Here is a 67032-nt window from a genome sequence, read left to right on the forward strand (position 1 = left end):
ATTTAAGGAGACAGTGTTTGTGACAGCTCTTTAAATATTATAAAGATATGAGAATTATTCTTATTAATGTAGATATTTTCTAGGCTGTAAAGAACTCTTCAAAACATGCAGTATCTTTTATAACATTGTGGAGCCCAGCATGTCACTGGAATGTGCTGACAGATCTTCAGATTAGCACACTGATGAATCTTAGGGCTATTTTATTGAGCACTTTCTATATGCCAAACACCTTTCCCATTTAATTCAGTCTTTATAATAATCCTATAAGCTAGGTATGAGTTTTTCCCTTTTACAAATGAATCTGAAGCTTAAAAAGAAAAGAAAAAATGATAAATGGCTGGTAAATGGTAAAGACAAGACTCCAATTCAATCTGACTTGTCTCTCCAGCCTGAATTCTTAACCCCTTTTTAAACTGCTTGGTGACATTTCAACAAGTGGCTTATTGAGCAGGCAAGTGTTCTACACAGTGATCTTAACCAAATCCTCATATTCAAACTTACTTTGCGGGCTTCCCTGATGGCTCAGTGGTTAAGAATCTACCTGCCAATGCAGGGGACACAGGTTCCAGCCCTGGTCCAGGAAGATCCCACATGCCACAGAGCAACAAAGCCCATGTGCCACAACTACTGAGCCTGCGCTCTAGAGCCCGCGAGCCACAACTACTGAGCCCATGTGCCACAATTACTAAAGTCCGTGCGTCTAGAGCCCATGCTCCGCAACGAGAAGCCACTGCAATGAGAAGCCCGCGCACCGAAGCGAAGAGTAGTCCGCGCTTGCTGCAACCAGAGAAAGCCCGCACACAGCAACGAAGACCCAACACAGCCAAAAATAAATAAATATAAATAAATAAATAAAAACTTACTTTGCAAAGCATTGCTGAAGAAAGACACTGCTGATATAGCTTTTGAGAGCAGCTGCCTCTGTTGTTGCTCAAGGAAGACTTTAAAAATTTGAACCTAGCATCATAGAGTGATAAACTATGCAGCTGCAAATATGTGCTGCTCTTCAAGAAAAAGAAAATTTACCCTAGAGGCTGGAACCTCAAACACAGAGGCTGGAGCCTTGAGACACAAAGGCTTATTACCAGGTCTTGAAATCTAATGAAACTTGCCCTGCTGGATTCCAAAATTGCTTGGGACTGGTGACTCCTTTTTTCCTTCCATTTTCTTCCTTTTGGAATGGGAACATTTGTAACTGGTACCCTATGCCTGTCCCATCACTGTATTTTAGAGGAAGACAACATGTTTCCTTGTTTGGCAGGTCCAGAAATGGAGAATTTTATCCCAGGGTGAATCATACCCAGTCTCATTCATACCTGATTTAGATGATGAGATGTAGGACTTTTAAGCTGATGATATATAAGTGAGATTTGGGACTTGATTTGATGCTGCAGTGGATTGAGACTGTGGGGATGTTGGGCTGAAGGGAATGTATTTGGCATGTGGGATAAATGTGAATCCTTAGGAACCTGACAGTGGACTGGGGTAGGCTTTTCAAACAATGGCACCCTCAAAGATATCAGGTCCTAATTCTAGCACCTGTAAATGTTCCTAATAAAGACAAAGGATATTTACAGGCATGACTAAATTAAGAATTTTGAGATGATGAGATTATCCTGGATCATCTGGGTGGGCCCAAGATGCCATAACATAAACCCCTAAAATAGAGAGGCAGAGAGAGATTTGACACACAAAGATAGAAAAGAAAATGCAACCTCATCAGAAAGAGAGATTTGAAGATGCTATGCTGTGACCTTGAAGATGGAGAAAGGGGACATTAGCCAAGGAATACAGGTGGCCTCAAGATGCTAAAAGAGCCGAGGAACGCTGGCATGCACCAGAAGCTGGAAGAGACAATGATTCTCCCTTAGAGCCTCTGGAATGAACGTGGTCCTGCCAGCACTTTGATTTAGGCCCAGTGATACTGGTTTCCAACTCCTGGTCTCTGGAATCATGAGGGAATAAATTCCTGTTTTTTCAAGCTGTCAAGTTTGTGGTAATTTATTATAATAGCCTCACGAAGCTAATAGAAACTAATATACTTGGTTATTCGGAGTTTCCAAACTATTTCACCTCTGTGAGAGGACTTAAAGATTGCAGATGATGTTGTGACTTGCAGTGTTTCTCCAATACCTCTAGGAGTCTGTAGCAGTATACCTAGAATTCACATCATGGGATTATATTATAAAATCAGGTTAAATTTTGTGTTTTCATTATCTTTAGCTTCTAAAGACAGCACTTTACATTCTCTCAACTTTTTTTTCTTTCAGAGAGATCCAAATATTAGCTATGTGTAAAAAGGGTGAAGTGCAGATAATTCAAACTTTTGTAGCTGTTTCCTATAGCACTTTCCCATAGCTCTTCTAGTTCTTTCTTCTAACTCTGATCTAAAGGCAAGATGATATATTTCCCTCACCTGCTCTGACCGCTGAGAAAATAAAGTACGTTGTGACTAGGATGCAGGTCTAGGGGAAAGGTTTTTCTTTCTCAGGAGTCCCCCAAACAATATGTGAGTAAACTGTATTTTGGCCTGAAGTGTCATGAATAAAGTCTCCTTTTTTCTGGGCATACAACCCATTGTTGACTTCCCCTGATTTTTTTCTAGCCTATGTATCTATTTGATCTTTAATATTTAGTCTCTCCTTGTGTTAATTATAATCACTATCAAGCTTCCTAAACTCACCCAAAGCTATGAATTCCTCCACCTCTGCATCCCAAATGCACACTAGCAGAGTCAACAACCCAAGGGAGCAGCAGAAAACTCATGCCATATTTCAAGATCACATTGCTTTCTGATGCAAACTTGGCAACTAATCTACCACTGAATTACTTGTCAAGAATAAGGCCACAGCCACATTGGCTTTTGATGTGATTGGAATATTCTAGTATTAAACTAAAAATTTATATTCTATGGGCCTGAAATTTTGAGTTATATGAGCCCTAATTCTAAATTTCTAGTGCTCATTGCTTTTCATTATGAACTGGCAACTCTACATAGAGATCTACAGTTTGATCTTTCATCAGAGGTAAAATCATTTCAGATAGAAAACAATGTTAATTTTTTTAAGGAAAGAAATGTTTTTCTTTGGAGCCCCTTTTAGGTATTTTTTTTTTAATTTTTAACTTTATTTATTTATTATTTTTGGCAGTGTTGGGTCTTCGTTGCTGTGCGTGGGCTTTCTCTAGTTGTGGCGAGCGGGGCTACTCTTCAATGCGGTGCGCGGGCTTCTCATTGCCGTGGCTTCTCTTGTTGTGGAGCACGGGCTTTAGGCGCACGGGTTTCAATAGTTGTGGCATGCGGGCTCAGTAGTTGTGGCTCACAGGCTCTAGAGCGCAGGCTCAGTAGTTGTGGCACACTGGCTTATTTGCTTCACAGCACGTGGGATCTTCCCAGACCAGGGCTCGAACCCGTGTCCCCTGCATTGGCAGGCAGATTCTTAACCACTGCGCCACCAGGGAAGCCCCTCTTTGGGGTTTTATTGGCTCTTTAAATTTGAAAGTGCAATCTTAGGAATTAGACTAATGTTTAGTTTGTTATTTTATTTTTTAAGGATCATAGTTTTGGTCAAATAGTAGCTTAACAACTATTACATCTTGCACTTTGGTCTGTGACTAGTTGATATACAACGAACACTATAAAAAGATGAAATATGCCTTATTTTCAAGTGCCCATGGAACATTTCTAAAACTGACTCAACCAAAAAGCCTCAAAATTTTTGAAAAAATATATAAATAAAATGAAATTCTCTGTTGCCAATACAATAAAATAGAAATTTATAACAAAATGATGGAAAATACTGCCTCCAGGAAATTTTTAAGCTCTCTCTTAAAGATCTATTGATTAATGTTCTTTTAGAAGTTTGAGCCAATTCAATAAGACAAGCGATTGATAATAAAAAAGAGAAACTGGAAAGGAGGAAAAATTATCAGTTACTGTCTATCTGATTTTATACCATGAAGGACATCGTTTGGAAAATGGTTGCAAAAAATAATACAATGAGGTTGGAATTACCACACAAAAATCAATAGTTTATGCATGTTTTAGAGTTAGCAAACTGACTGTTTTTATACTAAAGCTGTTCTGTTTTATTTGATCTATACATTTTTAAAATTTTTCGATCCATTATTTTAAAATCATGATATTTCACATAAAAATCTAGGGATATATCTTCTTTTGAAAAATTAGAAAGTCAGGCAACACTGTTATCTCCTCTTACTCTAATACCTGGCCTCTTTTAGGCTAAATTTGAATTCTCTGTTTCACCATATTCATTTTTGACCCATTTCTTGTAACTTCCTCTGTATTTATAGAATTTTTTTTTGATTGGTGCTATGTACAAACAACAATCCCTTAGAATATTTCAAACAAAAGACACACCCATTTACAAGATTTTCCATCGTCTCTTGTTCATATAGTTATACCATTCTTTTTGTTTAAGTAAACCTTCATGTTTATATTATTATAACCATGTAAATACTGTTCATTGCTATATTTTCTTTCTTAAATAAATTTTTGTTTTCACTGGAGCTAATAACTGCCTTATGTCCTTTGTTGGTTTAATTTTATAAATGCTATCTCTAATTCAAACCCCAGGCCGTACCACAGAATTCTGATTCTCCTCTCAACATGTTTAAACACACAAGGTGTTTCACCAGCTTAATTCTTCTCTCAACTATCTCTTAAAGATACTTTCAGATTGTCTTCCTTCTTTTCCCTAGGCTAGTTACACTGCTTTACCCTGGGTAACCCTATTTTCTGGAAACCTTATCTTTCTACTATTTTGTTTATTCTCTCATTTTAGTAGACTATATGAGAGTACATCCTCAGTAGTTTTCTGAGAAATTATATATGTGAAGTAAAAGATTGTAGACCTTGAATGTCTTAGAGTATCATTATTTGATACAGATTCCCAGTTGATTAGATCTAGTCTTAGCTTTCACCTTTCTTTGGTCTGTTAAGTCAGTTATCACTCATGCATCTATGTTCTACTTTCAAAATATTGTTGCTATTTCTTGTTTGCTTTTATTTCTTTTTCTTTTTCTTTTCTTGTGGGTTCATACCTCTGATACCTTTACAGTAATTTTACTGGAAAAAAAGTTTAATGCATCTATATAATCTTTCATGTTTAATCAGAAGTCTGGATTACTTTAGTAATCAAAAATAAATAAATAAAGCTACTTCCATAAATAACCAAGGTTTGGTTCTTTGTTGAACACTTGCCCCACAAAAAATTTGTATTTGAAAATGCAATTTATGACTCTACAGTCATTCTCTTATGAACTTCTTATATGATCAACTTAAAAGAATCAGTCTATAAACATGGGCTCTGAGATACACTATAATACCAAATAGGAATAGTAAGATGTCCATGACATATTTTTGTGCTTTTTTTTTTTTTTTTTTTAAGCAAGTCACAAATGATGCGGTTAGTTGATGCTGCAACTCCTCTCTCATTAATCATGGCCTTTTCGGAACCCAAGAAAAACTGAAGACCAATCAGCTCAGCATTGCTAGGGGGATTTACTGAATATTACCCTGAAGCAAACAAAGTTGCAAAAGTACCTCAAACCTGTCTCAAAGGTTTGCATCATTTTTATTATATGAAACTCCTCCCTTGTTGTTACATTACATAATTTTCCCCAACTTTGGCTTGCTCCAAAACCTTACCTTTGGCCTTGTATTAGTTTTCTATTTCTGCATAGCAAATTACCACAAACTTTAGCAGCTCAGAACAACACTTATTTATTACTCTCAGGTGTACAGATCAGAAGTACAGCATAGTTCAGCTAGGTTCTTTGCTTAGGGTTTCATGAGGTCAAAAATAAGCTGCTAGCTGGGCAGGGCCCTTATCTGGAGGCACAAGGGAAGAATCTGCACCCAAGTTCATACAGGGTGGTGACTGAATTCAGTTCCTTGCTGTGGTAAGATTAAGGTCTTTGTTTCCTTGCTGGCTGTAAGTTGGGATTCCTCTCAGCTCCTAAAGGCTGCTAGTATTCCTTGGCATATGGCACCCTCCATCTTCAACGCCAAGAACAACAAGCTGAATCCTCCTCATACTTTGAGTGATATGATATTTACAGGTTTCACCCATACTCAGAGGGCAAATGACTGTACAAGGATGAAGAGCACTAAGGGTCACTCTTAAAATTCTGTCTACCAAATGCCTCATGTTATAAGTTGAGGGAAAGTCATGAAGCGTGTCAGCGAACCCTAAAACTCTCACTCTGTCCTGGGAGATCCTCTCCCATTTTCTCCTATGAGTTCTTGATATTTTGCAATGTTTCGTCAGTAAGTAATACTAGACTACTAAGTGTTCAGGTCACTCGTTTATCTCTAGCATAAATAGGACAACAGACAAATATCCAGAATTACATAGAGAGAAGCATAAAAGCATTCTAAGACACAAGGAGTACCCCCAGTTGGCACAGCTTAATCTCTAGGTCTCTTTTGGATCAATACTCAGTCTTTCAGGTCCCCTCCTTGCCCCTCAGCTGTTTCCAAAATTGTATCTGGGCTTATGGAGAAGGAGAACTTAAATGACCTTGTGGTAAAGGAAAGCCAAAGTTTCCCAGATTCAAACACAGGTCTTGGGACTGTCCTCTGGCCCCTCTGGTCTCCTGATGTTTCTATTCTATTTGGTTACCATTCACACTCATCCTTCAAGAGGGTAAGACAGCAGTTGATGAACCTGGAGACTGTCCTCTCTTAGCTTAATCAGGAGCCACTGAATCTCCTTGCTGAATAGACCTCACTTGTCAGGTCCAGTTTTCTCACTGAGTCCCTGACCCAAGTGGTCCACTCTGCATCTCTCCTAAAATGTCGCTTAGCTTCTTCCATGGCAACTCTCTGGTAAACTACCTACTAAGATTCTCAGATAATTTCTGCATCCCTGTTGGGAGCAAGCAGGAACTCCTATGTTTTGTTCAAACTGAATGGGTTCAAGAGAGCTAAACTAATGTCCTACCTCTTCCTAATCATTGCTACTTGACTTTCCTGTGTCAACATCCCTCTACCCAGGTTGGTTCAGGGGGAGCCTTTGATATCTATTCTGATATCTTACCAGAATTTCAAATGTGAAAACAAAAGCCCCTCTTCCCTCAGTGTTACCCTCAATCTATCTAACAGGAGGTTATGTTAATTTCAGAATTCCAGAATAAAGCTTAGGACTTAGGTAATCCACCATTACCCCTTTTTCTGCCTCTATTCCCCTTTCTCCTTACCCAGCTCGCTTAAACCAATGTTTTTCAAACTGGAGATTATGACTCATTAGTGTGCTATGATATAAATTAATGAATCAATCTGCATGTTTAAATGGAATGTATAGAAAGTATGTGTGCAACTCAACTTGTTGAAAATGATTTATTTCATAAAACTTTTGTCCCCACTGTGTGTGTGTTTGTGTGTGTGCATGCACTGGGTTGCAATATAAAATATATTACTAACTATAGGGTATGGTCAAAAACTTTTGAAAAACACTGTTCTAAACATAACCAAACTTCTCTCTGCCCTAGGTACATAAGAAAATATCATGATCTAATCCACCAGAACTACCTCATGACATGCTAAAGGAAATTTTTTTCATTGTGGTAAATAAACCACAATAAAGATTTACTGTTTAACCATTTTAAAGTGCATAGTTCTGTGGCATTAAGTTAAATCACATTACTGTGCAATCATACCACCATCCCTCTCCAGAACATTTTTAATCTTCCCAAAGTAAAATAATACAGAAATTAAACAATAACTCTCGATTCCTTCCTCTCCCTGGTCCCAGGCAACCACCGCTCTTTCAGTCTCTATAAATGTGATCACTCAGGTTACCTCAGCTAAGTGGAATTATACAGTATTTATCTTTTTGTGACTGGCTTATTTCATTTAGCATATGTCCTCAAAGTTAATGCCTATCACAGCATATATCAGAATTTCCTTTCTTTTTAAGGCTGAATAATACTCCATCGTATGTATATATCACATTTTGTTTGCCCATGCTTATGTGTTGACACATTGAAATCATGCATGGGTGAATTTTGGAAAATATCTACCACTGTATTTAATGGCTAAAAGGAATAAAATTATTCCAGTTACATGTTCTTTAAAGGACATGTTGAAATTCAGAATTTGTTTCCCTTAGAAAAGCAAAGATGTTAAGAAAGATATATTTTTCCACATTCTAAGTTCCTTTGATTATCATCAAATTGTTTAAGTGAAGTTAATTTATGCCTCATCTTATTTCACTTACTTGTGGGTAAAGGCCAACTGAAAATGAGTGGTAATTATTTGGAACTGGCCCTGACCGTGATAAGTATACTCATTTACAAACTCTCTTCCATTTAAAACCATACTTTCACAGGACCATGCCGAGGAAGGCAGGGCCAGCATTTATCGGTCAGTCTTTACCAACTCTTCCAAAGAGATGACATGTTTTCCAGACTTCCCTTTTCCTGATGACTTTCCCAACTTTATGCATAACAGTAAGCTCCAGGAATACATCACTGCGTTTGCCAAAGAAAAGAACCTCCTGAGATACATTCAACTTAAGGTAAGATATTATCAAGAAATTAATTCAGGGCATTACTGTGAGGAATTTTCTTTTTATTAGTAGATTCCCATTAGTTCCTTTCAGTGTCTCTTTCTTACTTGTCAACGTTTTTAATGATGTGGCTTCTCTGACCCTAGATTTAGAGAATACACATTCTTCTCAAGAATAAGTAGGAAATTTACAAAACTTGACCACATTCCATGAATTTAAGAGCTCTTTTTTCCTAAACAATGTATGGGTCAAAAAAGAAATTGCAATGGAAATTTTAAAATATTTAGAGCTGAATGATAATTTAAATTCTACATATCAGTATTTGTGGGAAGCAGAGAGAGCAAAACTTTCATGAAAATTATAAGCTTAAATGCTTATATTAGAAAATAAGCTGGGGCTGGGGCTGCTTTCCCCTTTTAGGCTCTGAAACTCCCCCCTCCATCCACTCTAATTTCTCCACTGGTGAGGAGCCTTCCCAAGGTGTAGGAACCTTTCCTCCTTCACAGCTCCCTCCCCGGGCTGCAGGCCCGATCCTGATTCCTAAGGTTTTTCAGGTAATCCTTACGCACACTAAAATTTGAGAAGAACTTATGCTCTGAATATAGACAACATCTTTCATTTTAAGAAAATAATGTTAAAAATAAAATGACTAATGAAATACATTAGGAAATAGTTGTCACTACAAAAATTATTGGCCACCAGATTATTTACTACATGTGCTACATGCCTCTTGTAAACTATGATTCAATTCACTGTCATAGCTCCAAAAGGAATCACTCTTCTACTGCAGAAAATACTGGTCATACACAAGGAACCATGTGGGGATAAAAAACATATAGACCATTTAATGTTTTGAATTATTCTGAAGGAATTTTGAATTTGTAATATGTACCTTCATAATGAATTAAGTATTTTTCCTAAGCCCCTATTAAAGATTTTTTTTCATCCTATTTGATCAAGTTGGTTCCAAACCTACCTGTTAGCATAGAAAAAAAGAAGGCTATCTTTCTATGTTTCTCTTAGACACTTGTATCCAGTGTAAGTAAACGTCCTGATTTCTCAGTCACTGGCCAATGGGACGTTACCACTGAAAAGGATGGTAAAAAAGAATCAGCTGTCTTTGATGCTGTAATGATTTGTTCTGGACATCATGTGTACCCCAACCTACCAAAAGAGTCCTTTCCAGGTAAGGCCAAAATTTAGGGTGCCATCTACAAATCTGACATGAATGAATAACCTTGATAATGCCTTTCTTACATATATAAAAGTACAATTTATAAAAGTACACATTAAATTAAAATATGCTTCTATTGTATCTAACATACCTGGTGTGCTAAAATTCCAGATTACTGAAACTATATTCACCCACAAGATCTGTTACAGCAGTTTTTTAAATGAAAATCAAATGATTCATATGTTTCCCACTTTTCACTCAGGTTTACAACTTTTTAAAGGCAAATGCTTGCACAGCTGGGACTATAAAGAACCAGGAATATTCAAGGGGAAGCGAGTCCTGGTGATTGGCCTGGGAAATTCAGGCTGTGATATTGCCTCAGAACTCAGCCACACAGCTGAACAGGTACGCCTCCCAGATACTAAGGGAACTATCTTTAAAGGGACAGACACACCATTTGAAAGGTGTGATAATGAAACGGGAGAAGAGCAAGGTGCTTGATAGGAAGACTAAGTAGTGTTTCATATAGCTCAACTTCCCTGGTAACTTGTGAGATTTTAAATAGCTTGATATGGCAAAGGCAGAACTTCAGCAAGGAGTGATGTTGTCATTCAACAATCTTCTTCTTTGGGACATTTAGTGTCTAACATGTGTCCAGTAAATTCCTCCGAAACTAATGGGATCATTTTGGGATCGTCAGATAAGCACTAGAAGAAATATGACTAGAATTCAGTTATTGGTCATCAACACCAGAGAAGATTTGATTAAAATATGAAAATTTGCCTGGAGGAGTACGACAGAATGTTGATCCTAAGATGTAGATTATAGTGCAGGAAGTTTATTTGGGAGAGATCTCTGGATGAATACCTCTGAGGGAAGGGAAAGAAGTTTTCCTTTATTTACTCTGAAGCTAGGAGAGTCCTTTAGAATTGTCTCTAGTTGAAGTGAGAGGCTGGGCCTTTATATCCTTCCATTAACCAGTCACTGAATGCAGGGAATCCAAAAAGCATATAAGTTACAAAAGTAACTGCCAAAGAGGGCTGACAGCTGAGGGTTGCCTTCTGGCAACACTCCCAGAAGCTGTTTTAATATCTCCATTCCTAAAGGCAGATCTGGGGGATATATCACAATATCCAATACAAATGGTCACCACTTTAATGGTTGAAATGGTGTTTTTTAAGGTCATCGTCAGCTCCAGAAGTGGCTCCTGGGTGATGAGCCGGGTCTGGCATGGTGGCTATCCATGGGACATGATGTTTATCACTCGATTTGAAACCTTCCTCAAGAACAACTTACCAACAGTCATCTCTGACTGGTGGTACGTGAAGCAAATGAATGCAAGATTCAAGCATGAGAACTATGGCTTGATGCCTTTAAATGGGTAAAGCAGAGTTAAACATGTTATGCCTGCTAATTTTTATTTCAGTGTCAACAACCCTTATGTGTGTTGTAACCCCTAAACAAATCAAAGTGAAGTAATCACCTCTCACATTTCAGAGGATAAAGAATTGCAAAAGTTCGGGGTATTTTCCTATTCACAATCTTCCTTACCAGATTTGCACAGCTGGAAAGTTATATAATATCAATACCTCAGGAATTAGTCCCTAGAGTTATGATAATAATAGTCAACATGTTTTAAGCCCTTAATACATGTCAGAGTCTCTGACACTCATTATCTCCCTTTATTTTCACAACAACTGTGAGGATGGCTCTGTTATAATCTTCATTTCAGAGATGAGAAAACTGTGGTTCAATGTAGTTAACTTTACCAAAGCCGCACAGCCAGGAAGTTAAAGGCATGTCCAGATCTGCTGACTCCAGAGTCACTCACTCTTAGCCACCTTGCTCTACTGCCTCTTTCTTAATGACAAAGTTAAGTTAAGCAAAGCAGAACTTTCCCTGTGCTTCGCTCTCCTCACCTGCCCCTTAATGGAGCCCTCGCACTGAACTATGGCCACAATGTTTACATCTTCAGTCTCCTCACTCTCTCCTATAACATCCCGCAAGCCAGTCACATGATAAGAAATTACTTTGATGTGGGTGAAAAACCCAAGTTATAAGCTGTTTACATCAAAGTTAATTCACTAATTCAACAAATATTTATTAAGCATTTATTATGTGCCAGGACCTGTGTTAAATCCTGTGGATACAGCAGTGAACAAACACATAAAATCCCTGTCCCACATTCTAGTAGTGGGAAACAGACAATAAACAAATAGCAGAAAATCATATGGTGACATGTATCAGGGAGAAAAAACAAAGCAAGCAAGGGTAACAGGGAGTGCCATCAGGACAATTTTAAACACTCCGCAGGGGAGGTCTCACTGAGAAAACTTTTAAGCATATTCCTGAAGGAGATGAGAAAATGAGCCATGAGGATATCTGGAGAAGAGTATTCTGGACAATGGGAACAGCTAGGACATCACCTCTTCAGGGGTATGACTGGTATGTTCAACAAACTACAATGAGCTTCTCTTCCTGGAAAAGATGGCTGGGGAGAGTAGCAGGAAATGAAACCAGAGACATCAATATAGCCAGTTGACGTTGGGTCTTGTAGGCCACTGTAAGGAGTCTGGCCTTTACTCTGAATGCAGTGGGAAGCCATTGCAGGCATCTGAGTAAATTGAAGACAAGATCTAAGTTAATTTGAAGAGATCACTTTGGCTGTTATGGTCATCACTCATTATAGGTGGGTAGGTCAAGGAAGGAAGTGGAAACACTGAGTAAGAGGTTATCATCAAAGAGCATTATTCCTATGTTTTCCTCTAAAAGTTTACATTCTCTGATATAAATCACAGCAAGATCTTTTTTGACCCACCTCCTAGAGAAATGGAAATAAAAACAAAAATAAACAAATGGGACCTAATGAAACTTAAAACCTTTTGCACAGCAAAGGAAACTATAAACAAGATGAAAAGACAACCTCCAGAATGGGAGAAAATATTTGCAAATGAATCAATGGACAAAGGATTAATCTCCAAAATATATAAACAGTTCATGCAGCTCAGTATTAAAAAAACAAACAACCCAATCAAAAAATAGGCAGAAGACCTAAATAGACGTTTCTCCAAAGAAGATATAGAGATGTGCAAGAGACACATGAAAAGCTGATCAACATCACTAATTATTAGACAAATGCAAACCAAAACTGCAATGAGGTATCACCTCGCACCAGTTAGAATGGGCATCATCAGAAAATCTACAAACAACAAATGCTGGAGAGGGTGTGGAGAAAAGGGAACCCTTTTGCACTGTTGGTGGGAATGTAAATTGATACAGCCACTATGGAGAACAGTATGGAGGTTCCTTAAAAAACTAAAAATAGAATTACCATATGACCCAGCAATCCCACTACCTGGGCATATACCCAGAGAAAACCATAATTCAGAAAGACACATGCACCCGAATGTTCATTGCAGCACTACTTACAATAGCCAGGTCATGGAAGCAACCTAAATGCCCATCAACAGACGAATGGATAAAGAAGTTGTGGTACATATATACAATGGAATATTACTCAGCCATAAAAAGCAATGAAACTGGGTCATTTGTAGAGACGTGGATGGACCTAGAGACTGTCATACAGAGTGAAAGTCAGGAAAGAGAAAAACAAATATCGTATATGAACGCATATATGTGGAATCTAGAAAAATGGTACAGATGAACCAGTTTGCAAGGCAGAAATAGAGACACAAATGTAGAGAACAAATGTATGGAAGCAGGGGTGGTGGTGGTGGTGGTGGAATGAATTGGGAGATTGAGATTGACATGTATACACTAATATGTATAAAACAGATAACTAATAAGAACCTGCTATAAAAAAAATAAATAAATAAAAAGAGGCTATTGTCAAAAATCCAGATGAGAGGGGTAGGTGGCTTGAAGTAGGATCGTCAGTGCTCAGAAGTGGTCAGATTTTGGATACAGTTTGAAGGTAAACCCAAACAGGATTTTCTCTTAGATTGAATAACAGATGTGAAAGCAAAAAACGGGTCAAGGATGTCTTCCAGACTTTTGATCTGAGCAAGAGGGCAAGGATGGAGGTGACATCTATTGAGATGTGGAAAACCATGGGAGGAGCGGAAATTTAGTTTTAAACGTATCAAAGTTGGAATGCCTATTCGACATTCACACAGAAGAATGTGGAAAAGCAGTGGGATACACAAGACAGAAGAGACATTCAAACCATAAGTTTAAAATGTGAACTGAAACAACAACAACAACAACAAAAATGTGGACTGATCGGAATATAGATAGTATTTAAAGAAATGAAAACTAGATGACGTCTCTTGAAGAATGAATGGAGATGGAGAAAACAAAAGGTATGAGGGCTGAGTCCTGGGGCACATCATCGTTTAGAGGTCAGGAAGAGGAGAAGAATTCAGCAGGAGACACTGAGAAAGAATAGCGAGGTAGATAGAAAGGAATCAAGAGTGAGTGATGACCTGAAAGCAAAATGAAGACAGTGTTTCATGGAGGAGGACACCATGAAGTGTGTCAAATGCTGCTAATAAGTTGAGTAAAATGAGAAGTAAGAGTAGACCATGGGATCTGGCAGCTTGAAGATCCTGGTGGCCTTGACAAAAGAAGTTTCAACATGGCAGTGGGTTTAAGATAAATGGCAGGTAATTCGAGCAGTTGAATCCAGCCTTTTTCCAATCAGCATTCCAACCAATCTCATTGTCTGGCTCAGTTTCCTCCCCAGTGGAGTCTACCTATGGCTCTCTCACAGCTCTAACCTCCTATAAGAACAAAGTCTTTTCCTTCAACATTATTCAGTTCACCCCTAAGTTCAGATTTATGTGCACTCGCTAGAGATATTACTGAATAAAAAGTAATCAGAAGCTCTCTCTCCAGATTTCCAGTGGCCTCTTCCTTCTCCTGGCCTTATTTAAATTCCTAGATGCTCCCTCCCTCACCTGACTTGTGCCTTTGTCTGCACGGGGCTCACACTTCACATTTCATGATAGAACCTGACTGCAGTCTTCCCACCTTTGGCTTCCTTCCACCTATTTGATCTTCTTTACATCACAATGACCACTTTGGAGTATGCTATGTTAAGAATAATGGCTAACATTTCGAGCACTATGTATGTGCTACAAACTACGCCAAATTCTTTATATTACTTAGGTCTCCCAATGACCTGTGGTAGGTATAACTTTATTGCCACTCCAGATGAGAAAGATGAGGCAAGAGAAATTAAGAAAACTTAATTTGATCAAGGTTCACAGTTGATAAGTAGCAAAGAAAAAAATTTAAAGACCCGGGTACTCTGACTTTAAGAGTTTTCCCTGATATAGGTTTTAACAGGGGAAAGGGCCTGGGTGCTTATTCTGGGATTTAGAGAGAGCTCTGTAGAAGAGAAGAGAAATATCACAGGAAATAGAGAAGGGATCAGCAAAAAAACAACTTCTCTTACTCCACAATGTTGCCTTACATCAGTTTTGTCCTTCAGCCATATTGGTGACACTCCATGGCACATTAAAAAATCTTGAGTCGTTTTCTCCTTCCTTACTAATTAACTATTAACAATCATTAATTAATTATTATGGACCAATAAAAGAAACAGGAAATGTTACTGTTCTAATGGTCATCTCTGTTTTCCATACAGCACCCTGAGGAAAGAGCCCGTGTTCAATGATGAGCTCCCGGCTCGCATTCTATGTGGCACTGTGACCGTTAAGCCAAATGTGAAGGAGTTTACAGAGACTTCGGCCATTTTTGAGGATGGGACAGTGTTTGAGGCCATTGACTGTGTCATCTTTGCAACAGGCTATAGTTATGCCTACCCCTTCCTTGATGACTCCATCATTAAGAGCAGAGACAACGAGGTCACCTTATTTAAAGGCATCTTCCCGCCTCCACTGGAGAAGCCAACCATGGCAGTGATCGGCCTTGTCCAGTCCCTTGGAGCTGTCATCCCCACAACTGACTTGCAGTCTCGCTGGGCAGTGCAAGTAATAAAGGGTAAGTAGACAAAGAAGTTCATTGATGGGAAAGATGGAAGCCAATGAGAATGGCTTTGAGTCTTTGTGAAAACAATAATCCTAATAACAAGGGACAAATCCTAGGTCCCATCCAGTTTCCAGAATCTACAATTCTACATTTTTGGTACTATATTTTATAAGCAATTAAAAATATATTACATTGGGTTGTCATAAACAATAGTACAAGATATTATTCAAGGAGTAGTTTGTGATTTATAACTCCTTAGAACTGTTAATTACCCAAGACCTTTCATTAAACTTGAGAACACCAGAGCTTCTCATCTTAAACGCATGACTTTATAAAATTAAGATTTCAAAACTCAATAGAATGACATTTCTTGAAAGGTTAATAAAAGATGTTTCAAAGCCAATATCTAGCCAACTTTAAACATCCACAGTCATGAAAAAAAATTATCATTGCTAGAGAGGAAGTGGATTTCCTGCTCTATTTTCTTCCCTGCCATGGATCATTAGAAGCAGAAAGCACTTGGTGTGGTAGACAGTCAGTCTTTAAGGAATACTAAATCCCTGTATTTTAAAAAGAAAAAGGAAACAACAAACTTGATTGGGGCCAAGCAAAGAAGGCAGGCAGCATCATCCAGCCCTAGGCACTGGGATCAGATTCACACTAACCTTTAAATGCAGTCGTGGGCCAATTCAGATAATAAGACCAAACAGGGCCATGGTTAAAGAACAGATAGAGATGTCAAAGTTTAGTGTGCAAAGTTTAGTTCGTCTTAAAGGTATGAAACTTATGGATAAGGAATCTTAGCTGGTCTGCTTCCTTTGAAGCCACATCGAAGGCTTCCAGTCCTACCTGACTTGCTGGGGTTTAAATGTTCTTTTATACTGGTGGTTGGAACCTGCAACTACATAGCCTGCATCATCTCCCACCACCAGGCTACTATCCACATCATTACAGTCCTTCATATCAGTGATCTCTCTGAATCTCCTTCACTCCCCGGTCCCCAAGCAGAGATGTGTTGCAGGATGATGTTACACCAGTGAGGCAGCAGCCAGGAAGGTGAAGGCATGAAATTCTACTTAGAAAGAGCTAAGCTCAGGGTTCAAGTTCAAAAAGACTGGCATTAAAATGTGGGACACTTACTCTCTGTGTGGACAGGAGTTGTAACCTGGGCTCTGAAGAAAGGAGACAAGGCAGATTACCCAATCAACAGAGAACTGATGCACAAGGCAAAGACTCAGTCTTAGGGGAAATGGAAGATAAGGCAAACAATCCAATTTGGGGGAACCAGGGTACCAGGATAGAGGGGTCAGCTACAAGCAGCCCAATGGCAATAGCTGGTGGGCTATAGAATATAGCCTCTTCTCCATCTTTCCTCCTGCCCAAGAACAGAATGAGTTCCAAGGTTTGAAACAAGGCCATGTCTACAGACTGTTCACGTGATCCTGCCTATAAGGATTTCAGGAATAGGGAGTCAGGCAAGTCATTGTAGGTCTTGAGCAATCAGAGCTAGGCTGGGAGTTCTAGTCTTGTTCCAGGTGATCCCAGAATTGCCAAAGAAACCACACTAATTTGAAGCATCTCTGGGTACAAAAGTTTGGGTCTAGATTTCAGAGAATTCTGTAAATTGATGCCAGAAAGAGCCTGAAATCTTGGGGCAGTCCCAACTCAGATTTAGTCTCCTGGGACTTCCCTATATCCTTGGTGATTTGTGGACAGTACATATCCTCAGTCTCATTCAGGAGTTATTGGCTTTTCAGAGAGAAACTTGCGGCTTCACTAAATTCTCTATCTTATCTGCTGTAAATTCCCTTTCCTGGCAAAGCAAGATAACTTCCTATGAAGATTTTTTTTCTTAAATCTTAAAAAAGAGATGCCTATTTACCTTTGGCTATAATTTATTAGATAACATACTTAAAAATAAAGCTGAGAGTTTAGAATATATAATCTAATATTTTGAAACTGATTTTTTAAATCCGATAACTGGTTTAAGTGCAAAGATACAAAGATAAAAGACTATTTGGGTAATGGCTTTTAATTATTGTGACAAGTATCACCACTGAGAAGATTGGGAATGACCTGTATGTTTGTCTCAAAATTTTATTTTGCTAGACAGTGACAAAAAATTTGGAAATACTAATGTGATTCATAACTCACTATTAAAAAGGAAACATTGCAGGCTGGTCCTGTGACAGACTTATTTAACTACTATCATGTCTTTCCCTTTTTATAGGAACTTGCACTTTGCCTTCTGTCAAGGACATGATGAATGATATTGATGAAAAAATGGGGAAAAAGCTCAAATGGTAAGAGCAGCTATTGTAAAGGGGATCTAGAATTTTCATAGAAAAAGCAGAATTTGTGAATACTTGGAACTATTTTAGTTTTAAATGGCCATGAGTGAGGTCATTACGGTGACAGCTATGAGCTAAATTCAGCCATTCAACAAATATTTATATCCAGGATCTATTTTGCACCTGATACCTCACTAAATCCTGTTTTAACCCTCCATAGCTCCTGCAATATGTCATAGAAAGGAAACCCAGAAAGATTAGAAGTCAGAGGAGTTTGGGAACATGTGGATGTGGACTTCAATTTTCTAGCCCATAAATCCTCTAAGATGTAAAGGATGCTTTCCAACAGATGGCTCTAATAAAATGAGAACTTGTCAGAAGAACTGGGCTCCAGCCCTACCTCTGTCACTAATTAGCTCAGTGGCCATGAAGTAGTAACCTCACTTGAGCAAGAGACAATTTACCTATTTGTAAATGTGAATAAAATTGCCTTTCTCAGCTACCTTGCAGTGTTGTGGAATGTCCAAATGAGATCAGTATGAAAGTCCTTTAGTAACAACTACAAAGTAAAGGATAATGGGCAATAGTCCCCTTACCAACACAAAGGATAGATGTTGATTCCCATGGATAAAAAGGTGTGAGGCATTTTCCCTGTTCTTTTTCCTGCACAAAGCGTGGATGACCACAGTCTCGTTTCCTCTCCCACCCCTAGGTTTGGCAAAAGCGATACCATACAGACGGATTATATCGTTTATATGGATGAACTTGCCTCCTTCATTGGGGCAAAGCCCAACATCCCATGGCTGTTTCTCACAGATCCAAAGTTGGCCTTGGAGGTTTACTTTGGCCCTTGCAGCTCATATCAGTTTAGGCTGGTGGGGCCGGGGAAGTGGCCAGGAGCCAGAAATGCCATCCTGACCCAGTGGGACCGGATATTGAAACCCACGACGACAAGAATTGTTGGGAGTCCTCTGAAGCCTTGCTTATTTTGCAGTTGGTTCAGGCCCGTTCTTATTTCGGTTCTGTCAATTGCTGCTTTCCTTGTGTTGTTCTAATCATCATTCCATCTAGGGTTCTGAAAGTAACTAACACTACCTGGGAAGAAACTTTGCTATTTAAAAATTAGGAATTTCACACCTCCTACTTTCCTATTTAGCAGGCATTAGTCAGTAAGACAGTACTATTTCTAGGCTTTTAAATAAGCTCCTGTAAGGATCATGTCATGATCTGAAGAGCATTAATCAATTCTCTTCAGGTTCCACTAACATTTCATAATTCCATAACATTTCCATAACATTTCATAATTAGATATATGCTCTTTATCTCTAACCTAAATCATCTCCTGAAACATTTGACATGATTCCTTTTCTCCTTAAACAATGTTTGAAATATGTATTTCAAATCTAAACAAAGAGCAGATTAAGCAGAGTAGTTGCAATATGATAGTCCCAGCCTACTTCTACAAACTATTTGCAGGATCAAGGGGAGAATTTGGCTATTTTATTCTATTTCTGTCCTCCAGGCGATTCCTCCTGTCCCCTGGCCAAGAAACATAGCATGGAGACCCCATTTATAATGAAAGTTAGCAAGAAGTAACTCATTTTATTTAGATTCTCAATAAGGAACCAACTTTCCAACATGTAGCAGCAAAATAATGACAACAATAACAATAATAATGAGTAGAGCACCAAATATACCTTTTAACTGAATGGACAGTCTTTTAAAAAATTAAATATTTAGCCAAAGCTATGACCCAAGCCTAATAAAACCTGATATAAATCATATAGAATTATATACCCTTATAGAATGGGGTGCCAGAATAAATCTAAAATTTTATTTTTTAAAGTATTATTACATGTTACAATTAAATTTTGATAGTTACAGATTTTCACGTTTGACATTATGGAGCAGATAAAATAATCTGTCAGCATCACCAGCCACCAGAGGGCTCTGCATGTTGTGAAACTCCATATTTCTCACTACACCTTCATTTCTTTTTTTTTTTTTCCCAAACAAACTTTATTAAAATAAAAATCTTGTGCTATACTTGGTTATAAAGGGACAGTCACAAATTTGGGGGGAAATACCATTTTATCTTTCTTATTCATTATTCCTTTCTCTATTATGCTTCTTTAGATGAAATACTCCTTACAAAACCCTGGAATCCATACTCCTTATGAAATACTCCTTACAAAATTTCTAACTGAAGCCATTAGAGCAACAAGAGGAGGAGGAGATCACATTTTTCTCTAACACTTTCTTCTTTTCTTTTTTTTTTTAAATTCTCTTGATATTTTAATCTTTGGAGCTAAGATTTATTATGGATGTTGTACACAACTTTAAATCGTTCCCTTTTCCTAATTGTTTAAGGTAGCAAAATAACATTCTGCTTTTAAGGTCTTCTCACAAGATGTGAAGTATTCCCAAATATTCCCAAGTGAAACAGAACTTTTCTTGAAACTCTGTGGCCTAAATGGAATCAAGTAAACAAATTAAATACAGCACATAAACTTTATTTTGTTTCATGTTATAAATGCTAGTATGCAAAATAAATTGAAGATTAAAATTGATATGATACAGTTTCTTTTATTCTTCCTCATATGATTCTTTAAGTTTTTGTAAACATTAATTGGCTCATGAAGGATATAATATTCTTCCTAAACTATTGTAGCCTCATACTCTTAATAGTCCTATTAACATCTATCTATTCCCATACTAAACTGAACTATTATCAATGTCTTAATTACTTCGGTACATAACAGTAATTCTCAATCATTCAATTCCACATATGTTACTCTAAGACTAAATATGTGTGTGTGTGTGTATTTCAACTGACACACAATTTGAACATATGAAGCACAAAAGATTTTTTTCACTCCCAGTTTCATCTAGAAATTCTTACCAGTTCTTAAAAGTGCATAGTCAGATATTAAAAATAAAAGCAAATAAAATTTTTTCTGTACAGCTGTCATAGCTATGCTGATTAGATATGAAGCTGACCTGCAGGATCACGGGATTAATGGCCACACCCACTTTCCACAATGGGAGGAAGGACGTTGAAATGAATTTCGGCAATTCAGCCATTCAGAGGTTTCCAGCTTCTGAAGCCAAGTAGCAGTTTTTAGCCAAATACTGAGACCAAAGTCAATCTTCAGTGTATTTACCTACCAATCTTCTTCACTTCCTCTTTTCCTTCCTGTCTTCTTCCTCTTTATTTTCCTCTTCTTTCTTCTCTGTTACTATTCTTACTTCTTTTTTTCTTTCTCTAACTTCTTCATCTTCCCTCTTCCCCTTCCTTCTTCCTTTGTGCTTTTCCTTCAGCAGAAATGATTGGAGGCAAGAGTATTCACTTTGAAGGACTCTTGGATCTTCTGGGATGGTGTCCTACATGCTAACCTCAAACTGTCTTCCAAGAAGTGAGCATGCTCCCCTAGACACAACCATGCTACACGCTGTGATGAAGATGCTGAGTTAGATATGGTCCCTGTCTTCAGTCAGGTACAGTCTGGTATGTAACAGAGAACTGAAAAAAAAAAAAATCTAACTTTGCCTTGAGCAAGCAAAAACTTCTAATTTTTTGTAGAAATCCAGCCTCTGTGTTCTCAGTTGCCCAAGATTTTCAGAAATTGCTAGCATCTGCTATAATGTTAGAGTTTAATTAAAGTATTGAAGCTTAATTAATATTCAGAATAACCCTTTAACACAGGTCTTATCACCAGGGCTTCTCAGAAGTCAAGAGAAGCCTGAGACTTTTTTCTATCAGAACAATTTTTTAAATGAAGAAATGTCAAAAATATTATAAAAACTGTAATTTATTTTAAAAGTTTATATAGGACAAACTAAAACTTTAAAGCAAAAGATATGATGCAATATTACATATATATTCACAAGATAATTACAGGTTTTATTAAAAAAATAGGAATTCATAATACCCTAGCTGTACCCTAAGACACAGCTGCAAATTCAATGTTTTAAGATAGAAAACATCTTTCAGTTCTATCATTGTGAATCTCATTTGGAGACAACATCAAAAGAATAAATGTGAGGTCCTTTATGAATATGAGTCTTGGGCCAAGTGGTCTCTCTGATGGCCCTTCTGATCAAGATCTTAGAAATCAATAGTCCTCAACACAATCCAATGCAATGTCCCCCTTTTAATAATAAGTATTTTGCAATGCTCTATTTACAGTCCTGAAGTGAAATTTATAGACAATATAACCTACATACACATATAAAAAATATATCTTAACCACTGTAGCCCCATTGTAATGTTTAGGACTTCTTTGGGTTTTTTACCTACAAATACACATCCACTGGGTTTCAAAAGTTGCATGAAATATTGGACAAATCATTGTATAGGACTTTACAGGGTATCTAATATCTAGTACTCCCCAATCATGCAACAACAAAAACTGCCCCTGCAAATTTAAAAAATGTCCTAAATGGAGTGAAATCACCCCTAATAAGAATCATTATAAAATGGTTGAAAAATCTGAGTCTTAGAGATTATAATCCAGGATTACACACTCATCCAGAAAGGGCACAGTTCAAATCCAAAGACATAGCTCATGACATCTAATCCAGTACATTTTTTTCAGAATGTCACAACTGCTCCTAATTTGGAATGGATTTCAAGGTAACATCTGACCTTATTGTGTCTGTCCAAGATCTGTTGATCTTTGAGACCCAGAAATCATGCAGCACATAGTTCCCTTCAGTATAAATAATATACAAATCATAGTCCAACTTACCAACATTGTTAAATGATATTAGTTAGTTCTGTATAACCAGCTTTTTGTGTTGACATCCAGAAGTGATGAGGAATGGTTCTAAATTCCTTTATTTGAATCATTTGTATAACCACTTCTAAATTTTCTAGGTTTATATATACCACTGCCTACTTGATATATTTTCTTGCATGTGGATAGGCATCTCAAACATGTAGTTTTAACTACTAAATTTCACTCTTCATTTTCCCCACCACCAACACACACATGTATACCCCAAATTGTTTCTTCCTCAGCCTTACTCATCCTGGTAATAAGATGTCTAAATATTCAGTTTTCAAGCCAAAAACCCAGGCATGATCCTTGATTCCTTTCTTTGTCTCAGGTATTAGTTTGCTAGGGCTGCCTAACATTTCAATTTCTATGCAGCAGCAAAGGTGATCTTTCTCAAACACAAATAGAATCTTGTCACCCCCAAGATTAAATCCCTACAATGGTGAGCCATTACAATTAGAATAAAATTAAAGTCCCATCATGACCTACAAGATCCTGCTCTACCTTCAACCCCATTTGATACATTTCTCCGCCCTTCTGTATTCCCACCAGACTGGCTTTCTTTCAGACTAAATTCATTTCCAACTGAGAACAGTTACATTTGCTGTTGCTCTGCTTGAAATGCTTTATCTCAAGATCTCTGCATACTGGCATTTTCTTATAGTATTCAGATCTCAATTGACATAGGACAATCTCAGGAAAAAAAAAAAAAAAAAGCCTTTCCTGGCCACCCAATTTACATCAGCATAACCCTTTTTCAAACCATCCTGTTTTATTTCCTTCTGGGCACTTCTTTTTTCTGAAATCATCTTATTCATTTTTTTTACTTGTTTCTTATCTATCCTCCTCTTTCTCACTCCCAGCTACAATATGAACATAAATCCCTCCTGTTTTATGCTCCACTGTATCCTCAGTGCCTTCAATGTGTCTGGTACTAGTGAATACTCAATAAATATTTATTAAATTAGTAAATAAATTTGCATGTATATTCACTATACTTCATAAAAACATGCATTTTAATACATTCTTAATATATATTTATTCAGTAAAATTCTTTAACATGTTCCTTTTAAAGTCATTTTTATTCTGTAAAATAAATAGCATTGTTCATTACTCTCAAATTGTGATATATTCATTATATAAAATGATACATCCATTGGCATTTGGGTAGTGCAATAAAAATTTACTTTTATAGGTCCTAAATAAGTATTATAGTTACCTTTTATCAAGATGACTAGTATCAAAATTAACCTATCATAACAAATCATATCAATATTAAATGTTAAACCAATTAATATTAAATCAAGAAATATTATGTTTTTTAAGCAATTCTTTCTAATATCTAATCTATTGTTCTTGAAAAGAAGTTTAAAATAAGCCAGGTGATAGATCAGGTTAAGTCAAATTTGTACTCTGTATTTGATACAGTCACATTTATAGAAGCAAATGGGAATACTTGAAGGACAAAGGAATCAGATTCTTAAAAACAAACCAGGATATTATTTATTTTCAAGCTGACTATTTGGGGGTTAATAGTCAACTAATGGAAAGAAACCCATGTTACTAATCCATAAGGCTAATCGACTTGCTGCATAAACTCCAGAGGTACATGGTTGCCCTTGTGCATTATTATTACCATTCCTATCCAGATAGCATTACCTTGTATTTTTAGGACATCACACTGTTCTACAAGTGCATTCAGATTTACTTTTATCATCCTCTTTTCATGAACAGCATGTAAGCTTACCAGGACATTCTCCATGCCTATATTGCAGATGGGGAAATAAACATGCAAAGAGGTAGTGGTAGAGCCAGGGGTCTTCCAATCCCCTGGCAGGGTGCAGGTTAATTCTCTGACAAAGCACAAGAGGAAAGCAACTATAATCTAGAAACCCAGTTCTCAGTTGACTGTTTTCTTGGGTTAAGAGAACACCATTTAACAAAGGAAGTTCTGAGTACCCTTTCTAATCTTGAGATGGTACCTACATTGCTCAAACCTTTACTTATAGACTTCTGTACCTACTATATTCACAACTGCTTTTCACAAGACTCAGTTACCAGGCTTAGCTATGGAGGAAGCCCTGAAAATAAACAGCTTACAAACTTAGAAACACAAGTTGGTCAGAATAATTGTCCATTTCTTCTTGTCAAAAGGATTAGTTGTAATACTATACCCCACATGGAAATGTATAGCCTCCTGCTTGTGGTGTAACCGTGTGGATATCTGGCAAATAGAGATTTCAACTCAAGAGAGAAAGTCCAAGGCACTCCCTGACATTGGGGAAAACTATGGAGGCAATGAGGTTTACTTTGAAGTACCAGGTTTTCCTTTCTGCTTTTGTGCTCCTTGGAATATTTGCCATGTTATTCAAATACCCACAAATACCCATTCATATTTCTCCTGCTTTCACATTAATCTCAATAAAGAATCTGTAATTCACTCTCATTAAGGATTACTGGAAACAGCTGAAAATATCACCTCTACTGGGGTGTATATTTCAACGTCTCATTTAGATGATTGGTACTTTAATTCTTGATGTGTGGGACGCTAGGACCTCAACTGCAGGCTGGTGTGGAAGGGAACAAAGCCCAAAATGATGTAGGCTACAGGCTTGTGCAATTTACCTGCTCATCCTAGGGCTAGCACCACAGATATGTGGCCAGAGGTCAAAATTCCAGAGTCCAACTTGCCTTAACTAGCTGTTGATATCCAAGAGGAAGACAAGTTGGTGATTTCTTGGTCATACCAATAATGAAGACAAGGCAGTGAATTTCTAGGTGGTAGCAATAGTCAAAGTCTTACAGATGGTTCCAAAGGACACTGTGATTCTATAGTGTCCACCTATTCAAGTAAGACTCCAGCCAGAAGCAGATGACATGAAAAGATCCAGCTCCTAAATGGAAAGGAGGGAATATTGCTAAGAACCAGACAGGCTATCAGAGTCCCAATAAAGTGGCCTGGAGATCAGATTAGGGCTTCACTTCTGATTTTAAAAACAAAGAGAAAAAGTCCAGTCATAGAGAAAGGGTATGTTATTCCAGGGTTCTCAAGAAGCATATGCCAAGACAGGACTAAATGAACAAGGATTTTATCAAGAGAAAACTGTGAAAGATAACAGGGAAGAAACTGGAAGACAGGGAGAGCTGTCACACAGGGAAGCAAGTCTGGGCCAAGCAAAGGAAAGAGGGGAAGAAGGTTGGGTGAAGCATCCTAGGACGTAGATTAGCCTAAGAAAAGTTTGGCAAGGCCAGGCCATAGGAGAATTACAGATTCAAAGTTGGGTATCAGAGGAGCCCTGTGTCTACAAGGAATAGACTTGCTGAGTATCCCTGCCACACTCAGTCATTGGCTGGGAGCAGACCAATAAATATGGCCTCAGTTCCAAGGCAGCGAGCAGTGATCAGCTTGAGTCCTTGATCAGCTATGCTTCCTATAGTTGGAGATCTGTTCATTCTTGTGTCTGCCAGAAGGTGCCAGCCCTGTAGGATTTACAGAAGGTCTTGGCGAGGGACCAGGTAAAGACTTTACCAATATTAGTAAACCAAGGCTCATTCTAGACCCTGCAGGTGGCCGCTGTGCACCTTCCACCTTGGTGTGAGTTGGCCCAGGGATTGGGGGCAGCAAAACCAACAGATTGAAAATTCTCTGTGTAGGTAAACAGGTGCCTCTGTGTAAAGGTGCAACTGGCAATTATTAATCCTCCTTTCCCAAGCTTATGTAAATTGAGGAAAGGTTGACCCAGACCCAGGGACTTCAAATAAGAAAATTATAACTTGAAATTTTTCCAGCAAGATAATGGTAAACTCTTATCTAAATTTCACTGTGTCACTTACATCCTTCCAACACTAATCCTGTCCAGTGTTTTATGTGGTTCCCCCAACCTCTCCTTTTTTTTAAAATTTGTTTGTTTTATTTATTTATTTTTGGCTGCATTGGGTCTTCGTTGCTGCGTGTGGGCTTTCTCTTGTTGTGGCGAGTGGGGTCTACTCTTCGTTGCGGTGCGCGGGCTTCTCATTGTGGTGGCTTCTCTTGTTGAGGAATACAAGCTCTAGGCGCACGGGCTTCAGTGCTTGTGGCTTGCGGGCTTTAGAGCACAGGCTTAGTAGTTGTGGCACATGGGCTTAGTTGCTCCGCAGCACATGGGATCTTCCCGGACCAGGGCTCAAATCCGTGTCCACTGCAATGGCAGGCAGATTCTTAACCACTGCACCACCAGGGAAGCCCATCCCCAACCTCTTCTTAATCAGTAGTCTTCTGGCAGAACACTAAATACTATTAGTTGCAACACTATTAGTTGCCCCAGCTAATAGTGGAAGCAACATAATCTGCTTATTTCTCATACTGTTACTCTACTGTAAATAGTATTCCAATGCCAGTGTTTTCAACTCCAAAATAATTATCATATTTTCTAGTCCAAAGGTTTTAATAAAAATGATAATAGTAAGGAACAAATAGAATTTATGCTTTCCACCAATAATTATTGAGTACTTATAATGTGCAAGGGCTATTCTAAGCCCTGGGGACTCAACAGTAAATTAGATAGAAAGTATCTCTACTCTTAAGAAGATTACATTCTATTGGAGAAAAACAGTCAATAAACAAATATACAAATTAATAAAAATAAAATATCTTGTATCTATATGAGATGATGGATGTTAACTAAACTTATTGTGATAATCATTTCACAATATTTGTAAGTCAAATCATTATGCTGTACATCTTGAACTTATATAGTACTGTATGTCAATTATATCCCAATAAGACCAGGAAGAAATCCAAAAAAAAATTCACGTCATAGAATAATAGAAAATAGAGAATAAAGCCCTAAAAAGTCATCTAGTCCAGTCCTCTAGCTTCAGACCAAAGTGACCCCCAAATTATGGAAGGTTGGTGGTTACCAACCCCAACCCCATTTGAATCCCAGGTGTGTCTTTTTTTAAGCTACTGCAACTATATTCTTAAAGCATATCCACCCAAGACCTGATGGATTTCTAGTTAATTTTTTGGTACTCTGAAGTCCCAGTTTCCCCAGTAATATCTCTGTAGAGATTCATTCCAGTGTGGAAACTCAGCTGCAAATACATCTATTTTCTCCCAGTAGAATCACAGTCTGACTCAACAGAATGCACCTTTTTGGGCATCTTCACTGCTTATTCCCACCCCACGTTTGCCTTTACCTACTCATTTTCTCATTTACTCCCTCTCTTATATTCGCCCCTCCCCTCCACCTTGCGCGCGGACTCACGCTCACGCCACCAGTTACACAGACTCAAAATTTCACCTCATTTTCCTCTTCTTCCTAGAATCCCCATCTGCAATGTAAGAACAGATCTTATAAAGTCCACCTTCTATGTGTCTTTTACCTGTCCCCACCTTCTTAATTGTATTTTTATTGTGGAGCACTTGTAGGCTCACAGCAAAATGGAGAAAAATGCACAGAAATTTCCGATATATTCCCTATCCCCACACATACATAACCTTCCCATTATCAACATCCCTGACCAGAGTGGTACATTTATTACAATCGATGGACCTACACTGACATATCATCACCCAAGATCCATAATTTACATTATGGTTAATTCTTGGTATTGTACATTCTGTGGGTTTGGGCAAATGTATAATGACATGTATCCACCATTATAGTATCATACAGAATAGTTTCACTGCCCTAAAATTCCTCTGTGTTCTGCCTATTCCTCCCACTCTCCCTATAACCCTTAGCAACCACTGATCTTTTTACTGTCTACATAGTTTTGCCTTTTCCAGAGTGTCATATATAGTTGGAATCTTATAGTATGTAACCTTTTCAGACTGGCTTCTTTCCTTTAAGATTCCTCCATGTCTTTTCATAGCTTGACTGCTCATTTCTTTTTAGCACTGAATAATATTCCATTATCTGGATGTACCATTGTTTATTTATACATTCATCTACTGAAGAACATCTTGGTTGCCTCCAAATTTGGGCAATTATGAATAAAGCTGCTATAAACATCCATTTGCATGTTTATGTGTGGGCGTAAGTTTTCAATTCCTTTGGGTAAATGCCAAGAAGCACCATTGCTGGATCGTATGATAAGTATGTTTAGCTTTGGAAGAAACTGCCAAATTGTCTTCCAAAGTAGGTACACCATTTTGCATTCCTCTCCTTACCTTTTAACTCCTACTGCCAACAAGCTATATCCAACTACTGTTATTTCCTAAACTATTGAAATGGACCTCTAACTGGCCAGCTAGACTAGTTTCCCTGTCACAGTATATACCCTGTACACCACTGCCAGGTTACCTTCCTGGGATGAGCCCATAAACACATTACTCCTACTCAAAATCCTTCACCACTTCTTCCTTCCTCCATTTTAATCACATGCAGGGTGCCTCCCAATATAGCTCAACCTGTTTTTCTAGTCTTACTTGCAACCATGTTCCAAATTAACTAGATTATTTACAGTTTGATCTCCGAATAGACCCATCTTCATGCCTATAGCTATAGTTATTTTCCTGCTTGCAGTCTAAGCATCTTTCAAACCCATCTTAAATCTAAACTCTTTCCTCCTGGGTCAGACTTTGTACCTGCTGAGGTTAACTCTGATTATGAGTCTAACGACAACAAAGAAAGGGTAGATTGGGGTAGATCTTGAAGAGAATAGTCATCCCGTTGCAAAGTTATTACAGCATCTTTAAGCATCCTCAGATATGGGAGGTAGGCTGCTTCCACCATAAGAGAGGCTTAGAGTGACTCAAAAGTTCAAGATTCTCAGGTTTATTGAAAGACTTGATGAGGCTGGGGATTCCACTTATGTTATAATTCTGAAACCCGCAAAAGTTAAATTTGTTCTGAGTTTCAACAAGGTTAGCCCCGAAGAATAAGAGATTCTTTTAGGGTCACCACAGAAGCTCTGCCTCTCTAACCATGCATTGAGTTGAGAGTCTAAAGACCGGAGCCTGTCATTTTCTTTCTTAAGTACTTCAGTGTGCTCAGAATAGCCATCCCTCCCCTTGACCTTTCGGTCATCTTTGTTACCACACAGGTAAGTGCAACAGCCACTTGTTCCTCCAAGGCACTTGCTTTAGTACGTACTTCCCCACAATCAAACATAGAAGATAATATGGTTAGTTGTGATACCACCATTTTCCATGGATCACTGCATCCCAATTCACAATTGTCAAGGGGTTCAGCACTGCATTCAAGTTCAGGGACATGACCAAACCAACTCCCAAATCTCATTTTTGAGTGTCCATTTCCTTGGACCATTCCTGGCACCAACTTTTGTATCAGTCAGTATCCAGTCAGGAAATAGAAACCTCACCACTTATTTTAACATAAAGAATATAATATTAAAAATTGTTGGTGAGATATCAGAAACCCTAAAGGACAAAAAGAGAACACAGAATATCATAGAGGTAGCAATTGCTGAAGGAGCTACCACCTCCAGGCCTGAAGAGACAAAGGGGAGAGACTGGGATTATTGGAATTGAGAAGCTTAGAGGGAACTTGCAGAGCTGAGATGGTACCTCTGAGGAGGCTGCCAGCTGGCTGCTGTTGGTCTCTTTAAAGCAGCATAAATAAATTGGTTCTAGGAGTGTTGGAACAACTGTAACCCGGAACTAGCTACGGCACCAGCATTGCTGCCAGGGGGAAGACATAATGCTGCAGCAGTGCTGACAGGAACAGGAAGCAAACAGAAAGGAGCAAGTCCCTTCTTTTCCAGGTTCTAGACCCACCCCCCCAAACAAGGAGCCAGCTGGCAAAGAAGAATGATGTTTGCAGAGTCCCAGGCCCAGCTTCATAAAGCAGAGCACGAAAGAACAGGTTTGATGAAAAGACAACCTACTGAATGGGAAAAAATGTTTGCAAATGATATGACTAGTAAGGGATTAATATCCAATATATATAAACAGTTCATACAACTCAACATCAAAAAAACAAACAACCTGATTAAAAAATGGGCAGAAGAACTGAATAGACATTTTTCCAAAGGGGAAATGCAGATGGCCAACAGACACATGAAAAGATTCTCAACATTGCTAATCATCAGGGAAATGCAAATCAAAACTACAATGAGATATCACCTCACATCTGTCAGAATGGCTATCATCAAAAAGAACACAAATAGCAAATGTTAACAGGGATACAGAGAAAAGGGAACCCTCATACACTGTTGGTGGGAATGTACATTGTTGCAACCACTGTGAAAAACAGTATGGAGGCTTCTCAAAAAACTAAAAATAGAACTACCATATGACCAAGCAATTCCACTCCTGGATATATACCCCAAAAAAACAAAAACACTAATTCAAAAAGATACATGCACCCCAATATTCATAGCCAAATTATTTATAATTGCCAAGACATGGAAGCAACCTAAATGTCCATCAACAGATGAATGGATAAAGAAGCTGTGATAAATATATAATGGAATACTACTCAGTCATAAAAAAGGACAAAATTTTACCATTTGCAACAACATGGACAGAGGACATTATGCTAAGTGAAACAAGTCATACAGAGAAAGATAAGTACTGTATGATATCGCGTATATGTGGAATCTAAAAAATACAACTACTAGTGAATATAACATAAAAGAAGCAGACTCACAGATATAGGGAACATACTAGTGGTTACCAGTGAGGGGGAGGGGCAATATAGTGGTGGGGGAGTGAGAGGTACAGACTATTGCGTGTAAGATAGGCTCAAGGATGTATTGTACAACATGGAGAATATAGCCAATATTTTTTAATAACTGTAAATGGAAAGTAAGATTTAAAAATTGTACAAAAATTTAAAATAATAAAATTTTTTTAAAAGAACCTGTTTGAGGTCAAGAGAAAGTAATAATCAATCAGCCAGCATTCTTTAAACACATCTCAAATACCACTTCCTCCATAAAGGCTCTCTTAATTTACCCCTATATAAATGTGTGTTCTCTCTCATTTGAATCCATATAGTAACTTGGTTTCCTTTTGGTGTCACTTATATTTTTCCCTGCACTAGAGTTATGCCTGCACTTGTCTTCATCTCTCCCCTCTCCACCGTCCTTCTCCTCCATACACAAACACACACATGTTAGAAGATCAGTGAATGCCGGAACAGTAACCATTTCTCTCCACATCCCCTGTGACTTCTCAATAACTAGTTGTGTTTATTCACTGCTGAATCCCCAGTGCCTACAACTGGACCTGGCACGTAGTAGGTATACATATTTTAATGAAAGACTAAGTAAGTTAGTAAATGAATTTAACTGAATTGAATATCAGTCTAGGGAAATCAGGCTTGGATAACACTAGGGGGTTTTGAATATAGGAACGCCTTGGTTAAACAGTATGTCACTTGAGGAAATAAAAGAAAATGTCTTCTTTGTGGAGTGATTGGCCTAATTTCAAACTTAGGAAACTTCTCAGCATCTAATTCATTGCATTCCCCCACTTCTCCCCCTGACCATGTCAGAAGGGAGATGTACGCCAAAATCTCATGGACTTAAGTGGATCCAAATCCTGAAGCCAATTTCATATAACAAAATAAATAGAGAGAATGTATTTTGCAACCAGTACAAAAACAAACAAACAAATGCATCTGGCATAGACTTGTCTGAAAAGTTAAGCATAGAATATTACATTCAAAACCAAAGAAGAATGGCTCCAAGCATTCCTATGGAAAGAGATGAAGTCTGTTCCAAATCCCATGATACCAAAGAGTACTTCTGGCAGATGAATTTAATCACTGTTCTGTGTTACTAATAAGAAAACGCTTAGAAAGGGGTCATCGAGTTAAATCAACATTTACTTATAGATCTCCTACTGAATACCCAACCCTCTACTGGGTGTTGAGGAAAATAAAATTTTAAGTACACGTGATGGTCCACGATAGGAAATATGAAATCTGTCTAACAGAGATAAGAATTAACACTCATGAGACAATGAGCACACAACCCCAGAAGTCTACAACATTACGTAGTGTGGGATGTCGTATTTGATTTATGGGAACTCAGCAGCAAAGTGTTCAGGTGCTAGGAAGCCTTCTTGAGGAGAGTGAAGTTTGTTCATGGTTTCGAGATGCATAGGACTTGTACAGACCAAATGGAAGTGGAAGAGTTCCCCCACTCCTGATTTCAGAAGCCTGTGCCAGGAAGGAGCATGATCACAGGCAAAGAGATGAGAAGGAGCGGGGTGTGTGTGATGGACATTAAGGGTGCCAGACATCCTAGCAGACAGGGCATGTGCAGGGAAATGGTGGGATGAGTAAAGCAAGGCAGAGCATGTGTGCCAGCAGGAAGTAACCGTCAACTCCTAAGGAGGAACACGACATAATGGGTGGTTTAGGAAGATTAATTTCCTGAAGTCATTTGAGGTCCCAACTTCAGAAGAATGGCCCCTGAGAAAGAGCAAAAGAAATCACTTTGCTGTAAAGATTGGCACAACATTGTATATCAACTATACTTCAATTAAAAAAATAAATTAAAAGAAAGAAAGGAAGGAAGGAAGGGAGGGAGGGAGGGAGCGAGGGAGGGAGAGAGAGAGAGAGAGAGAGAGAAAGGAAAGAAAGAAAGAAGAAAGAAAGAAAGAAAGAAAGAAAGAAAGAAAGAAAGAAAGAAAGAAAGAAAGAAAGAAAGAAAGAAAGAAAGAAAGAAAGAAAGAAAGAAAGAAAAGAAAGAAAGAAGAGAGGGAGGGAGGGAGGGAGGGAGGAAGGAAGGGAGGAAAGAAAGACTGCTAACAGCAGAAAAGCTCCACAAAAAGAATGGAGTGGAGCCTAAGTTCATTCAACAGGGCAGGATGGTGCCAAGATGAGGTCGTCACTGAAGAAAGGAATGGGAATCCTGCCATTCTGACCCTTCAGCCTTCCTGACTGAACACCTTTCCTCCAAGTGACCCAGGGCCTCCTCTTGGCTAACCTGAGGGGTCAACTTCAAGATGATGCACCATAATATCCTGTTATTGAAGAAAACTTCCAGGAAAGAGAAGCTTAAACTTTTTCCCTGTCTTCCTCTTCTATCCCTGGGGTAAGCCAAGCAGAGCTAGGCATCGGCCCAGGCAAGGGAGTAAGGGAATATCTCTGTGATCAGAGCGGACCCGGAGATGCGATGGAATGAATCCCAGGGATCTAGAATCACAGTAAAGCAAGGCCTCTGGCTACAGTTATGGGTCCCTCAAGACTCCCTTAGGTTCAGCAAAATACAATAATGAGAATTTCAAGATGTAAAGTAAGCTGGACAATCTCCCCAAACCCTCACATGTTCTGCAATAATCGGCTTGTCTGTCAAGCATCAGCACTTCTCACATCTTATACAAGATCGACAGTAAATTTTCTCATTCCCCCCACCCTCCAAAAGTTCTAGTCTCCTGCCCAGAGAAGCCAGATAACAGGCAACCTGTTCAAAACACTTCTGCTCTGTTTGGTATTCAAACTACGAACCACGTATGGAATTTGAAAAGTGGAGTACTGAAGTCTATAAAGGTTTAAAACTAATTCTTACTTATACAGATGTTTCAGCTTATGCTTCAGAGGCCCCAAAACAATAGAGGTCTCTCCCCAGTAGTTCCCTTGACCCAGAAGAGTGGATCCTATTCTGGAAGACACTTCCTCAGCAGCCACTCCTCACACTGGGGTCCCATCGTGCCTCTAGGCAGCCCTATTGGACAGGATCTAATATGACCCCATGTTAGCTCATCTTGGGTGGCTCACATCTGGCCCTCAGGAAACCCTTACACATGCTTTGTCTCAACAGCTCTGGGAGTGCAGGCCAAACCCAGCACAGCAGCAACTGTCCTTCATAGCTAGCCAGTCAGAATCTCATCCTCTAGATTTCCCAGGTAGGAAGAAGGTAGACAAAGTCCCCTCAAGCCTCCAATGTCTCTCCAAGTGGTCGGATGGAGCCCCTCCTATGCTTGTGGCAAGAAGCAAGTCTTCTGATCCAGTCTCTTTATGGGATGGAAAGGAACACACAGCACGCCAACAGCTCTTTCCAAAGAGATTCATTTCAAGATTCTACCTCAAGCTTCACTTTCTTTGTTTGTTTGTTTTGTTTTTATTTTTATTAAAGTATACTTAATTTACAATGCTGTGCCAGTTGCAAGTGTACAGCAAAGTGACCCAGCCATGTACACACATATGTATATTCCCTTTCAGGCTCCCCCTTGCTGCATAGGAGGTGCCTGCTTTCTGCCTATTTTGTATATAGCAGTGTGTATATGTTAACCCCAAACTCCTAATTTATCTCTCCCCCCACCCCGTTATCCCCTTTGGTAACTATAAGTTTGTTTTTGTATGTCTGTAAGTCTATTTCTGTTTTGTAAATAAGTTCATTTGTATCATTTTTTTAGATTCCACATATAAGCGATACCATATGATATTTGTCTTTTTCTGTTTGACTTCCTTCATTTAGTATGATAATCTCTAGGTCCATCCATGTGACTGCAAGTGGCATTATTTCATTCTTATTTAAGGCTCAGTAGTATCCCATTGTATATACATATACCACATCTTCTTTATCCATTCATGTGTTGATGGACATTTAGGCTGCTTCCATGTCCTGGTTATTGTAAATAGTGCTGCTATGAACACTGGGGTGCATGTATCTTTTCAAATTAGAGTTTTTCTCCAGATATATGCCCAGGAGTGGGACTGCAGGATCATATATTAACTCTATTTTTACTTTTCTAAAGAAATCTCCATACTGTTCTCCATAGAGCCTGCACCAATTTACATCCCCACCAACAGTGTAGGAGGGTTCCCTTTTCTCCACACCCTCTCCATCAAGCTCTGCTTTCTTGACGCTCTTATACTTTCAGTTGCATCAGCTGAAACTTCCAATTTAACTTGGCTCTCAGCAGCCAAATTAAATCAACTTTTGGACATCAGGGTCACATAGGTTAAGGAAGATCCTCTTAAGCAGTTTAAATATATTTGTGTTGTCTTTAGCTTATATTTTCTATCTCTGAAAAGGTTTAGTAGGATTTATTCACAGATAAATTAAGAGATTCACAGAATGTCAGAAGGACTTTAGTAATAGTTCAATTTGCTCATTTTACAGAGGGGAGATCTGAAGTCTTGCAAGAATTATCACAAAATATACAACCAAAGGGGTTAATCACTGAGTATTTACTATATTGATATTAGAGAAGAATATGAATATGTTTAGGTGTTCTAGGAACGCAGGACTGGCTTCCATTTCATACCACATAACCCACTGTGCTAGACACTGCTTAGTGACGCTTGGCATATTGACCCTCCCCCAGTGGGCTCCCTCCTGCATCCCAAAGACTGGAAGGCTCAAAACTACATTTCTAAGACTTCCCTGCAGTTAGAGCTTGGATACAACTTAGGTTTTTCCATCAAGATAGACATCTGTGCTTGGAAGGCGAAGGGAAGCAGAGGCTAAATTTACGTGATGTGTTTATGGGCAAACATGTTCCAACAGATGTGTTTATATCAGCCAAACTCCATACCTCACCCTGTGGAGGCATCTGTGGTGGCAGCAGGAGTTTCCTGCCCTTTGGGTGGATGCTCTAGTGGTCTGACCTTATAAGGCTCATGGCAGCCTCCTGGTTTCTGTTCCTCCAGCCCTTCCATCTATTGCAAGCACCTAATTCCCTGTGCTATATCCCTTTCATTGTGAAATAGAATGTTTTCTGCTTCCTGTACTAAATCATGAGTGATATGCATATAAGCCATAAACATAAAATCTTAAAGACGGAAGGACCTTCTTTGAGGCATCAACTCTATAATCAGTCAGCAAATCCCCAAATATCTACTTCCTAAATATCTCTTATGTCCAGTCTCTATGCTCCTTTCCCCTGACATTGCTCTAATTTAGGTCCTCCACATCTCTGCCTAGACTATTGAAATAACCTCCTGACTACTTGATTGTAGTCACTGCCCATTCTAGTTTCCATGTGAATCGGATCTTTTCTGATCTTATCACTTCCTTGTTCAAAATTCTTGAATGGATCACCATAACCTAGAGGATGGTATCCAAACGCTTGAGTGTGGCACTTCAATACCCTTCATAATCTGGGCCCTGCCTGTTTAATTCATCTGCTATTCCCGACACCCTATGGTTCTGCAACACTGAACTAATTGCAGCTCACTCTATCATGTTCTCTTACTTTTTTGTGTATTTGCACATATTTTTCTCTGTGGCTGTTGTATGTTCCTTGCCCATCATCTACCCAGCAAGCATCTATTCTTCCTTCAAGACTCAGCTCTCTTCTTACTTCCTCTTGAAGTCTCTCTCATTCTTCTCCCAGGTGGACCTAGATGTTCTGGCCTGAGTGCCAGCACTCCAGTGAATTACACTTCCATTGTGATTTTGATCATCTCTCTCCATTAGACTGCATGTTTCTAGATGGAAATACTGTGTCTTTGCATCTTTGAACCCCCAACAGACTGCTATAAGGCATGACATATGGTAGGTACTCAGAGAAGTGGAAGGAAGGGAGGGAGGGAAGAACAGGAAGAAGAAGGTATACAGAAGCAGGAAGGGTGGGTACAGAAATGAGACAGAACCAGAGACAAAATTAAGTGACTTTGCAATTCTGTCCTTTGAGTTCACTACTTTTACAAACATTATCATCTCCAAGAGTTAGCTCACCTCCTCAAATCAGGCCCTCCTAAATTTCCAGAAAATTAAGCTGTTTTTTTTCACTGTTGGCACAACAAAACCTTTGATTATAGTCCAGGTGCATAGCCTTTGTTTATATAGTCTATACTTCTAAAGCAAAAAGAAATAGAAGAACCACTGTTCCTCTGATCTCCCAGGGGTTTCACTTTACAGCTTTACTGACCATATCAGTTATTGTTTTAATTTTTGGAACCAGGACCAGTGATCTCATTGTTTCCCTTATCCCGTTCCTTTCTTCCTCTGTTCCCCACTCCCCCTCCCCATTCTCCTATCCCTACCACACTTAGCCCTTCTCTTCCAGGTTGTACCAGGGCTCTACATCATGAAAAATACAAGGAAAATGGACTTTTTACTTTAAGAAAAATAACTTCTCCCCCTTTCCCAATTTTTACATCAAAAGACGTTATTAAAAGCCATCTCTTCTACGTTTTGAGAACTGCAAGTTCTCTGGGGAAAGAAGGTGGTTGTTTAAGAGTAAGTCCCCTTAAAGCCAAACATTCAAAATAAGTAGGGGTGATTTGGTACAGTGGATTTTATGTAGAAGGCTTGAGTTCTTGTTCCAACTCTTTTACTTGTTAGCTCTGAGACCCTGAAGACGTAATTTCTAAACTTCTTGGAGTGACAATTGTTTCATTTGCAATTGAGAGGATTAGGTTGATGATTTCCAAGGTCCTTCCTGCTCTGGGGTTCACTGGCGCTGCTATTTTTGGCATCTTGAATAATCAGAAGAAACCAGGTTTAGTGTCTTACTAGAGCAAAAGTGGTAAACATAATGAGCATAAACTCTTAACATGCATCTATGTCTTCTTGTGTTAAGGTGAGGATCCTGACATATACGCCTCGCCTGGTTATTTCTACTCAAAAATTTTAAGCATTCAGGGAAACTCTTCTGAAAAAGCTCCTCTAGATCCTCCTGCAGATGACCATGGTGAAGGGATTGGCCATCGTCGGTGCTGGTGTCAGTGGCTTGGCCTCCATATGGTGTTGTCTGGAAGAGGAGCTAGAGCCCACCTGCTTTGAAAGGAGCAATGATGTTGGAGGCCTGTGGCAATTCTCGGTGAGTAGGACAATAGAAGGTAGATGGGACCTACTGTACATCATAGGGAACTCTGCTCAATATTCTGTATTGACCTAACTGGGAAAAGAATTTGAAAAAGAATAGATACTTGTGTATGTATAACTGAATCACTTTGCTGTACACCTGAAACTAACACAACATTGCTAATCAACTGTACTCCAGTACAAAATAAAATTTTTTTAAAAAGAGAAGAAAAAAATAGAAGGGTTACACTGCAAATCAATCTTGATCAGTTCCAATTCAGACTTGGGAGGTAGGTCACAATGACCTACTTCATTTTCAGATCTGGAAAATAAAATCTTATCTCTCCCATCCTACTAAAGTCCTATCACTTAAAACTATTTCACACCAGCAAGGCTTATCCTGGAGAGAACTTTCCAACTCATTAAACATTGTCACCTATGTGGCACAGCCCAAATCTCTAGGCAGTAAAGGGGTCAATAATTAACAGAAAAACCATACCACTGCCTCCCCATGTAACTGAAAGATTCTATTCCTATTGCTCTTAAATCCTGAGAACATGGGTGTGCTGGTGGGGGGCGGGGGGATGTAAAAAAGAAAAACCTAGACTGGGGTCAGAGGTCTCAACTCGGAACTTTTAAGCAAATAGATTTCAGGAAAGTCACTTTTTCCTTTCTGGACTTCAAATGTTCATTAGTCAAATGCAGAAGTTGGAAATTAAGTTACCTCTAATCTGCCTCCCAATTCCAATAGGATATGATTTTATAATTAACTCATGTCTATTGGGTACACATTATGTTATTATAAATGATGATTGTACGTGTGGTGTGTGTGGTTAGTAAATACGCTGTCAGGCCAAATCCAGAGAGAAAAATGATTATCTCTGCCATTCAGGCTCATTGCTGGAGAAAAAACATAATCAGGAAATATTCATTATAAACACAGTTTTTACATTTCAAAAGCCAAGTTTGGGGAAACTTCCAGCTTTTCTGTCTTAAAGTTCCCAGCAATGAGGATTGGATGTAGATGATACCTATTTGGCTTGAAGACATTATATCCACATGATTTATATTGTAACCACAGTCTGTCCTCATATCTGTCACTGCCCAACCTGCAACAACAGGTTGCTCCGGGGGTCATAAAACTCTGAAAATATTACATGAGATATAGATCATTAATTAGTATTTTTCATTAGGAATAATCAAGAGCTATTTTTTATTAATTCAATTTTTTAATTTACATTTGTTCAGGGAGATACCACCAGCTTAGCCTAAATCAAGAAATTGTTGTTTATTATCTTATTAGCAACAATTAAATGCTGCTTGAGCATCTATTTTTACAGTTTTGTACTAAGTCCTGGGATGACAAATATGTGACATAATCACCATACATAAATGATTTCTACTTCATTTGGTGTAGCAAGTCTTAATATAGGTCCACAATCCTTGACAGAAAATGATCAAAAACTCATTTAGTAGCAAAACCTGTCCTGAAGTCATATGGTCAAGAAACATGATTGAATTGCACCAGATCTCACTAGGACTATTATGGATAAAAACCCCAAAATCTAAAAATTCTAAAACATATCTGGTCCTAACAGTTCAAACAAGAGATTATAGAACTTTACAACAAGACAGCTCTTGGTGACTTTGAACTAAATAAACAAGTGCCTTGAGATTTAGATGAGGCTGGACTACTAGAATATTAGCAAGTCAAAAGAAACTTCCTACAGGGATAGCACTTAGCTGAGACTTGAAAGATGTTCTCGGACAAGAAAAGTAGAGAACCATTATGTGACACAGCTCCAGAGAGTGGCATTCTCAACAGGGCAGAACACAACACTGTGCCAGTATCAGGTGGGAAAAAGGGGCTGCTGGTCACCCTTCTAGATAGGGGTGACCAGCAATCCATGAAAGGCACAGAAGAAGGCAACGAACATGGTGTATCCAGGAATCTGTGAGTCAACCAGTGCAGCCAGATCCGAAAATTTATTTAAAGGAGCATTAGATGATAGATCAATAAGATGCAAAGTCAGACTCTGGGTTATCCACAAGAGGGGAATGTCTCTTTTCCATAAAGTCACTGTGCATAAGCAGAATTATACTCAAAAGCCCTATGGGGATGTAAACATATACAAATATTCTAAATTTTAGCCCTCTCCATACACCCCACCCCTTCCTTATTTTCTAAGAAAAGTTGCTTGGTACACTGCATGATCAGAGAGGAATTTTTGAAAAATGTGTTACATAAGCTTTCATCTTGCAAGTCCTGTTAGGCAGAAGGTATTCCAGAAGAGAGAAACTTGATAATTCTGAACTTTTCACAGTGTGCTTTTTCTGTAAAATGAAAACCAAATGGAGTTTAAATACTAGCAGGCTGAATGTGAGCATGTCTTAGGTTTAATGTACTCCAATATAGGACCTCATGACCTCTAAAGATTTTATTGTTGCTGTAATAAGAGGTTGCTCAACAAGCCATGTACAATAGGTCAGTATCACTTTGATTGCAAAGGGGAAAATAATAGAACCAGAACTATCTGAACTTTTGTTTCACTCATTCATTCATTTATTCATTCAGCAAATAAATATTTGAGTTCATTATGCATAGGGTACTATGTTAGGCATAGCTGCATATAAGAAGTACAGCAGGCAGACAGTATTCTAAAAGCAGAGAGAAAAGAAGTACTAGAATAATCATAATCCAAATGAATAGGACAGAGTATGATTAGGGCAGTAAAGACAATTAGAGCTTGGTGGAATGACTTCCAATTGGTGGGAGGGAAGACAAGGAAGGGCATGAGAAGGGAGACAGCTTTTAAGCTGGACACTGAGGGTATATTTAGACAAGCAAAAATGGGACTTGATAAGCAGAGATGGAATATCAAAGACCATCAAGGCAGACTGCTAAAATGCATGCACAATAGTCTTGAATTAGCCTCTGACCTTGCCCTCAATTGCCTTATGTTCTAGTGGGGATGATGGGAGATGGACACAGTTATAACCCAAGACAGACAGTGATAATGTGCCCCATAGCTGCTTGGCATCTAGGTCTAGGACAAGCTCTCTCAGCCAGAGGCAGAGTCTGAGCTTAATTTCCTCCTTACTGGCTCAAACCACCCCACATATTGAAATAATGAAAATGTGAGCTCTCTGGAGCAATTGTCTGTTGTTATATAATACTTCTGTTTTCCTTTGTTTGGAGAACATCCTTTTAGGGAAAATTCCAAGGAACAGTAGGACACGTACTCTTCTCTCCTCATGTTACAATTGGCTGGAGTCCAGGGATGAAAGAGCAGGGATTCATTAACGATGGAAATGATGTGAGGTCCTATCACCTTTGTTTCCCGGAGCAGAATCTTACATTTTTTTAAACCAGTCCGCAACCCGCAGTTCAGCCCTCCTTTCAGTGGGCAGCTGAGAAAGCTCCTTCTCACAACCATCAACAAAAGTTACAAGCTATGCGTGAATGGTACAGACTCAAACATGAGAACCTTCCAAGCATGAGCCTTCACCCTTTTTCTGACCTTAGCAGAAATTTCCAAGAGAGGTTTTAAAAAATTTTAAATCTCTGAGCTTCGTTATTAGGAGAAATACAGCAACCATGAGTAGAGGAGGCTTTTGTCATGCAAGAGGAAACAGTGAGGCCTGAGGCAGCCCATCAGCGACACAATCCTTTCATTTGAGGTTGTTGGGCTGGAGGGAAGTAGATGTCTTGAATCCAGGAGCAATATAACATTCCATCCTTTTCCTTCATTTCATGAAAGTTCCTTCAGAATATGGGGAAAGAGAGGCTGCCAGCTTTTAGATGTACTTTCAAGGCAGCACATTGTGTGAATTTTTATCCTGTTCTTGAAACAGAGAGGAAATGTTTATTTTGAAGTTAGTCTTCAACTGCTCCTCAAAAGAAGCCACTTTTCAGTTACACAGAGGTTTCTGGGTTTTTTTTAACATCTTTATTGGAGTATAATTGCTTTACAGTGGTGTGTTAGTTTCTGCTGTATCACAAAGTGAATCAGCTATACGTATACATATATCCCCATATCCCCCTCCCTCCCACCCTCCCTATCCCACCCCTCTAGGTGGTCACAAAGCACCAAGCTGATCTCCCTGTGCTATGCAGCTGCTTCTCACTAGCTATCTATTTTACATTTGTCCATGCCACTCTCTCACTTCATCCCAGCTTACCCTTCCCCCTCCCTGTGTCAAGTCCATTCTCTACATCTGCGACTTTATTCCTGTCCTGCCCCTAGGTTCTTCAGAACCTTTTTTTTTTTTTTTTTTAGATTCCATATATGTGCGTTACCATGCAGTATTTGTATTCCTCTTTCTGACTTATTTCACTCTCTATGACAGACTCTAGGTCCATCCACTTCACTACAAATAACTCAATTTTGTTTCTTTTAATATTCCATTGTATATATGTGCCACATCTTCTTTATCCATTCATCTGTCAATGGACACTTAGGTTGCTTCCATAACCTGGCTATTGTAAATAGTGCTGCAATGAACATTGGGGTACATGACTCTTTTTGAATTATCGTTTTCTCCGGGTATATTCCCAGTAGTGGGATTGCTGGGTCGTACGGTAGTTCTATTTTTAGTTTTTTAAGGAACCTCCATACAGTTCTCCATAGTGGCTGTATCAATTTACATTCCCATCAACAGTGCAAGAGGGTTCCCTTTTCTCCACACCCGCTCCAGCATTTATTGTTTGTAGATTTTTTGATGATGGCCATTCTGACTGGTGTGAGGTGATACCTCATTGTAGTTTTGATTTGCGTTTCCCTAATGATTAGTGACGTTGAGCATCCTTTCATGTGTTTATTGGCCATCTGTATGTCTTCTTTGGAGAAATGTCTATTTAGGTCTTCTGCCCATTTTTGGATTGGTCTGTTTGTTTTGTTTTTTTTTGATATTGAGCTGCATGAGTTGCTTGTATATTTTGGAGATTAATCCTTTGTAAATTGCTTCATTTACCAGTATTTTCTCCCATTCTGAGGGTTGTCTTTTCATCTTGTTTATGGTTTCCTTTGCTGTGCAAAAGCTTTTAAGTTTCATTAGGTCCCACTTGTTTATTTTTGTTTTTATTTCCCTTTCTCTAGGAGGTGGGTCAAAAAAGGATCTTGCTGTGATTTACGTCATAGAGTCAATTACACAGAGGTTTTAAAATAAGATGCCAAGATTTAACACAAGTTCTAAGGCTTCTTATTTCCTCTGTTTCTTTGGTGAGGAGTGAATACCACTAACTGGTGAGTTCAGGAAACCCTCAAGCACAGAATTCATTTAGAATACAGAAGTAGTTCTCAGGTGTGGTCCCTGGACCAGCCGTGTCAGCAACACGTGGATCTGTCAGAAATGTACATTTTCAGGCCCCACCCCAGACAACTGAGCCAGAAATTCTGAGGTGGGGCCCCGGAAGCTATAGTCTAAGGAGCCCTTCAGGTGAATCTGATTACCCTGGGAAACGACTTCATTTAGAAGGTTCTGTGGCTGGTGAAGAGTTCATTGAATTCCATATAGCCAATCAAATAGGCTAAAAGCCACAGCCTCCACTGGACTATTTAGTTATGTTTTTGAACATAAGTATGAGATCAGAACCAGTGCTTTGACTGGAAAAAAAAAAAAAAAAGAAAAAAGAAAACTCTATGGAACTATAAACACAGAGCTAAACAGGGGGTAATTAGAGTAAAAGGACCAAGGTGGAGGGTTTACCAGTTCTGTGCCACGTGCTATCCTGAAGGCTTTCCTTTCCATATCTTACAGAAAGCTGTCAATTTTTTTCATGTTTTTTTAATACATTAAGAAGGTTTTTAATATATTAATATTCAACTGAGCATTGAATATTCACTGAGGGGAATGTCATTCTTGGTTTCCCTTTTAAGCTTATTATTCTCCCTAGGACAATGAAGAAGAAGGCAGAGCCAGCATTTACCAGTCTGTATTCATCAACTCATCCAAAGAGATGATGTGCTTTCCAGACTTCCCATACCCTGATGATTACCCCAACTATATGCACAAAAGCAAGCTCCAGGAATACATAAAGACATTTGCTCAAAAGAAGGATCTTTTAAGATATATACAGTTTGAGGTAAGGGCCTTATAACTTGTGCTGTTGATATCAATATGTTTATGGATTAGAGGAGAAGCAGGGATACATCACTGTATCCTAGAAATCAGAGTCAAATGTTTGGACATCTCGCCAATCAAGTGTTGGTTCAGATTATAAAGTATTCATGAATTGTTTTTGTTTCCCCTTAAAACACGTTCTTCACTAGTCTGTAAGAGCTTTTAAAACACCATAGAAAATGCTGGAGGCAGCTGTACCAGCGTAGTGCACTTTCCACCCTCATACACTTATGTTTTAGAAACAACCCCAAAGTCTCTAGGTTGTATTTCGACTTCTGTAGGTTCAATGTCAAGGAGTTGTGGTTCCAATAAATGTGGCATTCATTAGAAATGCTGCCATTATGAAGAGAGCAACAATGTAAATGAATGATTAAAATAGTCATTGCCCTCATTCTTCACCCACTTAGTTCCTTAGATAGGAGCCTTAGGAGTTATGGCATAGAGGCATTGTCTCTGTAAATATCAGTAATACTTTACAGTTGTTTGAACTCAACCTCAATTCATTACTGTTAAATGCAGAACACATATATGTAGTGAGAAAAATAAGCAGCAGAATTATGAATAGGGATTTTAATTAATATAATTTTATTTAATTATCTAATTATTATTTAAAATAATTTTACCTACATCAACATAATAGTCATACAATGGAAGTGACTAATATTTCCAAGGGATAGTGTCTATACATTGCAAAACAGAGATCAAGGATTGAAGCCTGAGATAATCCCATATTTATGGAGTAGATAGAAGAGAAGGCCAGAGAGTAAGAAGCCATGAATGTCAGTGGAGGGTGGCAGTAAGCAAATGACATGGCACCTTTCATAAGAATACTCAGTATACCCTGAATCTACTAACTAGATGTCAAAAAAGTAAATATACCCCAGTGAGCAATTTTCCTTGTGAGATGTGAAGATTCACAGTGACTCCTATTTTGATGCCATTCCATATAATTCTCAATGACCAGGAGAGCACATAATTATTTTCTCCACAGAAATACTGCAAGGAAACACACAAAAAAACCATAGGATTGTAAATAGAAGGAATTTCTTTCTGGTTTTCTTTAAGACCCTGGTTACTAGTATAAAGAAGTGTCTCAGCTTCTTAGTCACTGGCCAATGGGAAATTGTTTTGGAAAAGGATGGGAAGCAGGAATCTACTATTTTTGATGCTGTAATGATTAGTTCAGGACATCATGTATACCTCAACCTACCAACGGATTCCTTTCCTGGTACGTTTGGAAAATATGTAATAATCTGGAGATTTATACACAAACATCAAGGACTGAAATAGAGCTTTCCACACATTGTACATAATGACTGTCCTTAACGTTCCAAATATTTCAAAACAAAATTTTTAAGTGTGACAATATGTGAAATATAGTAATAATTGCCCTATACTAAAAGAATCAAGGACTTGCAGGTCAGAGATTAGATGAAAACACAGGTCTGTAGAGAGGAAACCTGGGTTGTAAAATTTCTATATCCACATTTTGCAAATTAACTTTAGAAATCACAGTGAGTGTGTGGGTGAGTGTGTGAGGGGGGTGTGTAGGTACACATTCCATTATGCTACAAAAGTGGCAAACAGCAAATAGATACATTACACAAGCTACCTTCCTTCCTTCTTCCTTCCTTCTTCTTTCCTTTCTTCTTCCTCCTTCCCTTCTTTCCTCCCTCGCTTCTTTATCTTCCTTCCTTCCTTATTTCCTTCTTTCTTTCATTCCTTCCTCTCCTCTTTCCTTGCAACAGGAACACATGTCCCCTCAAAACTATTAGCACTCACACCTCAAGGCATGATGTTCATAAGGCAAGGTAATTAAAAGGTAGAGATTAAGGGAGAACAGAAGATTGAAACCATTAATGCTAAGAGGCAGTATATTTAGGGGTTCTGAGTGTAGAACACCTAGGCTCAACTCCTTATTCTACTAGATCCTTACCATGTGACCCTAGACAAGTCACTTAACTTCTTTGCCTCAATTTCCTGGCCTTTTAAAATTGAGATAATACTAGTTACTACCATTCAGAGATGTTATCAAGATTAAATGGCTAAGACATGTAAACCCTTTAGCAGAGGGCCTAGCCCACAGTAAGTACTCAATAAATACTATTATTATTACCAAATATAAGTTCAAATACCTTAAGGTATTTTTCTAAGGCTCTAAAAGTAATTAGTTAGGGATTTAGTGTCAAAAATCACTAAAAGGATAAGTGCATTTCAATTAGGGAAATTTTTTAAATTAAGACTGCCAATAGAATTAAAAATAAAACATAGCAAAAAAAAAGTGAGTCAATCATTTCTTCTGAAAATCAACTCAAACCACTCCCCATGTTCTGTTTAGGCCTAGACCAGTTTCAAGGCCACTACCTCCACAGCCGGGACTATAAGGACCCAGAAGTGTTCAAGGGGAAGAGGGTCCCGTGACTGGCCTGGGAAACTCAGGATGTGACACTGCTGTTGAGCTCAGTCATCTGGCTACATAAGTACATGATATAAAAGGTTTGGGGAAATAAACCTAGAGTATGGCTGTGCTACTACAGCAATAGCCCAAGCACTGAGGATGGTATTTACCATGTCATACCACAAGGAATCTACCTGCTGTATATGCCCATTAAATCAAGGAAGACTTGAGACATTCTCCCTGTGAAGAAAGGTAAGGTGGCCCATGCTAGTAAGGAAGTATAATCTGCTGGAACCAGAGGTAAGGGCATGTGCATGTGTATATATGTAAATATGCATTTTTTGTTTTAATTTTATGTTCTGATCACCTCCAAGCAAACTGGTTGCTAGTCAAGCTCTGCTTTTATTTATTTAATAGTATTTCTTATCACCTATCATGCAACAGTACTGTGCTTACCACTCTGAAGTTCTGGAAGATACACAAGATTTAGGTCTTACTGTTGTTTACCCATTTAACAGCCAGTGCTCAACAAATATCAGGCACTTTTTATGTGTCAGCACTGCGTCAGACTAGAAATAAACACAGAAATAAGTCAGACCACTTCTTGACTTCAAGGAGCAATAGATAGGTGGAGGTAGAATGACAGGTACACAGACCATCACAAAAGGAGGCAATGAGACTGGTGATATTAGGTGTGGCAGTGGCAGCACCGTGAATAGAGAATCGAACTTAGCCTGGACGAAGTTGTCAAAGAAGGCTTCCCAGAGGACTCCACGATGAATCATACATGACCAATAAACCCAGAAGTACTTAAAATATTTTTAAGGAAATAGGTGCTCAATAAATAAATTCTTAAATGGATGTTTACAAAATACCTCAGGATTTTTTAAAGTCAAATTCCCTTGGGTTGTCACAAAAATGATAAAATAGACAAGCAGCCAGGCTTGTCTCAGGCTGAGGCAGCTGCCACAGTTTGGAATGTCTAGCAGAGGTCCTGGAGTGGGTGTGCAGGGAGGACTGGAAAAGGAGACCAGGCACAGAGAACAGAATTAAATCCCTGGCATCTCCTCAACCTAATTTCAGCTAGGGATTTAGCTGCATTTCCCCCACTCAACTCAGCAACTACTACCACCCATCACCACTGGGGCTCACTGGATTGACTGACCTTTATTAGACCTACCATCTTAGTCCTATGAGTCTGCAAAGAGTAAACTTATCACAGTTGTATACAGAGCCCTCTTATTCCAAGATGTCACTTTGTTGTTCTTTCAGCACCTATGTACTCGTCTTCTGTGGTGGAGAGAGAGACGGTAGTTCTGCCTCTATCTAGTTTCAATCATGGACTATTCATCTTGACCCACCTCTTTAAAAGTGCTCCTACCTGGATATTAAGGGAAATGTATGGAGATGTCCATAGAATTGTGTTGTATTTGCTTAATACTTAAAGAGTGATGTTGAAATCTATGTTGCCTCCCCCACCAGGTCATTATCAGCACCAGAAATGGTTCCTGGGTCATGAATCAGATTTGGGATGACGGCTATCCTTGGGACGTAGTGTATGTTACCCGCTTTGCATTCTTTCTCCGAAAGCCCTTCCTTCATCTGTCTCTGACTGGTTATATGTCAAGGAGATGAGCACGTGGTTTAAGCATGAGAACTACGGCCTGATGCCTTTAAATGGTACTACAAATAATACATATTTTATTATTCAAAAAAAAAGGAGCACTGGTTTAAGTTGAATTCTTTCTCTCTAGGTCTTGCTTTAGTGGCCTCATTGAGGCTGGTGGAATTAAATTAAGGACTGCATAGGTGACATGGTACACTCAGAGACCATGAATGGAATGAAAATCTTATTGAAATTAGTCTAGTGGGAAAAGGAGTAGGAAAGAATACAAAATGGGGATGGATCAGGCCGCTAGATCACCCTGACATGCAGGGTTCATTTATGGTTGCTACAAACCATAGCACAGAATTTTGAGGGCTGAGCCAATTCATAAATGGCTTTATTGAGGAATATCTTGTCCATGCTTATGGATGAATAGGGATAGCAATAATAAGACCTAATCCTCAAGACTGTTGTGGTATTCAGTAATATTTAAAATGTAGGAATTACTTTGTGAACTATAAAGCTTTACAAATATCAGCTCTTATTAATGTCTTCTAATAGGCTTCTGAGAAGCAATTAACAAAATAGTGTTAATCAACATGTCTCAGCAAGTAGAAAGTCTCAAAAGGAAAGTGCACATATCCATGGAAGGATTGACATTTCTGCAGGACAGTCACAGAACTGATGTAGTCTGTCAAATTAATGATTCATTTATTTACTTCTCTATAGAGACAAAGCCCAACACCTACTAATTAGAAAGGCATTCTAGGTAGAAGAATCAGTATATCAATAGAAAAAAAGAATATTTAAGTGGGTAAGAAAAGGATTCCTTAGAAATCTCATCTTTGGTCCATGCTAGCAAAAGTGTTTCATTCTGTTTAGAAAAACAGGTTTAAAAAAAGTAAGAGCAAATTGTAAATTGGAGTAGTAAATACCAGGTTTAGTAGCCAAACCCTCACTCTGCAGCACTTATCCTACCTTATCTGGCAGACTGCTACATCCATAAGAGAAAAATGTTGATTTCATGCATTTAAAATTATTTTTAACGTAATAGAAGTTTCAAAGCCTGAACTGGTTAAGATTTTTTGTCTTGTAAGAGTAACTGCAAACTGTATTTTTGCTTTGTCCTTCAGACAATTAAAACACGGGGAGGGAGAAGGGTAAGCTGGGATGAAGTGAGAGAGTGGCATGGACATATATACACTACCAAATGTAAAATAGATAGCTAGTGGGAAGCAGCTGCATAGCACAGGGAGATCAGCTCCATGCTTTGTGACCACATAGAGGGGTGGGATGGGGAGGGTGGGAGGGAGATGTAAGAGGGAGGGGATATGGGGATATATGTATACATATAGCTGATTCACTTTGTTATACAGCAGAAACTAACACACCATTGTAAAGCAATTATACTCCAATAAAGATGCTAAAAAAAACAACAACAACATAGTTTTGGAAATCCATTCATTCTAAGAACTAAGCTCCCTCCCAGGAAGGGTTCCAGTTACCAAAAGGTGTTGATGACACCTTCTCACTCCTTCCTTGGTGGGGAGGGGTGCTGTGGGAGAAAAACAGGTTTAGCTGTGACCTATTATTGCCACCTTATAAGGTAAAAGAAGAGGTTGCAGAATTATAGAGGTAGAGCACAGTGTGGAATGTAGAAACAAATTCTAAGATTTATAAAGTTTCTTAGGGTTTGAGGTTAGTTACAGGAAATTCCAGAATCCCTGAAGGAAACGTAAGTCAAAATGAAGAATGTCATCAAAAAAACATCATTCCTAGAATTTTGGCAACTGAAGTGAAGTATCAAAGTTGTACTTTCTTTTGTGACCACAGTTGATGAAAGGAAATCAAACATGGCAATAAAACATCCTACCACAGTAGATCTGATTTCCTCATGTAAGATGAGAGCTTAGTTATAATAATAGTTCACTTAGAATAGTGATGCCTTAACTACTAGGGATGTAATGTACAATATGATAAATATAATGAACATTGCTGTATGTTACATATGAAAGCTGTTAGGAGAGTAAATCCTGAGAGTTCTCACAATGAAAACTTTTTTTCTACTCTTTAATGTTGCATCAATATGAGATGATGAATGTGCACTAAACTCATTGTGATAATCAAATTAATTAATTAAATGCATATGAAAATGTAAATATAAAAATGGTCCAGCTAAAAAAAAATTAAGTGCTCTACAGATAATTGTTCATTTGATTCTTGGAACAATCTTGCGAGGTAGATTGTATATTATCCCTATTTTCCATATAAGGAAACAAATACAGAGAAGTAGCAGCAAGTAAGAGAAAGAGCTAGGTTATGAACTTGGGCCATCTGGCTCCAGAGTCAGCACTCTTAACTTTATTATCACTAGGAATTAGGTTTATCCTCATCTATGTGGTCTCCAAATAGTATAAGTACCCACAAGAGAATCTTCAAGTTTCAAGCGGCCAAAAGAGGCAGCTCAGACAGATATTCTTTTTTTTTACATTTTCTGTATTGAAGTATAGTTGATTTACAGTGTTTCAGGTATACAGAAAAGTGATTCAGTTACACATATATATTCCTTTTCAGATTCTTTTCCATTATAGGTTATTACAAGATATTGAATATAGTTCCCTGTGCTACACAGTAGGTCCTTGTTGTTTATCTATTTTATATATAGTAGTGTGTATCTGTTAATCCCATATTCCCAGTTTATCCCTCCTTGCTTTCCCCTTTGGTAACCATAAGTTTGCTTTCTATGTCTGTGAATCTATTTCTGCTTTGTAAATGAGTTCATTTGTATCATTTTTTTAGGTTCCACATATAAGTGATGTCATATGATATTTGTCTTTCTCTGTCTGACTTACTTCACTTAGTGTGATAATTTCTAGGTTCATTCATGTTGCTGCAAATGGCATTATTTCATTCTTTTTTATGGCTGAGTAATATTCCATTGTATATTCATACCATACCTTCTTTATCCATTCATCTGTCGATGGACATTTAGATTGTGTCCATGTCTTGGCTATTGTAAATAGTGTTACAATGAACATCGGGGTGCATGTATCTTTTCAAATTAGCATTTTCATCTTTTCCGGATATATGCCCAGGAGTGGGATTGCTGGATCATATGGTAACTCTGTTTTTAGTTTTTAAAGGAAACTCCATACTGTTTTCCAGAGTGGCTGTACCAATTTATACCCCAGCAACAGTATAGAAGGATTCCCTTTTTTCCACACCCTCTCCAGCATTTATTATTTATAGAATTTTTTATTGAAGTATAGTTGATTTACAATGTTTCAGGTGTATAGCAAAGTGATTCAGTTAAATATATACATATTCTTTTTCAGATTCTTTTACATTATAGGTTATTGCAACATATTGAATATAGTTCCCTGTGCTACACAGTAGGTCTTTATTGTTTATCTATTTTATATATAGTAATGTGTATCTGTTAGTCCCAAATTATTATTTGTAGACTTTTTGATGATGGCCATTCTGACTGGTATGAGGTGGTACCTCATTGTAGTTTTGATTTGCATTTCTCTAATAATTAGCAATGTTGAACATCTTTTCATGTGCTTGTTGGCCATCTGTATGTCAGACAGATATTCCTAAGGATTGTTACTAGCAACAGGAAAGGACTTTCCCAAAAGAGAGTTTAGTTGTCTTCATGCTGATGTTTAACTGCTTAAATTTGTTCAGTGCTATGGACTGTTGCAAATATTTCTTGGAAATGAAGTACTTTAGAGCAAGGGCCTTTTTCTCTTGTTTCTCCACAGCACCCTGAGGAAAGAGCCTGTGTTCAGTGATGAACTACCATCCCACATCCTATGTGGCACTGTGTTCATCAAGCCCAGTGTGAAGGAGTTCACAGAGACCTCAGCCATGTTTGAGGATGGGACAATGTTTGAGGCCACTGACGTTGTCATCTTTGCAACAGGCTATGGGTATGCCTACCCTTTCATTGATGACTCCATCATCAAAAGCAGAAACAATGAGGTCACCTTGTTTAAAGGCATCTTCCCCCTGCTGATGGAGAAGCCAACCTTGGCTGTGATTGACTTTGTCCGGTCCCTTGGGGCTGCCATCCTCACAGCTGACTGCAGACCCACTGGACAGTTAAAGTGTTTGCGAGTAAGTGGGCCATTCTGTCTTTCATTCATTTAGTGAACAAATATTTACTGAGCACATACTATACACCAAACACAGTGCTAGGTGCTAGGGATATAAAGGGAATAAGATAGACATGATGCTTGACCTCACAGAGCTTAAAATAAGGTGGGGGGAATGCTGCAGTAGGGAAAGTTCTACAGTGTTCTGGTGAGGGGAGTTGGGTAGTGAGTTATTCCATAAAAATGGAACAGCATGAGGAAAGATATAAAGGTAAGGTACAGCATGGAGTGTGTGAGGAACCAGAAACATTTTGGTGTAAGGAAATATAAAGTAGAGGCAGGCAGCAGCAAGAAATAGAGGAAGGAAACAGAGCACGGAGGGCTTTATAACCTGTGTTAAAGAGCTTAGACTTCTCATAGGGGAATTGGTAGGACTTTGCAAGGCTATAAAGGCAAGAGACGGACAGCAGTGGATCATTGCAATGTCAACGTACATTGCAAAGGTTGAAAGGGCCCTGGTGGGTGTCAGGGCATGCTGGAGGCATTACTGGTGTCAACTGTGTCATAATAACAGTGTTGGGCCACTCCTACTCTGTTGATAATCTTCTCCCTCTTCCTCCCCCTGGACCCCATGGGCTTCAGGGACGACAAGTATGTTTGTGTGGGCAAATCAAGAATATGAGGAGAAAGGCAATATCTCAAATATCAATTTAATTTACTCCAATCATATTGATCACCACTATTATTGAAAGTGTCATTTTACTCAAGGGTACGAGAATCTTGGCCAATATAGGTGTACCCTACCTAACATACCGTCCATAAAAACTTAGACTACAAGTAATGAAGAAAAAGTTAAAATCATAGAGTATATATGTATATTTTCTTAAAATATTGTGGATAAGTAAGCTTCTATTTCAAATGTACCATGCAAGATTGTTATTTTAAAAAACCCATTATGAAATCTTTTGTAAGGATGCTCACCTATAAAATGATTCTATTGTCTTTTTCTCTTGAAAAGCAAAACAGTGCCAAGCACCTGAGGTTTTACGGAGAAGTCAGACATAGTTCATAAACCCAAGAAATTTACATAAAACAATGGGCATCATTTATTCATCCAGCAAATATTTACTGAGCACCTGCCATGCGCTAGGCTCTGTCTTGGCACTTAAGATACAACATCAAACAAAATGACCAAAATTCTGGTCCCTTACTTTCTAGTAGGGGCACAGCAAGTATCTGACCACAGGGTACCAGCAGGCTGAGGTGAGATGCTAACAATGACTGGGAAGTATTCATGAGAATGCCATAACTTCTCCTGCCATTGTCACAAAGGCAAATGAGCTACAGTTACCAATTAGAAGAGGCCTCCACTAATATAGTGAACTTTATAAAAAACTAAAAATTTTCTGCTGCCGCTTAAAACATCTTCCTTGGCTACAGGCTGATGCTGGAAAACTCAGGTGTCCTTCCATTGTCCCATTTTAATTGCCATAGACCTTAAATTGAATTATTTTACCAGACTATTTCTTGAGAGAATTCTTAGTAAGAGGATGCAGAAAGAAATATGACGAGACTGGTAAGGTATTATATGCATGAGGCATGTTGAGGATTGACCCTCCATAATGTCATCAGAAATGTAAGATAGGGTGACTTGAAGCTAAAAACTTTTCTACTGTCACTATTTCATTGTAGGCCAGCTTTGCCATTCCCAGAGCAGGTTCATTGGCTTCTCAGATCTTTGTTTCCATGAATTGTTATTCTGCTAAACATACTAAAGATAGCTCCTCTTGATACAAAATCTTTTAGGGTCATAGTTCATAAACACTGAATGAAATTAATCATGTGTAATTACATATTTCTGATTTCTTTGTCTTTTTCAATATTTCTGTCTTCATTTCTTTTTTAGACTCATGCACCCTGCCAACTACAAATGAAATGATGGATGATATTGATGAGAAAATGGGGAAGAAACTCAAGTGGTAAGAGATGGCACTTGCTAATAAACATATCCTAAAATTTGCCTATATGTGTAGGAAAACATTAATAGATTCTATAATCTTGTCACTAGTCAAAGTTCACATCTTTTAAACACTTGCTATAATCAAGCAGTATTCGATGGGCAAATAATTGTCATTGCACTTCTCCTGTGTAACTCTAGAGCACACGTTCTCAGACGGCTGATTTTGTCCCCCAGGGGATATTTGGCAAAATCTGGAAACATTTTTGGTCATTGCAAGTGAAGAGGGCATGCTACTAGCATCTAATGGGTAGAAACCGGGGATGCTGCTAAATATCCTACAGTACAGAGAACAGTCCACCTAAACAAAGAATTATCCATCTCAAATGCCGATAGTGCTGAGGATGAGAGATGACTCTGACTCTTTCCCCAACAGCTCCTTTCCCACCAGCCATGTGTCTGTCAGCAAACTAGCTAGCTGGAAACTTGAGCAGTGGCAGTGATGTAACAAGAAAACCAAATGAAGAATGAAATTGAGCTCACCTGCTCTCCTATTTTCTACTTACTACCTTTTATGTTAGAGGTCAATAGGAATAATGAGGAGGAAAAAGAGAAGCCTCAATGTCAATCTTATTGCTTAAATAAGGGTTTCTAAAAGCAAATGAGATCACACTCCAACTAAACGTATGAAACAATTTACCTTAGTAAATTGCAACAATATTAAAACTATACATAAACCCAATTTTAAACACATTGATATAAAACTCTAACATTAGGGGAGATCCTAAGCAATGTCATATAAAGAATAATCATGTATCAAAGAGTAAACTAAGTTTATCAGCAACCTTGAGACCCTAGGGTCAGTTCACTCCAGGCTTCATGGCTAGAGACAAAAGCCCAAAATGACATCACATTTGAATAGAGGTTAGGAAGGAGAGGGAAAAATACAGCTCACTTACAGTCAAAGAACAAATGATAAATTCTATGTTGTGGAAAAAGGGAGGAGTGGGGGTATTACTGGAGGTGCTGACTAAAATGTTACTTTCCTGAGAGTAAAAAGTAAGAAATTTGTGCTTCTGTTTACAACTGTGGCACTCATTCCAATGTGTTCTTTTCTTTCTCCAGGTTTAGCCAGAGCCAGACTTTGCAGACAGATTACATCACATACATGGATGAGTTGGGCTCCTTCACAGGGGCCAAGACTAACATACCATGGCTCTTCCTGACTGATCCCCAGCTGGCCCTAGAGGTGTACTTTGGTCCTTGTAGCCCATACCAGCTTTGACTGATGGGACCAGGAAGGTGGGATGGGACCAGGAAAGTGGGATGGGGCCAGAAATGCCATCCTGACCCAATGGGAAAGGACAGGAAAGCCAACCAGAACAAGAGCTGTCAGTGAATCTGAGACCCCAACCCTTTCACAATTTGCTTAAAACACTTTTATTCCCAGTTCTTCTTCTGGCTGTTTTACTTGCATTTTATTAATGGGAAAGTTCTTTGGGTTTCAGAGTTCAGCCTAGAAGTTCAATTGCAGATATGCATACACACATATTAAATTTCATAGCTGCTCTTTCCCTTCCTGCAGATTTAAAATGAATCCTAGCCCATTTGACTAAAGTCTAAATAAAATGGATAATAGCATCTCTCTTTAGATAAGAATCTAAATTGGCAAGTTTGGAGATACTCAAGATAAGGGAAAAGATGGGGGGGCAAATGGGAGTGAGCACAGATTCGCTGGCAGAACAAAGTTTAATCAACTTTTTAACGTGTGTTTTGTCATGAGGAGAATTTACATCACAACAATGTTGAGTCTTCTAACCCATGACACAGTATAGTTCTCCATTTATTTAGATCTCCTTTCTATCAGCAGTGTTTTGTAGTTTTTAGTGTCTTACCCATCTTATGTCAGATTTGTCCTAAGTATTACATATTTTTGAATATTATAAATAGTAGTTTAATTTTGTTTAATTTCTTATTGTTTATTGCTAAAAAATGCATGTATTTGTTCTAGGAACTTTATGTAGATTCCATATTTTCTATATAGACAATCATGTTGTCTGAAAATACAGCTTTACTTCTCCCATTTAAATTTGAATGTATTATATTTCTTTTTCTTGCCTTATTGGCTAGAAACTCCAGTATTTTGGATAGAAATGGGGAGATCAGATACCCCTGCTTTGTTCCTGATCTTAGGATTAAGGCATTCAGTCTTTTACCATTAAGTATGATATTAGCTCTAGATTTTTCATAAATTCCTTTTATTAAGTTGAACAACATTCCTTCTATTCCTAGTTTGCTGACAATTTTCATCAGGAATGGATGTTGTCTTTTTTCAGCTGCTTTTTTCTGCATCTATTGAGATGATCTTATGTTTAATTTTTAGTTTATAAATATGGTGAATTCCACTGACTATTAAACCAATCTTGCTTTCCTGAAATAAAACCCACTTGATCATGATATATTATCCATTTTTTATGCAGTAGATTTATATTTGTTAACATTTGGTAACATTTGTGAGGGATATTAATCTGTCTTTAATTTTTATAATATTCTTGTCTGGTTTTGGTATCAGTGTAAGGATGGCCTCATAGAATGGGTTGGGGAGTATTCTGTCCTCTTTAATTTTCTGGCAGAGTTGTATATAATTGGAATTACTGCTTTCCTAAATATTTGACAGAATTCACCAGTGAAGCCATCTTTAACCTGAAGTTCTTTGTAGGAAAAATTTTAAACTACAAACTTGTGTTCTTTAATAGATGTAGTGTTACTCAGGTTATGTGTTTCTTCTTGAGAGAGCTTTGGCAGTATATGTATTTCAAGCAATTTGTTCATTTTATCTAAGGTAATTCAATAGTTACAAGACAGTCTTTTCAACAAATGGTACTGGAACAATTGGATATTTACACAATATGAAAAAATAGTGATGTGGAAACTTATACAGACACTTGAGGAGAACAAGAAAAGTGATATTTTGAGTGGGGATGTCTATGTTTCAGGAACATGTTTCAGGGTGTGAGAGTCTCCTCCTCATCCAGACCCAGTACTGGAGGGCTGTTTTCCCCAACCAAGATTCTGCTGGAAGTATGGCTGAGTGTAGTGTTGACTCTTCAGACTTAGAATATTTAAGTCAACTGGAAATTTAGTTGGTAAACTGGAGTCGTTGGTATCTTAGTCAATCAAAATGACAAGATTAATTTTCATCAACCTAAATTTGATGGAATGCTACTTACAACCTCTATGTACTTTGTCCTGTGTAGTAAATAGACATAAGCATGTAACTTCCCAACAGCTTTACCAGTTATGCAAAATAAGGTGAGAACAAAGGAACACTGAGGGGCAACAGAGGTCTAGAGAACGAGGTAACTCAAGGGCATTTTATTCTTCTGACTGGGTACTTAGCTGGATTGTCAGTGAAATTTGTGTTTGTGTGTATGTAAATGTGTATATGTAGGCGCGTGGATATGTTTGTGACTGAATCCAGTGTAAGGACTATAGCAGGCAAGCTCGTTAACAAATTGAATAAACAAAACCATTTTTATCAGTTCATTAGCAATGATAATCACTGTTTTTTTACAAGAGATAGAGAGAAAGGCTAACAGTTAATAGACTGCTTGGTTTCGTGTCATCAGATACAAAACAAACTATTTTTTAATGTTCTCCTTACCCCTAAAATCCTAGCATAAAGTAATAAACTAAATTGAGATAATATATTTAGTGCTGCAATCACAGGAAATTTTTAATGTTGATTCTCTTTCATGTTTGAGAGTACTTCATTAATCTTTATGGCATTTCCTCTAACTATTATCATCACCTTGTCCTATTGTACAATGAGGATGTAGAAACTTTGAGGTAACATGGGGATTGAGGGCAGAACTAAGGAGTTAAGCCTCTTGCTCCCTATTTCAGAGTTCATTCCAAGAGCTATTTGACTAGTTCCTATCATTTTGTCTAAACAGCACATGAGGGCATTGAGAACAAAAAGGACATATTTATATCACCACCCATGTAATATTCTTCATATATGGTAGTACTCTTCAGGAATATGATTAAATGCATTGTGTACATTTTATGTATGTATTTTATGTATATACATATATGTGTGTGTGTTTGTTTATATAATACATGTGTACATGTTTGTATCTATAAATACATATGTACATATACATGTATGTATATGTGTGTGTATAAATATGGCACAATGCATTTAATCATATTTCTGCAGAGTATATGAATATTATGAGAATATATTATATGTGTGTGTGTACATATATATTACACAGTAAAAATGTGATCAAGATTAAAAAGGCAATGTGAAGGAAGTAGTGTAGGAAACAGAGAAATATTTCCTGGGCATCTCTAGAAAAGCTTCCCAAAGGAGGTGCCATTTGATCTGGACTATGAATAATATGCAGGAGAAGATGGAAAAGAGTATTCTAATAAGAAGGAATGGAATCTTTGAAGCCATGAATAAAACAAATTCAAGTTAAGTGTAGGAGTAAAGGGTATAAAAAGGCAAGTGATAGAAAATAAGGATGAACAGGAAGGTAGGGCCAAATTAGATAGTCTTACATTTTGTGCTAAGGAGTTTAGAATTTATGACATTGAAGAGTAGCACATTATGCCACCACAAAATATGCCACTATGGCATAAGGATTATCTTGAGAAGAAGCCAATTGAGAATCAGACACAAGAAAAGCTCTCTGCCCTCCTATTTGCCTAAAAGCAGGACATAAATTCACAAAGCCCTCATCCTCTCTCTACCAGGAAGAACAAATGTTAATACCTGGAGACAACTTTAGACCCTATCAGCCTGGAAAAGGCACCAGAGGAATCTACATAACAAACTTTACTAAATAGTGTTTACCTTCACCCTTGGAAGCATAAATCTGCTTTATTTTGTCCTGTCCTTTCTCCACAATTTTATTATTCTTCGTTGAAAATGCTATATAAACTGGAATTCCACCCCACCTTGGGGAGTTACTCATTTTTCTCTGGGCATTTCCCATGTATACATGAGGTATACATGTTAATAAACTTCTGTTTTTTTCTCTTGTTAATCTGTGTTTTATTACAGGGGTCTTAGCCAGGAACTCAGAAGGATAGAGGGAAAATTAATTTTCCTCCCCTATAATGTCTACTGAAGAGATCCAATAGAGGAAAAGGCAGATGATATGATCTGAATTTTCTGAGATATTAGGAGGTCAAAATTAACCTCAATTTATTTATTTTTTCATGCGTACATTATATCTCTACTTCTGTATACCCTACAGCATGCCCAACACCAAAAATTTCGTTTCCATGCATCACCATACAGTTGATCCCTTTTACCCATTTTGTCCTCCCCCCGCATTCCTCCCCCACTGATAACCACTGCTCTGTTCTCTGTATCTACATGGTTGGGGGTTTTTTGTTTGGTTTGTTCATTTATTTTGCTATATTTCACATATGAGTGAAATCATATGGTATTTGCCTTTCTCTGTCTGACTTACTTCACTTAGCATAATACCTTCAAGGTCAATCTGTATTGTCACAAATGGGAAGATTTCATCTTTTATATAGCTGAGTAGTAGTATTACATTATATATATATACCATATCTTCTTTATCCATCCATCCATTGATGGCCACTTAAGTTGTTTCCATATCTTGGCTATTGCAAATAATGCTGCAATGAATATAGGGGTGGATATATCTTTTCAATTAGTGCTTTTTTATAGTCTTTGGATAAATACCCAAAACGGGAACACTTGGATCATATGATAGGCCTGTTCTTAATATTTTGTAGAATCTACATACTGTCTTTCAGAGTGGCTGCACCAATTTCCATTCCCACCAACAGTGTATGATTGTTCCCTTTTCTCTAACGCTTGTTATTTCTTGTCTTTTTGATAATAGCCAATCTAACAAGCATGAATATCTCATTGTGGTTTTGATTTGTATTTCCCTAATAATTAGTAATCTTGAACATCTTTTCACATGCCTGTTGACCATCTGTATGTCTTTTTTGGAAAAATGTCTCTTCAGCTCCTCTGCCCATTTTTTATTTTTTTTAGGTCTACCATTTATTTATTTATTTATTTAATTTATTTTATTTTAAACATCTTTATTGGAGTATAATTGCTTTACAATGGTGTGTTAGTCTCTGCCTTATAACAAAGTGAATCAGCTATACATATACATATATCCCCATATCTCTTCCCTCTTGCATCTCCCTCCCTCCCACCCTCCCTATCCCACCCCTCTAGGTGGTCACAAAGCACCAAGCTGATCTCCCTGTGTAATGCGGCTGCTTCCCACTAGCTATCGGTTTTACATTTGTTAGTGTATATATGTCCATGCCACTCTCTCACTTTGTCCCAGCTTACCCTTCCCCCTCCGCATGTCCTCAAGTCCATTCTCTAGTAGGTCTGCGCCTTTATTCCCATCCTGCCCCTAGGTTCTTCATGACTTTTTTTTTTTTTAGATTCCATATATATGTGTTAGCATATGGTATTTGTTTTTCTCTTTCTGACTTAATTCACTCTGTATGACAGACTCTGAAACTTAAAAGCTTTTGCACAGCAAAGGAAACCATAAACAAGATGAAAAGACAACCCTCAGAATGGGAGAAAATATTTGCAAATGAAGCAACTGACAAAGGATTAATCTCCAAAATTTACAAGCAGCTCATGCAGCTCAATAGAAAAAAAAAAAAAACCCAATCCAAAAATGGGCAGAAGACCTAAATAGACATTTCTCCAAAGAAGATATACAGATTGCCAACAAACACATGAAAGAATGCTCAACATCATTAATCATTACAGAAATGCAAATTAAAATTACAATGAGATATCATCTCACACCAGTCAGAGTGGCCATCAGCAAAAAATCTACAAACAATAATTGCTGGAGAGAGTGCGGAGAAAAGGGAACCCTCTTGCACTGTTGGTGGGAATGTAAATTGATACAGCCACTATGGAGAACAGTATGGAGGTTCCTTAAAAAACTAAAAATAGAACTACCATATGACCCAGCAATCCCACTACTGGGCATATACCCTGAGAAAACCATAATTCAAAAAGAGTCATGTACCACAATGTTCATTGCAGCTCTATTTACAATAGCCAGGACACTGAAGCAACCTAAGTGTCCACTGACAGATGAATGGATAAAGAAGCTGTGGCACATATATACAATGGAATATTACTCTGTGAATTTTTTAATTGCGTTCTTTGTTTTTTTGTTGTTGAATTGTATGAGTTCTTTATATATTATATATATGATAAGGATAAAACTCCTTATCAGATATGTTATTTACAAATATCTTCTCCCATTCAGTAGGTTGTCTTTTCATTTTATTAATGGTTTCCTTTGTTGTGCAGAAGCTTTTTAGCTTGATATAATCCCATTTGTTTGTTTTTGCTTTTGTTTCCCTTGCCTGAAGAGACATATCTAGAAAGATATTGCTAAGACCAATGTCAAAGAGTGTACTGCCTATGTTTTCTTCTAAGAGTTTTATGGTTTCTATGACCTGAATTTTTTAGGAAAAGAACATTGGCAGTAGTATGGAGGATGTCCTCACCAAAGAAAATATTGGTAGGAAGGCTCACAGATAAGAGAAGCCATTCCTGGTTTTCTTCAGTTGTCCAAACCAAAAATGGTAATCCCGAGGGGATTAACCAAGATGGCGGAGTAGAAGGACGTGCTCTCACTCCCTCTTGCGAGAGCACCAGAATCACAACTGGCTGCTGGACAATCATTGACAGGATGACCCTGGACTTCACCAAGGAGGATACCCCACGTCCAAGGACAGAGGAGAAGCCACAGTGAGACGGTAGGAGGGGCGCAATCAGAGTAAAATCAAATCCCATAACTGCTGGGTGGGTGAGTCACAGACTGGCAAACACTTATACCACAGAAGTCCACCCACTGGAGTGAAGGTTCTGAGCCCCACGTCAGGCTTCCCAACCTGGGGGTCCTGCAACGGGAGGAGGAATTCCTAGAGAATCAGACTTTGAAGCCTAGTGGGAATTGATTGCAGGACTTTGACAGGACTGGGGGAAACAGAGACCCCACTCTTGGAGGACACACACAAAGTAATGTGTGCATCGGGACCCAGGGGAAGGAGCAGTGACCCTGGGGGAGACTGAACCAGACCTACCTGCTAGTGTTGGGGGGTCTCCTGCAGAGGCGGGTGGTGGCTCTGTTTCACCGTGGGGATAAGGACACTGGCAGCAGAGGTTCGGGGAAGTTCTCCTTGGCGTGAGCCCTCCCAGAGTCTGCCATTAACCCCACCAAAGAGCACGGGTAGGATCCAGTGTTGGGTTGCCTCAGGCAAAACAACCAACAGGGAGGGAACCCAGCCCCACCCATCAACAGTCAAGTGGATTAAGGTTTTACTGAGCTCTGACCGCCACAGCAACAGGGAGGGAACCCAGCCCCACCCATCAACAGTCAAGTGGATTAAGGTTTTACTGAGCTCTGACCGCCACAGCAACAGTCAGCTCTACCCACCACCAGAGCCTCCCATCGAGCCTCTTAGATAGCCTCAACCACCAGAGGGCAGACAGCAGAAGCAAGAAAAACTACAATCCTGCAGCCTGTGGACCAAAAACCACAGTTACAGAAAGATAGAGAAGATGAAAAGGCAGAGGGCTATGTACCAGATGAAGGAACAAGAAAAAAACCCAGAAAAACAACTAAATGAAGTGGAGATAGGCAACCTTCCAGAAAAAGAATTCAGAATAATGATAGTGAAGATGATCCAGGACCTCGGAATAAGAATGGAGGCAAAGATTGAGAAGATGCAAGAAATGATTAACAAAGACCTAGAAGAATTAAAGAACAAACAAGCAGAGATGACCAATACAATAACTGAAATGAAAACTACACTAGAAGGAATCAATAGCAGAATAACTGAGGCAGAAGAACGGATAAGTGACCTGGAAGACAGAATGCTGGAATTCACTGCTGCGGAACAGACTAAAGAAAAAAGAATGAAAAGAAATGAAGACAGCCTAAGAGACCTCTGGGACAACATTAAACGCAACAACATTCGCATTATAGGGGTCCCAGAAGGAGAAGAGAGAGAGAAAGGACCAGAGAAAATATTTGAAGACATTATAGTCGAAAACTTCCCTAACATGGGAAAGGAAATAGCCACCCAAGTCCAGGAAGCGCGGAGAGTCCCATACAGAATAAACCCAAGGAGAAACACGCCGAGACACATAGTAATCAAAGTGGCAAAAATTAAAGACAAAGAAAAATTATTGAAAGCAGCAAGGGAAAAACGACAAATAACATACAAGGGAACTCCCATAAGGTTAACAGCTGATTTCTCAGCAGAAACTCTGCAAGCCAGAAGGGAGTGGCATGATATACTTAAAGGGATGAAAGGGAAGAACCTACAACCAAGATTACTCTACCCGGCAAGGATCTCATTTAGATTTGATGGAGAAATCAAAAGCTTTACAGACAAGCAAAAGCTAAGAGAATTCAGCACCACCAAACCAGCTCTACAACAAATGCTAAAGGAACTTCTCTAAGTGGGAAACACAAGAGAAGAAAAGGACCTACAAAAACAAACCCAAAACAATTAAGAAAATGGTCATAGGAACATACGTATCGATAATTACCTTAAACGTGAATGGATTAAATGCCCCAACCAAAAGACATAGACTGGCTGAATGGATACAAAAACAAGACCCATATATATGCTGTCTACAAGAGACCCACTTCAGACCCAGGGACACATACAGACTGAAAGTGAGGGGATGGAAAAAGATATTCCATGCAAATGGAAATCAAAAGAAAGCTGGAGTAGCTATACTCATATCAGATAAAATAGACTTTAAAATAAAGAATGTTACAAGAGACAAGGAAGGACACTACATAATGATCCAGGGATCAATCCAAGAAGAAGATATAACAATTATAAATATATATGCACCCAACATAGGAGCACCTCAATACATAAGGCAACTGCTAACAGCTATAAAAGAGGAAATCGACAGTAACACAGTAATAGTGGGGGACTTTAACACCTCACTTACACCAATGGACAGATCATCCAAAATGAAAATAATTAAGGAAACAGAAGCTTTAAATGACGCAATAGACCAGATAGATTTAATCGATATATATAGGACATTCCATCCAAAACCAGCAGATTACACGTTCTTCTCAAGTGCGCACGGAACATTCTCCAGGATAGATCACATCTTGGGTCACAAATCAAGCCTCAGTAAATTTAAGAAAATTGAAATCATATCAAGCATCTTTTCTGACCACAACGCTATGAGATTAGAAATGAATTACAGGGAAAAAAACGTAAAAAAGACAAACACACGGAGGCTAAACAATACGTTACTAAATAACCAAGAGATCACTGAAGAAATCAAAGAGGAAATAAAAAAATACCTAGAGACAAATGACAATGAAAACACGATGACCCAAAACCTATGGGATGCAGCAAAAGCAGTTCTAAGAGGGAAGTTTATAGCTATACAAGCCTACCTAAAGAAACAAGAAAAATCTCAAGTAAACAATCTAACCTTACACCTAAAGAAACTAGAGAAAGAAGAACAAACAAAACCCAAAGTTAGCAGAAGGAAAGAAATCACAAAGATCAGAGCTGAAATAAGTGAAATAGAAACAAAGAAAACAATAACAAAGATCAATAAAGCTAAAAGCTGGTTCTTTGAGAAGATAAACAAAATTGATAAGCCATTAGCCAGACTCATCAAGAAAAAGAGGGAGAGGACTCAAATCAATAAAATTAGAAATGAAAAAGGAGAAGTTACAACAGACACCTCAGAAATACAAAGCATCCTAAGAGACTACTACAAGCAACTTTATGCCAATAAAATGGACAACCTGGAAGAAATGGACAAATTCTTAGAAAGGCATAACCTTCCAAGACTGAACCAGGAAGAAACAGAAAATATGAACAGACCAATCACAAGTAATGAAATTGAAACTGTGATTAAAAATCTTCCAAGAAACAAAAGTCCAGGACCAGATGGCTTCACAGGTGAATTCTATCAAACATTTAGAGAAGAGCTAACACCCATCCTTCTCAAACTATTCCAAAAAATTGCAGAAGAAGGAACACTCCCAAACTCATTCTATGAGGCCACCATCACCCTGATACCAAAACCAGACAAAGACACTACAAAAAAAGAAAATTACAGACCAATATCACTGATGAATATAGATGCAAAAATCCTCAACAAAATACTAGCAAACAGAATCCAACAACACATTAAAAGGATCATACACCACGATCAAGTGGGATTTATCCCAGGGATGCAAAGATTCTTCAATATATGCAAATCAATCAATGTGATACACCATATTAACAAATTGAAGAATAAAAACCATATGATCATCTCAATAGAGGCAGAAAAAGCTTTTGACAAAATTCAACACCCATTTCTGATAAAAACTCTCCAGAAAGTGGGCATAGAGGGAACCTACCTCAACATAATAAAGGCCATATATGACAAACCCACAGCAAACATCATTCTCAATGGTGAAAAACTGAAAGCATTTCCTCTAAGATCAGGAACGAGACAAGGATGTCCACTCTCACCACTATTATTCAACATAGTTCTGGAAGTCCTAGCCACAGCAATCAGAGAAGAAAAAGAAATAAAAGGAATACAAATTGGAAAAGAAGAAGTAAAACTGTCACTGTTTGCAGATGACATGATACTATACATAGAGAATCCTAAAACTGCCACCAGAAAACTGCTAGAGCTAATTAATGAATATGGTAAAGTTGCAGGATACAAAATTAATGCACAGAAATCTCTTGCATTCCTATACACTAATGATGAAAAATCTGAAAGAGAAATTATGGAAACACTCCCATTTACCATTGCAACAAAAAGAATAAAATACCTAGGAATAAACCTACCTAGGGAGACAAAAGACCTGTATGCAGAAAACTATAAGACACTGATGAAAGAAATTAAAGATGATACCAACAGATGGAGAGATATACCATGTTCTTGGATTGGAAGAATCAACATTGTGAAAATGAGTATACTACCCAAAGCAATCTACAGATTCAATGCAATCCCTATCAAATTACCAATGGCATTTTTTACGGAGCTAGAACAAATCATCTTAAAATTTGTATGGAGACACAAAAGACCCCGAATAGCCAAAGCAGTCTTGAGGAAAAAAAACAGAGCAGGAGGAATCAGACTCCATGACTTCAGACTATACTACAAAGCTACAGTAATCAAGACAATATGGTACTGGCACAAAAACAGAAACATAGATCAATGGAACAAGATAGAAAGCCCAGAGATTAACCCACGCACCTATGGTCAACTAATCTGTGACAAAGGAGGCAAAGATATACAATGGAGAAAAGACAGTCTCTTCAATAAGTGGTGCTGGGAAAACTGGACAGCTACATGTAAAAGAATGAAATTAGAATACTCCCTAACACCATACACAAAAATAAACT

The 67032-nt window shown here is 38.3% G+C and overlaps 1 protein-coding gene and 1 pseudogene across 3 annotated transcripts in view; both read left to right on the top strand.

Annotated features, from left to right (window-relative positions):
• The window catches only part of LOC137762828 (flavin-containing monooxygenase 3), a 22590-nt gene extending 2069 nt beyond the window's left edge, over positions 1 to 20521 (top strand). For 2 of the 3 annotated variants that reach the window (XM_068541230.1, XM_068541231.1), the window contains exons 3-9: positions 8352 to 8540; positions 9555 to 9717; positions 9968 to 10110; positions 10887 to 11086; positions 15317 to 15672; positions 17891 to 17963; positions 18664 to 20521. In XM_068541230.1, the coding sequence (XP_068397331.1) occupies positions 8352 to 8540; positions 9555 to 9717; positions 9968 to 10110; positions 10887 to 11086; positions 15317 to 15672; positions 17891 to 17963; positions 18664 to 19006 (1467 nt within the window). In that variant the 3' untranslated portion in view covers positions 19007 to 20521. The remainder of the gene's footprint in view (positions 1 to 8351; positions 8541 to 9554; positions 9718 to 9967; positions 10111 to 10886; positions 11087 to 15316; positions 15673 to 17890; positions 17964 to 18663) is intronic. The other variant, XM_068541232.1, reaches the window with a different exon arrangement.
• Positions 20522 to 38273: 17752 nt separating this feature from the next.
• Positions 38274 to 56058, top strand: LOC137761447 (putative dimethylaniline monooxygenase [N-oxide-forming] 6; annotated as a pseudogene).
• Positions 56059 to 67032: the final 10974 nt, after the last annotated feature.

This window comes from Eschrichtius robustus, chromosome 3, assembly GCF_028021215.1.
Source record: "Eschrichtius robustus isolate mEscRob2 chromosome 3, mEscRob2.pri, whole genome shotgun sequence".
In the NCBI taxonomy this organism is placed as follows: Eukaryota; Metazoa; Chordata; class Mammalia; order Artiodactyla; family Eschrichtiidae; genus Eschrichtius; species Eschrichtius robustus.